The sequence below is a fragment of the Doryrhamphus excisus genome, chromosome 16 (assembly GCF_030265055.1).
Source record: "Doryrhamphus excisus isolate RoL2022-K1 chromosome 16, RoL_Dexc_1.0, whole genome shotgun sequence".
NCBI lineage: Eukaryota > Metazoa > Chordata > Actinopteri > Syngnathiformes > Syngnathidae > Doryrhamphus > Doryrhamphus excisus.
The window spans coordinates 11,512,020-11,584,108 of NC_080481.1; the positions used below are offsets into that span (position 1 = coordinate 11,512,020).

At 40.3% G+C, this 72,089-nt stretch overlaps 2 protein-coding genes across 2 annotated transcripts; both read left to right on the top strand.

The window, feature by feature from the left end:
- The first annotated feature begins 9,280 nt into the window (after positions 1-9,280).
- Positions 9,281-44,274, top strand: plch2a (phospholipase C, eta 2a). Its single transcript, XM_058050513.1, has 22 exons — positions 9,281-10,099; positions 15,314-15,460; positions 17,656-17,899; positions 18,050-18,179; positions 20,211-20,381; positions 23,245-23,338; positions 24,210-24,413; positions 25,267-25,387; positions 27,462-27,633; positions 28,924-29,031; positions 29,737-29,889; positions 29,999-30,097; positions 31,760-31,860; positions 31,992-32,080; positions 33,034-33,216; positions 33,385-33,492; positions 33,713-33,837; positions 33,958-34,042; positions 35,269-35,415; positions 36,335-36,414; positions 37,967-38,339; positions 41,813-44,274. Exons 1-22 carry the CDS (start codon positions 9,826-9,828, stop codon positions 43,369-43,371), a joined length of 4,767 nt encoding a protein of 1,588 aa, XP_057906496.1. The 5' UTR covers positions 9,281-9,825; the 3' UTR covers positions 43,372-44,274.
- Positions 44,275-45,984: 1,710 nt separating this feature from the next.
- si:ch211-251b21.1 (uncharacterized protein LOC571720 homolog) lies at positions 45,985-55,954 on the top strand. Its single transcript, XM_058050512.1, has 10 exons — positions 45,985-46,087; positions 46,232-46,307; positions 49,293-49,324; positions 49,400-49,585; positions 49,662-49,885; positions 51,979-52,076; positions 53,271-53,488; positions 53,574-53,793; positions 53,864-54,114; positions 55,148-55,954. Exons 2-10 carry the CDS (start codon positions 46,244-46,246, stop codon positions 55,244-55,246), a joined length of 1,392 nt encoding a protein of 463 aa, XP_057906495.1. The 5' UTR covers positions 45,985-46,087; positions 46,232-46,243; the 3' UTR covers positions 55,247-55,954.
- The last annotated feature ends 16,135 nt before the right edge of the window (positions 55,955-72,089 follow it).

The window sequence follows — 72,089 nt, forward strand, 5'->3', positions numbered from 1 at the left end:
GATTGGCTGGCGACCAGTCCAGGGTGTACCCCACCTCTCGCCCGAAGACAGCTGGGATAGGCTCCGGCACACCCCGCAACCCTCGTGAGGAACAGCGGTAGAAAATAAATGAATGAATGTATGAATATTTTTGCACAGTGGAGAGTGGTTAGCACACAGGCCTCACAGCTAGGAGACCCGAGTTCAATTCCACCCTCGGCCATCTCTGTGTGGAGTTTGCATGTTCTCCCCGTGCATGTGTGGGTTTTCTCCGGTTTCCTTCCACATTCCAAAAACATGCTAGGTTAATTAGCAACTCCAAATTGTCCATAGGTATGAATGTGAGTGTGAATGGTTGTTTGTCTATATGTGCCCTGTGTTTGGCTGGCGACCAGTCCAGGGTGTACCCCGCCTCTCACCCGAAGACTGCTAGGATAAGCGGTAGAAAATGAATGAATGAATTAATATTTTTGTATATATTTGCATTTCGTACTTTGGTTAAAATCAATTTCTTTTGCTGATAGGGAGTCAGGAACTCCAACAACTTGTGCTTGATGGTGGTGGCCTCTTTAGGATTTGTAAACAAACCTTTTCGAGGCATTGCTTGGGGGTGAGCAGAGCTTGGGGGAGGACAGGGAGTTTATATATAAGGAAGTCCGTCACTCTGTGATGTCACAAAGGAACGGTTTAACCACGCCTTTTCAAATCTAGCGTTTTGAGCCATCCCAAACTTCTTCTAAGGCTCAATTCCAAATGCGCAAACCTCATTATCTGAAACTTTGGCATCGTTTAACACGAAAATACAACATTCTAACAACATTTATAAGTCAGAAAAGTGCAAAAAGCATAATAGATCCCCTTTAAGTGTTTAAGTTTATTATTATTATTATTATTATTATTATTTATTATTTTTGCAGACCTATTGGAAATGTGAATTGCTCTTGAAGGTGAATAAAGCATCTATCAATCTACCTACGTTTCAACAGCCCTCTCGTCCTTGCAATGAGTTTGTCAGTTTGTCAAAAGTCTTTTCAAACCTGTATGGCTCTCAGTCTCAATGTTGTGTTCCTTTATGTCTTTCTTGGAAAACACAGCAATTTGCTTTAAGCCGGTTAAGATATAAAAGGACATGTAATAGAATTACCTAAATGGCATCTTGTATACTAGATGTCTTGAACACTGGTCATTGGAGAGAAAGAGACCACCAGTCCGCTCACTGGCCACAACAATAGGTACACCTCCACAATGTTCAGTTTGACATTATTATTATTATTATTATTATTACAGTATGTTTTTGATGATTGTGACGAGAGTTGTCATTTACATATGATTTTTTTGTAATATATACACAATACACTACCAACGTATCATACAGAACATTAATCAACTAATCTGTGAGCTCTAACCAAGTGCTTTCCAGTCATTCACAAAAAACTGTAAAATTTTTGTATAAAATAATATATATGATAGACTGCACAAATTGGGCGAGTTTAGATGGTAGCCATCCTTTTAGGTCGCAACATGTACTCGAATAAAGCACTGCATCAATGCTTTTTGCGCATTTCAAACTGGCACAGTGAACCTGCACCATCTGCGTCATCTGTGGCATTGTGCTGTGTGGTAAAAATGCACATTTTGGAGTGGCCTTTTGTTGTGGCCAGCCTAAGGCACACCTGTACAGTAATCATGCTGTCTAATCAGCATCTGGATATGCCATATTTGTGGGTTGGATGGATGGATTATCTCAGTAAAGGAATTGGAAATTTTAGATTGTTCAGTTCAGTTTAGTTCTACAAGTTACAAGTTAGTTCTACTGCAGTAAATGTGAGAAAGCAAGTTCAGGCGTTAACTCATTCAGTATGAGTGAGCTCCATAAGCTTCTGCACACATTAGTGTTTCATTAGTAACTATGTGACAGGAATGCCTCAGTAGAATATGAGACATGTTTTGTGTCCTCGACTGCAACACTGTTGCAAAGGAGTAAGGCAAACAGCTTAGTCTTATTAAAACGTTTCCATCTGGGTGGGTTGTCCTGACACCTTGGTGGTATCAAATACAATAAGTGGCCACACGTCTCTGACTGTGCTGTCCTACACTAAAAGAAAACACCAAGATCACACTCACAAGGATTACATGATGGCAAGCAGCGCTCATTCAGGTAAGGGTGTGAGTCCAGCCTTTGGGGACGATTGTATTATTGATCTAAATGCCCTTACAAGTGTAAGCTACACCTTCCCTGTTATACAGAGCATTATTTGGCTTTATTTGATGTATGTTATGCATACTGTGCAGTGCAAAAATATAAAAAAAACGCTAATGGTTCCTTTACTCCTTTTATTAAAAGACACATTTTCACTTCCTTCTCCTCCATGATCAGACATCTATGGAAGTTAATGTCAAAACATTCCTTTTGTCATTAGTAATGTGACTGAAGGGCCTTCAGGCAGAAGGAACGACCGTTAGCTTGTAATGAGTTGTAAATTGATTGATGCGTGGGTAAATGAAATTTGCCATTGCATGCAATTTGTTGTATGTGTGAAAAAAAAACTCAAATCAAAGCAGAAGGACAGCACTCACACATGACTTCATGTCCCTGTTCATGACACATCTCGGTGGCCTTCGACTCCACAGCTTTGCCTTCTTTAACATCCTGCTGACTTCGCAGTGGTGACAAGGTTACTCACTTGGGTGTCAAATAAAACATGCAAAACATAATTATCATAATTATTCCTTGCAGTCAAAGGGAGGCATGATAAAAAAGTGAATAATACATATTAATATTTGTCCATTAAACTGTTATAAATATGTTTTTTGCATGTTTCCAAGTGTTTTTTACATTTTCTAATTGTTGAATTTGCAGATTTCCTGATCAAATATGAAGATCAGGCTACCACAAGTTGCTCTTCTCCGCTTAGTGCACACTGGCTGCACTAATTTGAAACATGGTGCCAATAATATAATGTTGCAGAGACATATAGTGTATTATACACCATGACTTTCTGCAGCCTGTACAGTGTATTTAATGTAAGCGTAGCAGGCAGTACATGCGTGCATGAACTGGAAGGTGCTTGTCACTGCCGTTCTTCCATAGAGAGGAAAAGCCAGCATTTCAAATGCATTAAATATATTTTCATCCTCTGCTAAATGAGTGAATGAATTTGACTACCAAGGTAGGATTTTATAACCATGAGAACTTTTCATGGCGAAAGATAGAGCGCGGCTGTTTGAGTGCACACATAAACGACCTGAACATTCACTTGGATGTCTGTGAGCACCATCAGATGTGCACACATAGTATTGCACCTGTCCAAAAGCTGTGTTCATTTTATTTACAATTTAGGTTGGATTTAATTTTTTTTTTTTGCGCTGCTTCGGTTTGCTGGTTGCTGAGAACGCTGAAGCAGTGCATGATTGTGCACATTGTCTTAAGGGATGCTGGAGGCAGGGTTCGAGTCCCTCAAATTTGAAGCGCAATGTGGCAATTACTGTATATAGTATTGTTGTATTGTGAATTATCTTATTTTGATGGCAAAATATTATAATGTGTTGTAAGTTATTCAGAGAACTATGGCTTGTGGGTGTGTAGACGTACGATGATGCCCTTGAGGATAGAAGAAAGTATAGGAAAATAATAATATGATTGAAAAGATATATGGAGGTTTATTTCTGTCTATTTTCTGTCTTGCTGTATTTCTCCCACTAAAACTCAATATGTGCCCAAATTGACATCCCCAGTGGGACATTGACATCTTTTTGTTGTTCTACTTTTTGTTCTTTTTTTATTTGTGATCAATATCTAAATGCAAACCTTCACATTATAGACATGCCTAGAAACTGTTAACACCCCACTAATTGAATTCACGAATAATTCATGGTATTTCAACTCAAATTTTAAAATGGAAAGTGTGCACCTGATTGCTGCTATTGTGTTCATCGTGTCCATGCTGATTAATGGCGCTCCATTCTGACTGAGAAGTGCTTTTAAAGTTGTCGTCATGGAGGAATTTTCTACAGCAATTTTGAAAATCTCCCGTTGAATCAGACGTCAGACCCCGCCTCCCCCTCATGTCACCTTCAGTCAAACTTCACAAGCTATTAAACCTAATAAAGGAATCTTGCACAAAATGTAACCTGGCTGACCTTGCACACATTATTAAACAGCAATAAATGCTTTTGATTACCAACGAGGAAATATCCTGTCTCCTACAACATGAGACAGTATGAGGAAATTCTGCAGAAGTTAATCTTTGAATTCACAATCAACACACACAGACACACACATAACACAAGCTGGGATCACCCCCCCCCTGCAGAGCCAAGCAGCAGGCCTCGGCCTTCTCTGCACCACGATGCCATCTGGCAGCTTCACATGGTTTGGTAACGGCACACAGGGTTACTCTCATTCAGGGAGACTACATCCACTGGAACAATAGAAATAAGTTCTACACTAAACCCAATGAAAACACGGCATAGTTGTAACTGGTAAGGGAGAACTAGGACTATATTTTCTCACCTTTTTACGCGCATTATACAGCTACAGCAATTGTAAATGGCAGTTAGCGGACAATTATCTGCTGTAATTCCCAGTAAAGCCAGTTATTCTTTAAAGTATGGTATTACCCATTCCAAATCATGTGTTTAGAGGAGTATTTTATTGCCGTAGACTGAGCTGGTCTGCCCCTGATATGTCCTGCATTCATGCAGAGGTTGATGTAATGTCCTGCCCCATTTATTTATAGCTGCCAAGAGGGAGTTCATCACTCTCTCTCTTTCCCAAAACGCACATACTCTCGCTCTCATCTTTTCCCCGTTCCTTTGTGCTCCATTACACTAAGAATATTCATCTGTTTAAAGATGCACTCTCTACAGCTTGGTGCATTTTTCACTTTGCAGGATTTCATAAGACTGAGAATAAGTTCCTTCTTCCATCGTTATACATGGTTCTGGTACACTATTCGAGATGCAACTCTTTTCTGAGATTCGGTTCCTTCACAGGGGAAATATTCAACATTCAGTCAGTGGAATAGCGAGGACATTCCACACATTATGTTATCTCTACAAGAAAAGAATACATACACGACACATCCTTGACTCCATCCACTTGCTCATCAACTGTAATCAGCCTTGGAGGTTGACCATGTAGCCACTTTAATGGCCAAGTGTTCGTGCCCTCACTGAGTGACCTACTCTGGAGAAAATAACTGCTAGCAAATAAGACAACACAATGGAGGCAGCGAAATTAATCTAGTGGGCTTTGGCCTACTTTAGTGTTACTTTTACCTTATTGATTCACTCTTCTTTTCTTTCGTGTACACTCATGTAATGTATAAAAACTGAGAAAAAAAACACATAATTATATACGCTTTTTAAACTTTGTTGTATGTGACATTCATTTCTTTTGTACTATTTATGTAGTTCAGGGTCACAGATGTGCTGGAGCGTATCCCAGCTGACTCCGGGTACAAAGGCTGGTTGCTAGTTAATTATAGGTCAACACTGTACATAATACAATATGAAAAATGAAAAACATTATTTTAATAATATGTTTTTAATTGTGAGTGCAATTTTCCCGTCCAGATTGAACCTTCAGCAAAAAAGGTCTTAGGTTTAGATCTTTCTTTGCATGTTTCGTAAGGGATAATAGATTTTTCCTTGCAATTAAAATAATCATGTGTAATAGGTGAAGTGAATATGTTTTCCTTTTCATATTTTGCAAGGGATAATTGATTTTTCCTTGCAATTAAAATAATAATGTGTAGTAGGTTACGTGAATATGAGTGGGATTGGTTGACTGTGGCAGTGCGGTGCAGCTTTGGTTAGCAGCCTTTTTTGAGATCCAGATTTGAATCGCCTTAATGGTTCCTCTATGTTGCGGTATAGAATATAAGAGTGTGTCCCTCAGTTAACCATTATACTCTATTAACACCACTGGACATGATGCTGTGGCGTTCGAAACTACTGCAAAATACAATAATCATATTGACATCGTGTTTTGAATTTTGAAGAATTATTAATACAGATGTTGTAGTTGTTGTAAGAGTGTGACTACAACGATTTTAGAGATAAACATTTCAAATACTTAACAACCTGGCTGAATTATGTACTGTTGAAGTATAGTTTTATCTTAGTGTTTTCTTTTCCTGTGCGTACCTGAATGCGACATAGGTGTGAATGAATGGTAAGTTTCCGAGTGCTGACGTAATTGAGAATTTGGCACCATCCCAACTCAACGTAATTCCACCTTGTGATCATTCAAAATGGCGCCACTTCATAACTTGCAAGAGTCGACGCATTACTGGTTTTACAATGACAAGCCTTCGAAAATTCACATTTACGTGACTTGGTCTAAAGTCCGAAGACTGCATGTGAAGCCTACTGTTTGAAAACAGCGTTTCTAAATATCGCCTTGGAAGCAACAAAAACCTGAGCCTCTTGGCCTCTGTTTATTTGTCATTTTGGTTTCCTATAATGAATGCAGATCAGTGTTAGCAACAGGATATCAGGAAATTACATTCAACTATACTGTTTAATAATAATTGTGTGAATATTATAGTTGCACAAGTGACTAAAGAAAACATGACAGCTAGAGCTGAAGTGACATGTCATAGCCTACGAGTGTCCTGAACCGGATCAGTCCACGCTATTTCAGGTCAAGTCCTCTCTTTAATTATAGATAACACAATGGGAAGGTAAAGCCTTGTTCGGCACTAGCTGGTGACAGGATCGTTAATTGGACGTGCTTGTGGCCTCAGTAGTGGGCTGATCACATTAGTGTTACAGAGGTGATCTAATGGTGGTTATGTCCTCCTTCCACACAAAATACTCACACAAATACTTGCAGTACACACGCAGTTGCGTACTTGAATTGAATGATGTTATCATACTCTTCTTATGACACTCATATTGAAAGATATGAAGCTGCAAATTATTTGTATCAACATTTCAACTTTGTGCCATTCAATAGACTGTACAGTGCATGGTTTTAATGTATGTCTCATAAGCTACCATGTCTGGCAGCTTGTGGGCAAAGATTCAGCTATGTGAGGTAATAGGCTGACACAGGGTTCATTTTTTATTGGCCCGCTGCACATTCACTCCCTAATAGAAATGTCAAAGGGCCCCCCCCTGCCCTGTACTGCATTGTTATGTGATTTCAAGTGACCAAAACAAAGTCCACAGTTATTGACTGCAACTTCTAAATAACCCACCATGGGGCCAGAGAAAGTTGCGAGTGCCAGCAATTTGATAAAGAAGGGGAGAAACACTATTGAAATTGATCTCTCTAAAAGAAGTTCCATCCATTTTTAATTGCTTATTATTTCACATTGTTTTCTGCATGTAAGACAGTAATTATTCTCAGGGAATTTATTTTTTATCCATGGGAAAAATGGCCTCGGTTTTCATCAAACCTTTTGGAAGTTCCGTTGTATTTAGTTTTTGTATGTATTGGTGCAGCTCAGTAAATTCATCTCAGTTCAGAAAGTGAAACTGTTGTATTGATTCATGATATATTCATTCATTCATTTTCTTCTGCTTATCCTCACGAGGGTCGCGGGGGGTGATGGGGCGTAGCCCAGCAGTCTTCGGTCGAGAGGCAGGGTACACCCTGGACTGGTCGCCAGCCAATCACAAGGCACATATAGACAAACAACCTGATTCATGATATAGTGTAATATAATTCAATCACGTTTTTCTTAACTCATTTTTATGATTATATGTTATCACTTCCATCCTTATTTTGTACCGCTTATCCTCACGACGGTCGCGGACATGCTGGAGCCTATCCAAGCTGTCTTCGGGCGAGAGGCAGGGTACACCCCGAACTGGTCGCCAGCCAATCACAGGGCACATATAGACAAACAACCATTCACACTCACATTCATGACTATGTACAATTTGGAGTCACCAATTAACCTAACATGTTTTTGGAATGTGGGAGGAAACCGGAGTACCCGAAAAAAAAACCCATGCATGCACAGGCTTTTTTCCATTCATAAGTCGCTCTGGAGTATAAGTCGCAGGAACAGCCAACCTATGAAAAAAAGTGTGACTTATAGTCTGTAAAATACGGTATATATTTATAGCTAATAAAAATAAAACAAAATTCCGTGTCTCAAAACTTTGATGAAGTTCAATTTTGTGAACTTTAAAAATTCCCTGAAACTTTAATTGGTCCCGCAGTCCGAAGTGAACTCCTGAAATCCAATCCTTTTCCATGATATTCTAATATACTGAGACACACCTGTATGAGTGTTAAAATTAACTTTAACTGGTTTGAGCTAGCCTGGCCGTATCCGAGCCTCTCTCGCATTCATTCAGATAGATGATGAAGTGTGGAGTAGTCATCTGCCTGGTGAACTGTGCTTGGACTTCGGTTGCCGACTTAAATTCCGTCCTTCCCTTCTCTCTGGAGGGTCTTCTCTGGTGAGATCATGGACATTAGAAAGTCTAAGTCATCTCATTTTGCCCTCTTTTTGCAGTGTCCTAGTGGAAATTATGCTGAAGGTTCTCCACCAGGGGTCAACACAACCATTTTTGTCATCTGCAATCACGTAGTGTAGTGTGAGATTAATTAAGAATCATTTAAAAACGACAAAGGGTGTGTCTGTTTTATAGGGTTTGCCGCTATGTAGGCATGGATTAATAATTTAGAGGAGTGGCTGCTGTGGATGTGATTTAAGATGGGACAGCAAAAATAATTTTCATGGTTGATTATGTAAATAAGTCAGCTAATGAATGCAGAGGACATTGTGTCTATTCTGCTGGATTTTTGGTCTGAAGTAGTTAAACGTGTGAGTGAACAACTTTCATCTTTTGACTTTATAATTCTAATTCTTCTATTTTAAGTTCATATCTCAGACCGTGCTTATTCTGCCATGTTGTGTGGTCGTCTTCCTCCAGAGGTCTAATATCTTTTGACACTTTTCAACGTGCTCAGACTACCACATTGCAACCTGACCTGTTTCAGTCAACATTTGATGCTTGTGGCACAATGTGTGTGTTGTGATGGTTGGAGATGCCAAGACGCATAAACACGAAAGTAGTGAACTTTATGAACAATGTCATTGACAACACTGCACTCACACCTTACAAACACACAAAGTCCAGAACAAATATTTTTACAAATAAATATGAGGCCACAGCAGAGGTTTAAAGGAATATGCACAGGTAGAAATGTGTAGTTGGTACTAGAGCTGAGCATGAAGGTGTTTTCATCAGGGGTTATTTATTTCAGACCTGCCTCTTTACCTCCCTTTTTTGTGGGTCATTACGTCTCACTCCGCACATTTAGCAAATCTGCTCGACCAGGATTACAGCTCCAAAGGGATTTAGGATTTCCACTCGCAGCACACATGTTGCAGTTACAGTTTGTGAGTCGTGCTTCCACGTCTCCTCTACCTGCTTAACACTTTTGCCACTTTCAGAAGACCTCAGCTTTTTCTGCACTCGGCGCTGATGGATGATGAAAAAAGAAATGAATGTGCAGAGTGGAGATAAATTGCAGATTTGAAAACAAACTGCTGCTTCTGTTTTTTTTTTTATGCGGGTCTTTGCAATGGAGCAATATTGAGGAGATAGCGGTGCAATAAGCAGGTTTGCTGCAACAACATTACAGGATTATTGACCAACTGTTGATTCCACACAAACTGTGAAAGGAAGGGGAAGTCTTTCTTTTTTTTTCTCTCTTTGGAATTTACATTAAAGATGGGAATCAGCCAGCAAGTGATACGTTTGATGACAAACAAGGCATTGATCGTGCAATCCCAATAAAACCCTCCTTGAACACGACTGACGACTGAGTCGATCAAATTCAGTCAACTGAGGACTGAATATCAGTTATTTGCAATGAGTGCTCACAAGAAGAGACACTTTTTGTCCATCGGCCCAGTTTCATCGGCCCTGCTGTGTTCAGCTGCTCTGGCCACTGCTGACGTACCTGGACCTCCGGCTAAAGGAGCTTTTATCTCTGAAGGCTTGAAAGACAAAGAGAAGGAGAAAAAGAAGGTGGTAGCAAAATGTAACAGCCAGACACAAACATCTCCATCCCGTGTGGTGGAGGAGATCTTCTGGATAGGCAACAGCATTGTGGCCTTCTCAAAGTGGAGACTTGGCTATATAGGTAAGATGTGGATTCTGCAATGGATGGTGATGATTATTAAGTGTCCTCTGTCAATGTGATGGTGTTAGTGTATGGATTGAATAGTTACATTGTCATTAGCTATACTTACTAGAGAGTTTGTAATGATTTCGGATTGATGTACAGTAAACCTCGGATATATCGGATTCAATTGTTCCCACTGGTTTTGTCCGATATAAGCGAAATCCGTTATATGCGTATACCGGAAAATGTCTGTTTTACGCATATATCGGATTTATATCCGGTATATGCGTAAATCGGATTTTATCCGTTATAAAAAGGCACTTCCTTGACTATGTTTCCAATGTACCTGGACTGGGCAATGAAAAGAGACGTAAGGTAATGAGAATTTAACTTTATTGGACTCTGAGCATAACAAATTGTTAATTAAGCTAGGCCCTGTTACGCCCGTCAGGCCTACGTTATTTCCAATAGTGAGGTTAAGATCTCATTCACTGCTGTGCTAGTATTATTGACGTCACTCACTTTTATATTTGTCCTAAATCTGGAGCCAGGAGAAAGACAATAGCCAGTGACATCAACAAGATTAGCATAACGATGCAGCCATCCGATATATGCGAGGGAAATTTAATGGAAATGCATTGGAACGGGACTGGAGATTTTGTCCGAAATAGGCGAAATCCGTTATAAAAAATCCGATATATGCAATGAATTTTTATTGGAAATGCATTACAGAAAAATCGGTTCTTTTTTATCTGTCCGTTGTGAGCGAATTTCCGATATATCCGAGTCCGATATATCCGAGGTTTACTGTATAAGCGTTGTTGATGCTGCTGCTGATGCTAATGTTCCAATGTTGTCACACCAGTAAGACTGTGATGATCATAAGTCTGTTTGGCGTCACTACTCAAACAAGGGCAGTGACTATAAGAGTTTTATGTAGATCTCTTTCATGGTATAAACATTTGCATGACACTCACTGGCCATGATGGAGGCTGGTCATTATCTTGTCACTGTGTCTCACTGCGTACTTCAATATTCTTTCTGTTTTAACATCAGCAAATTACTATCTGGGCGACAAAGTCACCTGCGTGTATGTGTGTGCGTATTGGGTCAGCGCCATATGGCTTGTTTACAATCCCTGGTGCTTAACCTGGTGCCCTAGAGTAGAGTAACTTAACCTGGCATATTTGGTCCATATTGAGGGCAGTCATCCATGGCGTCGTTAAATCACAGTGGGAACCCAGACTGGAGCCTGACCGATTTATCGGCAGGTCGATTAATCAGACTTATAATAATGTATCACTGATTAATCAAAATTGGTGAATATGTAACCGATATATTAACATCTTTTAATTTTGTCGCTCCATTCTTGTGTGCTGTTGTACACAGAAATATGTTCTTTCTAATCTTAAATTAATGCTTTTGTTGTTGTTTTGACTGTGTGTAATTCGACTAGTTGAAAAATGTACCTTATTTTCCATTGTATTTATGCTAGCAAAGTACATCTGGAAAACAGGAAATTAAATCGCAATTGAAAACGGATATGGGTCACAAACATTGAACTGTGAAATGTACTGTGATGTATGAAACCAGTACAGTTGTCAATTTTCTATATCCATTAGGGAAATCCTCATTGTTTTTGTATACTGTTCTGTAGTTGATTGGAATAAAGTTTATAAAAAATAATAAATGCATAATATATTCACTATTTACCCCCTGTGACATCTGGTGTAGGTCCCGCCCATTCCGAGTACTGATTTGGATACAGATCATTTTGATGGGTATACAGATACAGATAGTGGTGTACTCGCTCATCCGTAGTCAACACAGCCTCAAATGTTCTCAAACACCCAGTTGGTAACCACTGCAGTATAAGAAACATGGTCAGAACCATTCAGATTGATCAAAATCACTCAAAGATTGGCTGTGATTTTTGTACCGTTTATGGTATGGTGACGGACTTTCACAGACCTGCATCAGCAATGGGATCTTTTAACAGCATCTTTTTTTATGAGTTAGTTGTGGCGAGCTTTTGATCAGATTGAAATTGCTAATGCACTGGTAGAAACGAGTAGAAACAAAAATCACCTTAACGTGCTCATCACTGCCGGCTGTTTGCTAATCAGCTTATAGTCGCTTAGTCTTCAGAATCCTGTTGGTTTCCTTTAAATGTTGGTAAAGCCAACGCGCAGTGGGAGACTGACGGTTTGGTCCAGCCGCCTGTTCAATATGGGTGTAGCCCCCGTGATTGGCGTTGGTGGTGGGCACGTCATGTTTACAGGATGAGTTTAGAATGCACATCAGTGTCAGCTGGGAGTTTTAGGGAATGTGGCTTTCTCGCTCTCAACTAGGCCACACCTACATATTCCCATCCCAACCAAATAGACAGAGGCTCATTTCATGGATTACTGCCCACTCTCTCTTGCTGAAAGAGTGAACATCTTTAGCTGTGTTACAGCCCCTGAACATGGGGAGTAGCAGTCAGCCAGCAGCTACAACACAGAGGGAAATCAATGTTAATCTCCCCACCAATGTTGTATTTCTCTCATATGACAGATCCCACACTATAATCATTGTGGTGTAGTTGGTTATCGAATATGCCGCTTCATCCTTCAACATTACTTTGGAAGTAATCCCACATAGCACACAAAGCTGCTTTCTGTTTTTTAGTCAGTTTTTTGTTGCTTTTGCACTTGGAAGTTGCTTTGTTTTTATTTTTACCTGTTTAGGCATCAAACCTGTTATTAGAATGAATTGCAGGTAACCAGGAATTAAACCTGCAATATTCCATTGCTAGACAACTATATATAAAGTAGTGTGTGTGGCACTGATGTGGGGTGAGATTTATGGCTGGTGAGTCAGGTGGAGGTATGCCCCTTTCTGGGGCTGCTTTACGTTTTTTCTCTGCAGTTTATGTATGTCATTATGTCACACACTTACAATGAAGAACTTTGGGTTTCTACCCTATATTTCATTTTTTAAAAAAAGCACAAATTCAACAATTTTCACTCAAGAAAATGTTAAAAGTTATTATTATTATTATTACAATTTTTCATCATCCAGCGTGAAGCTCTGCCTCCCCTGAACGGGTGTTGCTGGTGTGTGTGTTTCTTGGTTCATGTCACAGTGTTGGCACGCTGTATGTGAGTGAACAAGGCTGCATGCGGACTCGCTTGGCACCCTGTAATGAATTAGCCTTGGGCACTGGGGTAGCTTCAGTGTTAATTCTCTCAAAAAGGCTCTGTGGTTGTGCCAGCCAATGTAACAGGGGAGTCTGAGGTCACATCAGCACTTCTCTACCAGACAATTTACTATACCCAGGACAGGTAACTGAAGCTTCATTTAAGGGTGTTCCGACATTTTAGATAATATTTAAAACTTTTTTTTTTTTGCTTATATGGTATTTAGGGTTCTATGAAATCTATTTAATTTTTTTTACCCAAATTCTGTTTTTTCTCTTATTCTGAAGGACAGTCACCGGAGCACGTTCTTGTGTTCTGTGTGTGTGGAGAATGTATTTTTACGGCTAAGATGAGTTGCGTTCAAAAATAAACGTGATTCCTGTATGTTTTCACTCATAACCTTCATGTTGTCATCTGTATTGTAAAACGTTCCTTACGTTATAGCCGTGAAACACAACATGGTGAAAATACAGTATACTCAGAGCCTCACACATACCACACAAGTGTGCTAAACTAAGCTAGCCCCCCGCTAGCTTCTAGTTATGCTCTGTGTTTAGTTTGGAAGGGGGCTGTTTAGAATTTTTTTTTACCACAATTGAGCCATCCGCCGGGGAAATACTCGTCCACACACACGTTTCTTCTCCTCACGACAACAACATTCATTCACATTAGCCTGAGTCACACACACACAATCACACAAGCATGCTAAACTAAGCTAACCCTCACTAGCTTACATGAGGTGATTTGGCCAACTTTCGCTGGTGTTTATCACCATTTCAAACTCTTCAAAATTCATTCAAGATTCCAAGTTAAACACTTAATTCAGTTTTCATGAACAAATTCCAGAATTTGTTTTTTGGGCCGGCCACAATTCTTTTTTTTTATAAGAAAGATGGATTTTATTTGTAGAAATCCATCCTTAATCACATTTGTATGAAATACCTACTGATATTGTCTAAGTAAGACATGCCACAACCTGTGATTGTGTGGCATAATAAATCATTGATATCGACAGGCTGTGGCCTGAGTGAAAGTCCCCCCCTGGGGTATTGTTAATGCTGCACCCGTCCCCCCCGTCGCTTCTCCTTTGTTTAAAACACCCAACTCCAAAATACAGTTACCAGGTTATTGTTTAAAGGGCACCTATTGTGCTTGTTCCATTTTTCTGACCTATAATTGTGTTAAACGATGCCAAAGTTGCAGATAATTAGGTTTGCGCGTTTGGAAGTGAGCCCTGAAAAAGTTTGGGATGGCTCAAAATGCTCAATTTTAGAAGGCGTGGTAAAATTGCCCCTTTTGTGATGTCAAAGAGGAGCGAACTTCCTTATATGGGCTTGGCTGTAAACCAGATAAGCTCTCTGCCCTCCCCCAAGCTCCCCTAAATTGAAATGGTGTAAACGTACTTTTTTGGATCCATATATCCAGCCAGGAAGCGAAGTACACGCTGGACTGGTTGCCAGCTGCAGGGTACATATAGACAAACAGTCATTCACGCTCACATTTATACTTTCTATATATTCTATACATCATGCATCTAAACACAGGAAGTGTACAAATGTATTGTAAAATACATATGTGAAAAATATTGGGGAAGGATCGAATAAACTTTGCTTCTCCCTGCTCCTTTTTAGACATGTGGAACTGTGAATTGTACTATGTGATGTGTTCCAATGTTACTTGTATGAATGTTCAAAATAAATTCAACCACTGACCACTGTGGCTGAATGCCACATCATTAGCTTCCTGTGGAGTTTGACAATTTAATCAAAATAATGTCACACATGCTCTATTTTCTGTGTGGCTGTTGACTTTTATTGTGATGGATTGACAAACTAGCTAGTTGGCTTTATTGTTTTTTCCCCCTGTGGGATTAAGCTGGGTGAGGTGTTGTTGATATCATAGAAAATTATCGTCTCACTTCATTTCTTGTTCAGATGGCCCAATGAATATGCTGCAGACTTAAAATGTCACATGCAGTATGCACCTTATTTAAAGTTGACAACTTTCCAACCTTTTCAACATTCTATTTTGTGTGTCTTTGTTTCTCCAGTGGAGAAATGTATGACCTCCATGCAGATGGGTACCCAGATGGTGAAACTCCGTGGCAGCTCCAAGGGACTGGTGCGGTTCTTCTATCTGGATGAACACAAGTCCTGTATCCGCTGGAGGCCGTCGCGCAAGAATGAAAAGGCCAAGAGTGAGTGTTGTCTGCCCTCTAGTCACAAAGGAACATCATTTCAATTCTGTTTTGGTATTGCAGTCTAATGTATTCTTGCTGCAGATATATACGTAAGAGCAAAACTGTAATTAGACTTTTGTATTTCAAAGTATATTTCCATTTGTTTCATATGCCAGTTCTAGAATGTTTGACATTTCATTTAGTCTAGAAGAATACAGATACTGCAAAGGTAATTTCATGACCTCTTTTTTTTATACAAAGAAAATAAACATGTGCCAGCTATTTTTGATACAGGTTCACAGTCTTTGATCATAATGAGAAGTGACAGTTGAGCGTATTGCAAGCCTGCTTCTTCTAACATCTTGCTTTATTGTGTGGGTTGGAGATTGGAAAGACATGTGATAGTGAAGGTAGCATTAAAGTTGTTTACTAATCCATCCATTCATCCATCTTCTATGCCACTTATCAGGTCGCAGGGGTATGCTGGCGCCTATCCCAGCTGACTTTGGGCAAGAGGCAGGGAACCCTGTACTGGTTGCCAGTAACAGACAGTAATTAAGAGTAATGTTTAGTAAATTAAGTACAGTATTAGGTAGGGATCTCTTAATGTGGATCTACTGGAAATATGGTAACTATATTGCAACAATACAAAATGCACAAAATGAAACCTGCTATATTCTGTATGGGAGGGTTTCAGACTGCAAGGCATATTCCACAATGCAAGTTTTTATTCACAACCTCAAGCAACTACGACCTTCGGGTCAGCTCAGCAACACTTGGGAAGCCTTGGCGCACTGCAGCCTGCAGCTGGGAAATTCACGCCTAACATAACATTAACACGGTTACACCTCAGAACCAACCCCCATTACTTCTGTGCTAAATATGGTTTAAAAACAAGAGATAATGTTTCACATTTTTTATAACACAAACCAAAAAGCTGTGTCCAATTCTGCAAATTAGACAATAGTTAGTCAACCCACCACCACAATTAAAGAGTGGAATACTGTACTTTCTGTTCCCTGGGTACTGCAAAGGCTGCATTCGGTTGCTTATTTTTATAATTCACAACTTTCATTCACATTCACAATCTTAGTCAGTGCTGATTATATTCTTTGATGTTCCGCTTCATTTGACAACACAGTGCATCCATTGTGCCTTTTCAGGCTTTCACATGCCATATAAAATAACATGGCAGGCAGGGTGTGAGTCTAGAGACACCTGTCATCTACACTGTCACTAAGCAAAGCTCCAAGTGTCAACAAAAGTTAGGTCTCATTCACATTATTCTCTGGTGACCAATAGAGTCTTCACCTTAGACCCTGTTGCGACTGATCAAAATCACCCTACTTCACAGTTACCTTGTGTATATTATTGCATTATTTATGAGCTGCACTGAAGACAAACACTCCAGCGATATAGTGAAAACCACATGGGAGAATACAAGATAGAGCAGCAGTATATCAAGTGTCAAGAGCATATCATGCTCTGGTATAGTTAGTTGACATTTTACTCTGGTGCGGTGCAAGGTTCATTCATTCATATTCATAGTAAGCGTAGTATCAAGTAAGCATACCAAGTATGTTATATGTATGACAGTTCGAGCTTTTGGACCATTTGGACTTTACTGGATGCCCTTCCAAAATGTTTGCTAAATTTCAGGTGTTTTTGTTCTGTTTATTGTTTTCACAAAATAATGTAAAATACTCTATATATTCGGGTTGCAACTAACGATTATTTATTTAGATCATTTATCTAAAGCTTGTTTCGATTAATCGAGTCATTGGTTCGGCCATAGACGTACAAAATATATGAATCAAACAGTTGTCGCTTTGGTCCACAACATATTCGTAAACAGGCAAAAATGTTGATCATGGTTTTCCAAAGGCGAAGTCTGTGACTACCTTGTTTTGCCTAAAACACAAAAGTAATAGGTCTGCTTTCATTGATAACTAAGGAAATGACAAAACATTCACATTTCAGAGGCAGAAATCAGAGGCTACTTAGATTTGCAAATGTAAAAAGAAGTAGTTGTCAATTAATTGGATAATTCATTAATTTATCGCTTAATGGTTGCAGCTCTAGTATAAATATACTGAATATATAAGACTGGACATTTGATAAAATGTAATATCTTAATATACCGGAATATCGCACAGAAACCTTGCTCCTATCTCCTGGATACATAAATTCATACTCTCTTCTTCCTACACCAGTCTCTATAGATTCCATCCGGGAAGTGTGCGAGGGTAAGCAGTCTGAGATCTTCCAGCGTTATGCTGAGGGCAGCTTTGACCCCAACTGTTGCTTCAGTTTATACTACGGAGAGCACATGGAGTCCCTGGATCTTGTGTCTGGTACCGGTGAGGAAGCACGAACCTGGATCACCGGCCTCAAATACCTGATGGCTGGCATCAGTGACGAGGACAGCCTGGCCAAGAGGCAGCGTACCCGAGACCAATATCCTTTGTTACTTATTGGTGCATGTGGCTTTTAATTTAGTAAACTGATAATCATCATCTGACTCATCTTATTCTAAAGAATTGATCAATATATTTACCTGCTCTTTTTATCTTTATTCCAACTTTCTTTAACACCACTGGATATCACATGGCTCAAACAGACTTTCGCAGAGGCTGACAAGAACGGAGATGGGAGCTTAAGCATTAGTGAGGTCCTCCAGCTCCTACATAAACTCAACGTCAACCTACCCCGACAGAAGGTCAAACAGATGTTCAAGGTACAGTAGCAACATCACAGGCCTCATTATCTTAAATTTCATAAGTTTGAACTAGCATTGTTATTCATTATTTGTTTAAATGTTTATAAATATTTTTTCCAATGCACCAAACATCTTACTTCTCACCAGGTAAAATTCACAATTGCCATTTGAGCTAATCTGACCTACATAACTGCAGTAGTATATTTAATACCCTTTTAAAGCAATGCTATATTAAATTATAGTGGTTGGTACCTCGTTGGAACAGTAACGACAAGTGCAATGGTAAAGTTATCATGATACCTTTTCCATAGCGTAGTGTATCCAACTTAAATGCCCACTGCCGGCGTTTTCTCCTGCTGTACACTGTGATTCTGCTGTATAGGAAGCCCGTACATCCATCTTTCAATGGAAGTGAGTGGGATGCACGAGCCTCTTACGATACCCACACATGTATGAGCCCGATGAATGAAACATACCACAATCTTCCATGAAGCGTACCTAATGCGAGTAACTCTGACTATACCCTAATTCCGCTACATGCTGGCCATAACCAGCACATTTCCACAAGGTTGCGGAGTCCATGTGTGTGAACATTGAACATTATCTTAACTACAGTATAATGTCAAATTAGAAAATAGAAGTAAGATGTCACAAGATATTCTAACATGACGTAATATGGATTGGGAACCGCACATTAAGTGGCTAGCAATGCTTACCTGCACACGGCGTTCCCGTTCCCGAGATTTTCACTCCTTTTGCCCTCCTTTGAGTACAAGCTAAACACACATGCGAGATAATAAATTGATGATTTGTATGACATTTAAGGCACATTTTGGCTCCAAATTTTGGTGAAACTCAAAGCATTAAGCCATAAATTGAGACTCCGCTGTGTATAAATTTGAGCACAGCAGTTTGGCTGTCAGCTGCATAAAACTGAGTAGGTATAGCATGCCACTTGAGACTTAAGTAGGGTCTATCTGCACGCCACTATTTGTGAATAAGCACTGTTGACAGTTTGATTGATGGAAAACATCTGTAGTGTCAAACACATGACTCAGTCACTAACTCTTCTCATCACAGGGATTAGCACAGTGCAGAGTTAAGCTCTATGTTATAGCTTTCGGCTCATACAGCAGTACTAGTCTGCTTACTGGAATAAGTTCAGCACCCCGGTGACGGGCACCCATATGGTGCTGTTGTGACACAGATGGCTTCTAGTGTAATGCAAGGTGAACACACAAGAGACCAATCTGTTCCGGTGTGTTTTTAAGATTGATGAAGATTTGTGTGTTGACAATCTGTCTGCTCATTTGTCGGATTAGCCTACTTACAGTCAAGCACCTGTGATGTTGACTAAACTTCAGAGTACACGATGCATATTTTGCACATTAAGATCAAAACATCATTGACATCCCCATCCTAACACCCGTCACACATAAACGATACACCAAACAGCCTCATGATGGGACTAATGGGACCACAGCAACCTTCGAACAGTCAAATACATAAAAAATATTTATGTTGTATTAAACATCGTATGATTCTGGTGGTTTTGGTACATTCACTAATGTTGGCTAAAACTTTCGCCTGAGGTATTGCCGTATTCTAAATGGAAGCAAAAGCTTCCCCACAGATGCTTCCCTCTCAATGATTTATCACGACAACGACTTGTAGATGTAGCTGAGAAGGAAAAGCTCTGTTGGAAGAGGAAGCTACAGCAATTCTTACTAATGAAATAATCTATATTAGCTGTTGAGCTAAAATGCTGAGCACAAGTCTGCTAACAAGTTAAGTGCCTGGTTCATTCATAATTAATTGGAAAAGCTAGATTGCTGTCCAATAAACTTAGTTCTCCAGCTGTGTTTTTTGCTATATTGTTAGCCATGGAAGACGTGCTACTTCTTCTGAAAAAGAGTTCCTCCACCTCAGAGATATACAATTTATGCAAGGTATTGCAGCAGTGAATGTGCAATGCATTCACACAGTGAGCGCATGCACACAAATGCAAGGCAAACATGTGAAAGGCAAATGGTTTGTTTTGTTTTGCAGGAAGCGGACACAGATGACAAGCAAGGAACCCTGGGCTTTGAAGAGTTCTGCTCCTTCTACAAGATGATGTCCACTCGCAGAGACCTGTACCTCCTGATGCTCACATACAGCAACCACAAAGACCACCTTGACGCTGATGACCTGACCCGCTTCCTGGAGACGGAGCAGAAGGTGCCCTCACATTAGTTGTATTTGAAGCTGAACTAGTGATGTCACATATTCATGTTCAACTTATCTTCTTTTGTGTCTGTTATTATATGGGAGCCAGGCAATGACATTTCGTTGGCAATTTCACTACTGTGTTTTTGTGCAATGACAATAAAGGGAGTCTATCTATCTATCTATCTATCTAACTAACTTTGACGGGACTTACAGCCAGTGCTGTTGTCCTTCATTTATTTTCAAATGGAGACACTTTTCTGTGTCATTACTGCAGCATTTGGCTGAATATGGACACATGCCATATGATCTCCATGTATGTCAGAATCCACATAACTACCTTTGTCAGCAGTCAGGAATAAGCACCAAGTGACCCAATTTTGAAATTGCTTGCATGATAACACCACCTTCACTGCATTTGACAGGTTTGGAAAATGAGCCCTTGTCTTTCCTTTCCGTCTCTCTGCCATCTCTCTCCCTTTGGAGGGATTATTATGCTGGACTAGTGTAGAATTCATAAGAATTACATTGCTGAAGGGGTGCTTATTGTGGTGGGGGAAGTAGACACCTTTGGGTCCAACACGGACATTTTCAATACCCTCGCAACGCTTGAGATGAATTTGTAAGCGCTTGTTCTATTCACTAACAATACTATAACACTGAAAAAGAAAAATGAGATAATGAGCGTGACTTGAAGTCTCTCTTTAAACAGCCAGTGTGTGCTTGTTCTGCCAATTAGTGTCAGTTTTAGGGGAGAAGGGCTGTTTAGATGGCGGATGTCGGCGCTCCAATTGGGGATATAGTCTGAAGATTATTCTCAGCATCTGATCATGAAATAGAAGTTATTTCAAAATAATTGAATCGGTTTTGTGAAGTGATTTGTTTGATGTAGTTCTGCAACGCAGCACGGTTGTCTCAATCTAGTATGTCATTACAGTTTTTGTCTGCCCTCGAAAAAGGAAATGAGCATCTTTGCATCAGTATGTGACTGATGTCACATCTGAGCTTGTGTTACTGACACAAAGGCACCCTGCAAATCATCAAATGTTGGGATGTCATGTGATACCCAAACAGAAATATACTGTATTTTCTGTACTATTAGTCGCTCCGGAGTCGCACAAGGCCAAAAATGCATCATTAGGTAGAAGAAAAACATACATAAGTCGCACTGGAGTACAAGTCGCATTTTTTGCGGGTAATTTATTTTACAAACTACTTGACCAAAACAGACATTACGTCATCTTGGAAGGCAAATTCTAACAATAATAAAAGAATAGAGAACAAGCTGAATAGGTGTAAGATATGCTAACACAATCGCTATTCCGCTACACCAAAAATAAACATGAACAGAAAAAGTGTCCAGTGTTTATGTAACATAAACAGTTTTTTCATATATAAGTCGCTCTGGAGTATAAGTCGCAGGAACAGCCAACCTGTGAAAAAAAGTGTGACTTATAGTCCGGAAAATACGGTACTATATATTAGGAAAACACAGAGAAACATAGGCAGGCTATAATTATTATACCAAACAAGTCATACCTGTACAACTGAATGATATGGTTCATATAAATTTTGTTAATAGTTACTAACCAACAATGACAATAAGCAGTGTAATATATGAATTCATTCATTCATTTTCTACCGCTTATCCTCACGACGGTCATGGGAGGTGCTGGAGCCTATCCCAGCTGTCTTTAGGCGAGAGGCGGGGTACACCCTGGACTGGTCGCCAGCCAATCACAATTAGCCTAGCATGTTTTTGTAATGTGGGAGGAAACCGGAGTACCCGGAGAAAACCCACGCATGCACGGGGAGAACATGCAAACTCCACACAGATGGCCGAGGGTGAAATTGAACTCGGGTCTCCTCGCTGTGAAGCCTGCATGCTAACCACTAGGAAGCCGCAGCCGCAGCCGCAGCCGCAGCCGCAGCCGCAGCCGCAGCCGCAGCCGCAGCCGCAGCCGCAGCCGCAGCCGCAGTGTAATATATGTGAATAATATAAACTGAAAGAAACAATTTTGATATATTGCACCAACTATTTGTATTACAGTATATCGCCAACATAGAGATGAACTACAGTACAATATCTTGCAAAGGGTTGGTATATCCATTTGTTATATTTTCTCAAGGGACAATACTTTCGCTGTAATATATGCTGTAAGTAGCAGTTAATAGCTTGAAAAGCAGTATATATAAGTAACCCTGCACACATGCAGACATTATTAACTGGCAACAACAGTGAACGTCTAAAGTGTATTTTGTGTGAGCACCATTGTTGCCTATCACCTTCCTAATTCATATTCTCATTACGGAGCTGATGGATAACAACCTTGCATTCCTACATCGGCTTGATGATGCCCCCACCCGTACAGAATTAGTTTCAGGTTGCAGACTTGGACGCTACATCACGTTCAACTTCAGCTTCCTCGGCAAGGCCATTGTTGTCTTATCATGTTGGAAAATCTAAATGTGGCCCGGTTTTCCCAAGAGAGGGGCTCATGATCTGTGCTTCAGAATGTCATGGCACTGTAAAAGTTTAATTTCGATTGTATTGTCCCCAGAGAGGATACAATCAAATAGTTGCTCAAATGGGAGCGGTATGCTCACTTTGTGCTCCTATCATGTGTACCTCCAAGGCACAGCCTGTCAAAAGTGAACACAGTGACTGACCGAGCATTGCTCTGCCCCCCTTTTGAAACATCAATACAGATGGTCATTTCACTCTTTGGAATAGCACCCGCAGAGAGAACTGGACCTTGTAGTGTCATTTTGGCTTGCTGATAACATAACAAAGCAAACAGCTTCAGTGTAATATTATATTACTATACTATACATTCAAGAGGCATTGCTTGATATGGATTCCTGTACTTTATAGATGACCAAAGTGAGCAAGGACCACTGCCTGGAGATTATCAAGAAGTTTGAGCCATGTTCGGAGAATCAGAAGCAAGGAGTTTTAGGAATTGATGGTAAGTGTGCTTGTATTTGTTACCTTTAAGCTCATGTGTTAGTTAAGTTTGTTGATTTCTTACTTTATTTAATGGAATTCAGCAATAAGATCAGGCTGTAACATACATATGTATGCTCTTCTTACATCTCTGGTGAAAACTGCATTACACTCTGAACATTTTTTTTAAACAAGCCGCAATAATACTAATCGTCTTAAATACAAGGAACAGTTCTCTACGTCTACTGCTGCTGCGATTGTCATGAAGATAATTACAGAATGATATTCCCACAAAAAAGATAATATAAAAAATGCCATTTTGTTTTCTTTTTGCTTACTGTAATAGTAATAATTGAATCACTCCCAATTTAATGGTCGCTTTTCAACTTGTGATACAATAATATGCAATTGTACTAGGTTCCCCCCATCACATCTTCCTCTTAATTAAAGCAGTGTTTTACATAGCCAGAAGAGGAACATTTGCTAGAAACAACAAGGGTTGTTGTTTTTTTCTTCCTCTCCTAAGGCTGGAGAGTCCCAGCACAGGTTAATAACAGTTTATTACGATTTTCATGCTTATCAGGAAAACTCATCTGATGTGGCTAATAAGGTGTATCTGAGGCAGGAGAATGTGCAAATGATTCTGATTGGGGGGAGGCATCTATCTGCAGCTCTCCAACACCGTAGATGCGAAAAATACCCAGAAATTGAATCTGTTATTCGAACAAATGTTTTTCAAGCTCATACAGACAGACACAGATGAAAACAAATCCACCAAACTGAGGCTCCTAGACTTATTGTATGTGTGATTACTGGACTGTACTTCAGAAAAGGTGCCTGAAAACAAAACCTAGATCAGCCTAGTTCTTAACAACACTTTAATCTTCTTTCAGGGTTTACTAATTACATGCGCAGCCCTGCAGGGGATATCTTCAACCCAGATCACTACAACGTGAACCAGGACATGAGCCAGCCGCTGTGTAACTACTTCATCGCTTCCTCACACAACACGTACTTGATGGGAGACCAGCTTATGTCCCAATCCAGGGTGGACATGTATGCCTGGGTGCTGCAGGCTGGCTGCCGCTGCGTTGAGGGTACTGTAATCCCCCTCACTTGTCATACTGAAGAACAAAATAAGACAGTAAACGTCATCACTAAAGCAATTACTGTAATACATTTCTGTTGCTTGTCGCAGTAAAAGTTAAAATATGAGTCGTATGTTCAGCTGATATACAATTTTAATATGCAGTTGCTCAACTGTATGCCGTGTGGTTATTATATTATAGTGATAATGTGGTTTTTCTTTTTAATTCCTTCCAGAAGGTCTGCTGAAAAACGAAATATACAAAAACTGAGGCAATTTTTTCCCATAGGAAATCCATCTATTTTCCATAGCGCTTATCCTCATTAGGGTCACAGGCAAGGGTATGCTGAAGCCGAGGACATAATGTAAATCCCAATTATCTTTTCCAGATGCGCAAAAATACAAAAAAATACTTGTATAACTTTTGATAACCATATATTTGTGCTTGCATGTACTTACAGCAAATACTTACAAAGTGCATTCTTGGAGAATTTGATCACAATGTTATAAAAATGAGGATGTTTTCATGAGGAAGAGAAATGGTGGGTGCCTGGCATTACATTCTTGGAAAAGGTCACCACCCACTCCTTGATTTTGTTTGTCCGAGGATTTAGGCCAACACCGATCATAGTCTATGCAGCTGTCAGGTATTTTACACAGGCAACATTTGATAAAGGACAAAAATCTTCGAGAAAGAATAACTGCAGTCGGGAGTGGAGTTATCGGAGCTATAGAGGCTTGCTATGGCCAGACATTGTACTTTTGTGAGAGATATTTCAATGGAATCAAGGACATTTGGTACTGCAGGGTTTTCATCACCGAACTTATTGCCTTACGCTTTGGTTGATGTCTCTTGTTTACAGTGGACTGCTGGGATGGTCAAGATGGTGAACCTATTGTTCATCACGGCTACACTCTGACCTCCAAGATACTCTTCAAAGATGTTATTGAAACCATCAACAAATATGCCTTTGTGAAGAATGAGTATGTTATAATATATATGTACACACTTCCACTGTTGTATTTGATATATTTTTGGAAAACCTTCTACATATTCATGCATTTGTTACTTTTTCTGGTAATACATGGATTACAGAACAGATGCCAAAACAGTAACATTGCAATTATTCGGGTTTATTAATACTCACACACTATTTATTGTCCTCATGCATTGTATGTCCTTATATCCCAGTGAGTGAGTGTGTGCATGCATAATATATGAAAATTACAATTATTCAGATTTTGTGCTGGTGCATTGAAAGTAGAGCATCCAAATGCAAAAAGATTCTTTAGGAGTAAGCGAAACAAAATGCAGCCAAAAGTTGATTTAAACTCTCATAGGTTTATCAAAGATTTAAGACCATTGCCTTAAATGTCAGAATCAGAGATGTAATCTGCCTTTCAGGACATATTGGCAGATCCTGGACCCAAATTAAGGCCCTTATTGATGCTGACTGCAGCCCTGTAACGATATAACGACTAGACATGGAGTCTCAGGTTCAGTTGGGAGCTGGTTAGGACTTTATCTTAAGATTTTGATCAGAGTGTAGATTCTGGTCAAATACAGCGGTTGTGATATTAAGTGTTTTGGACGCCTTTGAGAATAGCTTCATTTTTGAAAGATCAAGTGATGAAAACTCCTGTGAAAGTAACGTGTTATTAATTGTCATTAGTGGCCAGGGGGATCTTGGACCTGCAGGAGAAAATGTCTGTTTTTTTGAGGGTCAAACCAAAGTCCTTAATAACCTTGGAACAAACAAGAAGTTCCAAATAAATATGCAATAACAAAAGATGACTGTTGTATTTAACAGCAGTGAAGTTATCTTTAAAAGCCATTGTTTTTCAAATGCATCAAAAAATATTAAGTATTATAGATTCTCAAAAGATGGAGCGGAAGAGCATCATTCCAGATGGATATCTGTGTTTTGGTGTTATGGTGGCGGTGATGCGTGCTTATTAACACATTAACATCATTCGTTTCCCATGGGTGTTTAGTTTGTTAGGTTGTTGTGACTGTGAAGCCAATGGCTCATGAATGACATAACTTTCACACTTAGCCATCATGCCACAGAAGCACCCAAGTTTTGCTACAACTTCTTACCATCTAGTATGCACACATCATCTATAAACATACTGTATAGTAATGTATAGTTGTAATTATTTATACTCGCACATAGATAAGAAAACATGGAAGCACAGACATCCCTCCTCTTTCAAGCAGGCTGCATCAGGAGGTGATAATCCAATCCACATGCACACAGTCTGGAGGATGCACAGAAAATATCTATTTTTAGATCAGAGCTCTTGAAGGAAATTGAGCAGGAATACTCCATTTGGGGTACTTTTCATCCTTTTGTGTTTTTTTGGAAACATTGCGAACACAATATTCTACCTAAAATCGGTCAAAAGGAGTCAGATGAAAGGATCCATTCAGTATCAAAGGACAATCACATTTTCCGGTGACTAGATGAAAGATGGTTCTGCTGAGGGCTGACATGGGCGAATTGGAATGAAAAGCTGCCGTCTGACTTGTGAAGAGTCGCAGACAGTGAGCGGTCTATTTTTGGATGTACCAGTAACTCCTTTTTTTTTATAAGAACCAATACCTCAGGCATTAAAAAGCAATCATTGTTTGTCCAGATAATAACAGAAAGAGACCAACTGAATTTTTAGAGAAATTAGTAGAGGTGTGACGAGATCTCGCGAGAGTAAAACGTGACAATATTTGTTTTGAGAAGAGCCGTTTCACAAGAACAGGGGAGCCGGAAGCCAATCGGACTGAACTATGGTATCACTACTATAATTGATAATACACGTAATATGAAAGTACAGGCAGGGTTGGAAGCACAAATTAAGAGCCCTACGCAAAGTATACTATAAACCTTGCAGTCCAACCTACGTCGGTGTTCCCATCATATCTCCACATCTAATCCCTAATTATGATGATAGATTTTTTACATTGCGCTCTGAGGCACAATGTATTTGTATTGTGTGTTTCTTCTCTACTATTTCAGTCTCATAACTCCACTCTCCTGTGTCATTTTCTGGGTACGACTAGCTATCCGGTTATCCTGTCCATAGAAAACCACTGCAGTGTCCCTCAACAAAAGAAGATGGCCGAGTACCTCATTGATATTCTAGGGGACAAACTGGATGTTTCGAACATCAAAGCTGAAGACTCCGGACAGCTACCTTCACCTGAGAACCTGAAGGGAAAGATTCTTGTTAAGGTAAAGTCTACATTGAGCTGTAACCTACTTCAATATAAGTACCGTGTTAGAGCTTGCTGTTTCAAGCTCAAACAACAGACTTCAGAGGTAGGAGATGTCTGAGCAGATTGAAGTGGTGGAAATTGGATGTTGCATGAAAAGATAACTATAACATATATATAAAAACAATCTATTTGTATTAATTTACTGTCTAGTGCTTTATTTGGTCTGCATTAATATAAAAAAATCCCTGCAGACACAGTTAAGTAGTTATAATCACTTGATAGCTTTTGGCCAGGAGCCCTTGTGGAGTTAAAAAATAAAATAAAACATCAGCTGTACCCACTTATTTGTACCATTTTAGTTCATTCATTCATTTTCTACCGCTTATCCTCACGAAGATCGTCTATCCCAGCTGTCTTCGGGTGTGAGATTGGTACACCCTGGACTTGTCGCCAACCAATCACAGGGCACATATAGACAAACAACCATTCACACTCAGATTCATACTTATGGACAATTTGGAGTCGCCAATTAACCTAGCATGTTTTTGGAATGTGGGAGGAAACCGGAGTACCCGGAGAAAACCCACATATGCATAGGGAGAACATGCAAACTCCACACAGAGATGGCCCAGGGTGGAATTGAACTTGGGTCTCCTAGCTGTGAGGCCTGCGTGCTAACCACCGTGCAGCCCATTATAGTTAATTTAACTAAAAATGATTTTACTTAGGGCTATTTAAACTCAGCCTTTGAAATTGTGCATGAGCAACATTTTCCTATATCTTCACTGCTCAACAACAAATCTAGTTAGTATTTAAATACTCCCCAATCAATACTTATTCTGCACCCGGTCGTGTGGTAAATGTTTTAAATGACTGTGCTGGAAATACTGTACAAATATGGTACCCAAAAATTGAATGAATGCAAATTGTTGCCTTTATTTTTGTCTCTTCATTCAATTTAGTCATCAAATCGACTGTATATCAAATCATTCACTGGAGTATTGTAGGCGGGGTACACCCTGGACTGGTCGCCAGCCAATCACAGGGCACATATACGTAGACAAACAACCATTCACACTCACATTCATACCTATGGACAATTTGGAAACCGTTGTACCCGGAGAAAACCCTTGCATGCACGGGGAGAACATGCAAACTCCACACAGAGATGGCCGAGGGTGGAATTGAACCCTGGTCTCCTAGCTGAGAGGTCTGCGTGCTAACCACTCGCCCGCCGTGCAGCCCTACAGATCTTATTCTTATTCTTAATTCTAACATGTTCAAGTATATATTTTTTTCCCATCAGGGTAAAAAATTGCCACCAAACATTGACGAGAATGCCGAGGAGGGAGATGTGTCAGACGAAGACAGTGCAGACGAGATGGAGGATGACTGCAAGTTGATGAATGGAGATGTATGTATGCTTATTACTGTGTATTACTTAATCTAACAATTAAAAAAAACGTTTTCTTGTTTAATTATTATTCTTTTTTTAATGTGCTTCTGTAAAATGGTAGGTGTAGAACCACTCGAGCCATTCCATGTTTTCTATTTCCGTCTGTGCTATTTTTACCATCAGCTTGCATCAATCTGTATTTTATAGGTGGTTAAATAACTCTGAAGACAAACATATAGAATGGGACTGAAATTTTAATCATGCACATTCTAGATTGGAATTAGTAAAATATGAGACAACCGTGACTTTACTCACTCATGTGATGAGTCTTGAATTGCAGTGTTTGCCCAATGATAGTGTTGTTTCTTATTAACTGTGGAGCTAATGTATTTTGGGAATAGCGGGCACCAACAAATTATTAAAAATTAGATCTATACAAAAGCAACCAGAGAACAGTGATGAAGGACCTCCTCTCTGAAGTGGTAGTGAGTCAGTTCGGTGTTAAACGCTGCCACCTGGTGGCTATAATAAGCATGAGCATATTTAATTAGGGCATCCACGGTGAAGTTTAACATATGGGCAAAGATTGCACATTGAGATCTGTGTATTAATCTGTATATTTCTGTACAAATAATTCCAATATATAAATAAATATATGTTTGGTCTATACTTATATTTTTATAATTTTTTAAATTCTGTGTTTTTTCATTTGTTTACCTGCAGATGTCAGCCAACAGGAAGCAGATTGAGAACATGGCCAAGAAAAAGCTAGACAACTTGATGAAGGAGTCCAAGATTCGAGACAGAGAAGACCCAGATAGTTTCACCATCGCTGCCCTTCCACCTGCTGGAGATTCCGATAAGACTGCTTCTAAGGTAATTTGACTTTTTATGGAGTTACACATTCTGTGAACAATAACATTAAGGTTATATTTACTTTTTCTGGACATTAATGAACACTGTGTCTCGCCTCTTTTTTTTCCAGGCTAAAGGGCAAGATGGCGTAGTCACATCAGATGAGGCTAACACCAGCAGCAATAAACGTACAAGCCACTCGTTCATGGGGAGTTTCTCAAAACACAAGGTTTGTTTATTTTTGTCTACTTGTCTTTTTTTTAATTCTTCCCTCAGACAAAACAAAAAAAGAAGCAGGATTATTGTCTGTATTTTTTTTGCTCATTGTTTTGTAGCAGCCGGTGGCTACTGGCTATCTGCTTTCTTGTGTGCGGGGGTTTTGTTCAGAAACTCCAGCTTCCTCCCACATTCCAAAAATATTCATGTTGGGCTAATTGGAGACTCTAAAAGGTGTGAAAGTGACTTTGAATTGTTGTGTGTCTATACTGTTTCTGCCCTGTGATTGGCTGCCAACCTCTCTCCTGGAGTCAACTGGCATAGGCTCCAGTTTAATTATGACCTGGAGCCTGCTCTTAAAAGCATGAAGATTCCCTGTAGCCCTGAGGTTCCCTGGCAAGCTGTTTCATACACGGGGGCCATAATACCAAAAAAAGACCCCCCCCCCCCCATGAGTGTATGTGCCCTGAATTTAAGAACGATAAGCAGACTAGTGCTGGAGGATCTCAGTGTCTCCACAAGAGTTTCTCAGGTAAATGCAGATCTGAAAGAAGAAGCCCCAAGTCCATTTCTAAACCAGAATAAGAACCTTAAAATCCATCATGAAACACACGAGGCGCCATTATGGTGATTCTAAAAACAGTACAATGTGGGTTTGCCTTCTGGCGAGGACACATGCACTTCAATTTTGGAGTAATTGTAAAATGAATTTCTCTTTTTCGGAACACCAGAAAGCAGTGCATTACAGGATTCTATGCCAGCAGTGATAAAAGCATGCATTAGTGCCTCAGTGTTCCCTTGAGAGACAATAGGGAGAAGTCTGGCTATATTTTTAACATGATAAAAATCACCAAATTGAAAATGACGTTCAGCCTTTTCACTTAAAATAATGAAGTTAAGGATAATGCCTGTAGTTTAGGTATGTGTTTTCCATGGGCGTTACTAGGTTCTGAGGACAGGGGGGGCTTAGCCCCCTGGAGATGCACAGGATATGAATGAATGTAGTAGACATTAAAAAAAAAAAAAAAATCAATAAAACAAATAACGAACAAGAACCGGGGTATAACTTAAAAAGATTTAGTAGAGATATTCAGTTGTTTTAGGCCACCATTAAATGCACACAAGTACACACAATCTACGCTGCAAAACCGCTGCTCAAGCTCTGCAACCATTCTGTCTAGTGGACAGTGATCAATTATGTAATAATAATGATTATATTATGAATTAGCCTATTATTATTATTACTATCATCATTATTATTCTAGTAGGCCAGTATTAGCCTGCTTATTGGCTTGCTTATTAGCCTGCTTTTGCCCTAAAAAATCTATAAAAAATAATGAAAAATCTATAAAAAATATTAAATTATTTAAGGGGGCTTAATACATTTTAGGGGGGCTGAAGTCCCCCCTAAATAGGCCTAATGACGCCACTGGTGTTTTCCCTCTCAGAGCCTCAGATTGAATAGATGGAAGTCAATACATATAAAGTAGAAAACTGCCACTTAGTGTAATAATGCCAACAAAATGACTGGCCATCTCAGCTAATAATTGCATACAAGCAATATTAAGATTCAAAATTAATAAAGTGGCAAGTGAGTGTCTATGTAACTTGAACATACACATGTTTTTGATAAAGAACATTCACCCATTTGCTCCTTTGCTGTTATCCGAAACAGAAAAAAACAATGAAGCTGAAGAAGACCTCAAGCTTGGAAGACACCGATACGGACCAAGAGAGCACCAGCAGTGCGTCTCGAGCACCTCTACATCACAACAAGTAAGAGACACAACATAAACATGACAAATATCTTTGTTGCGATACAGCAATAGTACACTTGGCATATTTGAGCTTACTTGTTCGGTCACTTGTGTGCTTAAATGTATCTGATTTTGAATGATACTTCCCAGAAAGAAGAAAACAATGAAGTTATCCAGAGCTCTGTCTGACCTGGTCAAATACACATGCTCGGTGGGCCTCTATGACATTGAAGCACAAGGTGTGTACAAGTCTTCACAGCTCTGAGCCATTTTGTTCACTTCTGAATTATGATGTCATTAACCCAAGTTGAACCAATCAAATGTCATGTCATTTCGCATAAGGAGCGTATTTGCTAGTGAACAGTTTTACTACATCTCATTCACAGTGTCTTTGAATGTACTATATCTTCTGAATACTTTGTATTTTAGTTGATTTAGCCATTTTTATGGTAATGGTAATGGTTTTATTTCATTTGAACATGCATCAGATTACAATTGAATGCATCACATAATCAGTTCACAGTTCCACATGTCCAAAAGGAGTAGGAAGAAGCAAAGCTCAGTAACTGTTACATTTGTTCACTTCCTGCTTTCCTAATATAGTTTAATTTTTTTTACATTTTTTTTTTTTTTAATTTTTTCTTAAGTTTATTTTTGTCACATACCGAAGTACACTTGGAAATGCTTGGAAATGCTTCATTTAGACAAACTGTACATGCATTTGCTTCAATATTTATTTATTTACTAATAATAGCCTGTATTATGGAAAACCGGGATAATGAAGGGACAACTGTATGCAAAATAATGCTTATACAAAACATTCAGTTTTCTAAATGTGCATGATTGATTGCTTTATTGTTCAAAACATGTCTCTCAAAAAATCTAAATATACACGTCAATAACTGTGCATTGAAATATTGTTGGGTTTTGGTTGATTTTCAACACACAAAGTGGCGCCTTAGGCTATAGGTCTTGTCAGCTATCATTTCTGTTCAGCTGCTGTCTCTTTTTGTTATGTCATTTATACGTCGTACTGTTTTGGGTGGTTGCAAACAGGTGCCTCAGGCAGCAGGTCTGTCAACTCACTTCTGTTGAAGCTGCTTTCTCTTTTTTTGTTATGCTTTAGTGTTTTTGTCATTTTATAAATTGTTTTGAAATTCATTTGAACATTCTTGTTTGTCATCAATGGCAGCCAACTGCACCTGGCAAGTGTCTTCCCTGAGTGAAACCAAAGCCCACCAGGTGATGCAGCAAAAAGCCAGCGTGTTCATCCATTTTAACCAGCGACAGCTCTCACGCATCTACCCGTCTTCTTATCGCGTGGACTCCTCAAACTTCAACCCTCAGCCATTCTGGAATGCTGGTTGCCAACTTGGTAGGCCCCACAGTCAGAGTGCTTTTCTACTGATGCTCTGTATTCCATTTTGTAGCTGCTGGCTATTTTCTCTTCCGGAATTGATGAACATGTTTTCTTCCTACATTGGTTGTCACTGTGTCCTTGTCAGTTGCGATGACCGTAGTAATGGAATGGCTTTAATTGCAGTTGCACTCAACTATCAGTCAGAGGGTCGAGTCCTTCAGCTCAACAGAGCCAAGTTCTACAGCAATGGCAACTGTGGCTACATCATCAAACCCAACTGCATGTGTGAAGGTGAGCACACTGAAAATAATATACACTACTCACAAAAAGTTTGGGATCTTTGGCTTGCAGGTGAAATTTCAGGATGAACATAAAATGCACTATAACGTTTACATTTCTTAATATTCTAGCAGCTATGAAAATAAACATTATTGTAGATTGAGAATGGAAGCATTAGTTTGAATGCCAGATTGTTTTAAACAAGTGAATAACATTTTAACATCAATTTCAGGTGCCTTTAATCCAAATTTGGAGGATCCAATCCCAGGTCAGATGAAGAAGCAACTGGTGTTGAAGATCATCAGTGGACAGCAGCTGCCTAAACCCAAAGATTCGATGCTGGGCGACAGAGGAGAGGTAGAATACATTCATGCTTATGAACTTAACTTGCAACAACAGGATCAATAGCATAGTGGGTTTTATTGAAATTTGTCACTTCACTGAAATTGCATCCCACTGCTTATTTCCCTGTGTCAGATCATTGATCCCTTTGTGGAAGTGGAGATCATTGGCCTCCCAGTGGACTGCTCCAAGGAGCAAACCCGAGTAGTGGATGATAACGGTGAGTGTTTGGGGAGTAGATGTATTTGCCTTATCTTTCAACAGATATTTAATTCTCACATGTCAACTCCCATTGTATGTATCCTGTAAACAGGATTATGGATATCGATTAGTTGGGGAAGTTGAATTTAGCCGACTCGTTAGCATCATGACGAGTCATTAGCATGTTGAAATCAACCCAGTGGAAATCACAGCAGGTCATTATATATACCAGCATAACAACATAACAGTCTGACTCACGATGTCTTTCAAAGAACACTTTACTATCCACACAAAATTCATCACTCAGCAACCTATCACTCAAAAGGTGTATGTACAAATATTCAAACAATGTAAAAAAAAACAAAAAAACAATGTTTTCAAGTTTTCCCATAAGCCATTGCATCACGCCCTTTGTGTGTACAATTCTCGCCCTCCTCCGTCTTGGCAGCATACAAATATCTTGAATACATTTGACTTTCTACTCGGTGGTGCTTCGTTCACAAAAAATATTGTTTTTTTTTCCCTCTATGAAAGAAGGGTAGTGACAAGCACCTTCCAGCTCATGCATGCCCCAACCTCTTCAGGATGCATCAGTGCCTCCTGTATGACTTTTCCATGTATTTTATTGTCCAATTAGCAAGGATAATGGTGTTACGCCTACATTAAAGACATTATACACACTGTAGAAAGTCATGCTGAATAATAAATGTTTCTGTGACTTTATATTATTGGCGAGATGCTGACAAACACAAAATGGCGGGCACAATGATCCAACTCGCAACAGCCTCACTTGATCAGGAAATGTCTAGGTCTCTTTTTTTTTTTTAAGTGCAACTTTCCTTTTACGAAAATGTTAAATGACAAGAAAACAATGACTATTTATATTATTTTTACTATATTGTGACCATAGTGAAATGTACCTCATTGGGTTAGTCGCATGGTTTTTCATGTATAATTGATAAGCTGAATGCAAGGAGACCTGCACATGCAGCACCTCTGTCTGCACGCAAACACACACAATCTAAATAATTGATTACCACTGAGCTGAGTGTTCGCTCAAACTCTCCGGACTATACTTTCTCTGTCTTCTGTCTCTGTCACTTTATTTCTTACCTTTCCTCTCATTCTCTCATTCGCTCTTGTTGTCTTTCCTCTTGATTCCTCCTTCTGTCCATCTTTTCCCTAAACCTCATCCCTTTTACTTTCTTGTTCTTCAACCAAATATTTATTGGGATGATTCTGCAGGTTTCAACCCGATGTGGGAGGAGACTCTGGTGTTTACAGTTCACATGCCAGAGCTGGCCCTTGTGCGTTTCCTCGTGTGGGACCATGACCCCATTGGTCAAGATTTCATTGGCCAGAGGACTATTGCCTTCAACAGTATGATGCCAGGTAAGACTTGCTCAATACCTGATTGTGGATGGAACTAGTCTTCTGAAGTTAGGCTACATAATGTCTGATCTCGATGTGTTGATCTCGTTGCCACATTGTGAGTGAGATGGCCCTTAATTGATCTTGTCATTTATACAGTACAAGCGAAATTGTGCAATCATCCGTCCATACATATCCAACATACAATACAATAAGACAAGGGTTGGACAGGACAGGATAACTGGGCAATGAAGGACGGGGGTAAAGGGCAATGACAAGAGAGGCGAATGGGAAAAATGCAATTCCAAACTGTGTCTTTGATAACAATCATATCTCCAATGACAGATAAAGTAACAATAATGTCTCCCTTTCATCATTTATATGCATTTCGGGTTGTTTTCCGCATGAAAAATGTTATTGCAAAACTATAAAAACTCTTGGTTTTTTTTTCGGCTTTTTGGAACAGACTAATGATTTTGTATGGGAAAATTTGTTTTGGGTAGAGTGGGACCTTGTGGAATGGATTAATGACGTCATGACAAGATTAACTTAAGCTTTTTTTAAAAAGTACAGTAAAAATATCAAAAACAATGTTGCAATCCACTAATATAATGTACTGCATTACACTCTCCTGCACTTTGTGTGTATTTTACTGGCCTTGCCTCCACCCATGGAGGCAAAAAGACAAAGGGGCTCACTTCATTCTTGCCGTTGTTCTGGAACAAACACGTCAAGGTGCTGAAACCAATACCATGAGTGAACTGCCTGTTTGGAGGCGAGACAAGGAAAACATATATGCATGCACATGACAATGTACTGAGGCTAGCAAAATGTGCAAAGTCATTTTCATTTATTGTGTGATGAATTCGTTTTTTTATCACCTCAGTCCTAGTCCCCATGAGAAATCTTGTCACATTTAAATTTGCGTGTTTGTGTGCAGGTTATCGCCACGTGTACTTAGAAGGTATGGAGGAGGCTTCCATCTTTGTTCATGTAGCTGTGCATGACATAACTGGTAAGGTAGGTACTGCTGTGGAAGACGTATGGATTACACTTTTAATGCATTCAGCGCTTTTCCTTTTAAATACTGTATGTTGCTCATGTTGTCCTTGTTTTGAACCCTGTCTTTCTCAGCGGCTTTGTGTCTCCTGTTGTGATCTCTGTTTCTTTTGTGACTCCCCATCACACGCGTTTGAGCTCTTTTTCCATCTGTCTGATTTTCTCTTTCTCTTTTTCTCCCCATCTCTGCCTCTGTCTGTGTGTGATTTCCAGTCGGCCCCTTTATTCCCAAATGATTCATTTAAAAAACGGACATTTTTAGGAACGTTGAAGCTGCCACTGACAACTCAGGTGTAGTGACACCCAGTCAGCATCTTGCATGAGCCTATTTGACACCCTCCCTCCCTCCCTGCACATACCCCACTCGTCAGCTAAATGCACTGTAAACGAGCAACTCATGCAGTGCATGAGTTATTGAAGGCTTGTCCTATCTGTACCTTCAGTAATCCACCAAGTAGATCCAATGTCTTTAATTTTAACATCTGAAGTACTCTGCCACTACTATATTCAAAAATTACTAACAAATTAAAGAAACATATGTAATCTCAACATAGTATTACATTTTTTAAATGTTGATACGGATTAGTAATTTATTTTTTATTGATTAAACTAAGAAACATATTTCCACCGTTTCCCTGCTTTAGCGCCGTGTACACATTCCATCCTCCTGTGCTACGTTCCCTGATTATGTGAGAGAAAAAAATGATTTGGTAAATTGTACAGTGTTTTTATGAAAGAAGCTATAATCTCAAATGTTGTAGTAATCATATGGAGGGTTGTCTTGAACCTTAGTCGTTTGCATAGGTTGTCTACCCCATTTGGTTTTGGCACTGTTGTTTTTTTGTCTGCACAGCAAGACTTAGACTACTTGGATCTACTTCTCTCACAATGTTTATTAGCAGAAACTGTAAAGTGTTTCATTCCATACTCATAGTCCCATTTGGTTTGGCTTTTTCTTTGGAATGGTTCAAGTGCTTTTAATGTTGGACATTGTCTCATACGATGACCTTCACAATCATCACATTGTCTCTACCTGGCATTGTCATTGTCGCTTTGTCGTGCGTCTAATAAAGCCACAGAAAAAATACACATCTTTACATTGCACTCTTATACATACAGTTTAAGGCAAATTGAAGCAGAGGTAGAGTACAATTTCTACTATTGTGCTTGTGTCATTTTTTTGCTGCTCAATACAAATGTGCTGCAGCTCCGAGTTAGTAACTCATTTTATCATTTCAATGTGATGACGCATGAAATTGTACTGAAAAATGATCACACTATTCATGTGTATAACGTGATAGTCCATGTACACATGTGGATATTTTAAGTTTTCAGTTACTACTTAAGCATGGTGGCTCCACTAAACCTGTGTGTTATTGCAATAATGCAGACTGTACCAGTGTTGTGTGCATTATGGCAACAATTATTTTTGGTGTAACCTCTTTGACTCATTTTTATTTTGACCTGGTAATTCACCATGTGTTTGACAGTTTGTTTGTTGTGTTTCCATCAGGCCAGAGCGGTCAGCGGTATAAAAGGGTTCTTTCACAGAAACCCAAAGCAAGCTTCCCTGGACAGCCATGCTGTTGCACAGCACAGTCGTAAGCAACCATTCGGTGCCCACCTCCTGCGGCGCACCGCCAGTGCACCAACCAAAGGTCAGCCCAAAGTCAAGAAGGGCCTTCCTGAGATCGCCATCAACACCAAAGACTGTAGCTCAGAGGGCACAAGTGAGGACAGAGAGTCTGAGGACAAGGCCTCTGCTTCCTCTTCTCACCAGCCCACACCACCACAACTCCGCAATGGAGATTCACTGGCATCCCACCAAGCCAAAGGCCCATGGGAACACCCTGACACCAATGGGACTTTTCACGCTGAGGGTAAAGGTAAGAGCCTTCGTTTTGCTCCTCAGCGTCCTATGAGTGAGCCTCTTAAACGGGCCAGCCGGCTACGCTTTCATGATCCGGAAATGAAACCAGGGGTTTTCGCCCGAGTGGCACTTAACAGCTCAGGCAGGGTGGGAATGTCTTCCAACTGTATAACATGTGTAATTGGCTCCAAGGAAAGTCCAGAAGCCGAAAGAAAGGGTTGTGCTGAGGAAGGGCAGGGATCAAAGTCAAAAATGACAGAAGAACAAGAAAGAAGGAATTACTCAGCCAAGAAAAGAGGTCACTCAGAACCTGCAGCTCATCGGCAGCCAAAAGCTTCTCAGCCAGAATCTCAGTCACTTCCTCACTCTAAGGAGGCCCAATTTCAGTACTCATCCCAGGCTTTCCTTCGACCTAAGCCCTTCCCCAGATCCAAAGCCAGGCAAAGCCTGGCTGCCCAGCACATCCAAACACTACCCAATGCCTCACAAAGGAATGCCCTGTCTTGCAACATTCCCCGTAGACGCTTTCCCAACACTGTCACACCTGTGCAGAGCCTCACACCTGATTGCAGGACCAATCTCCGTTGGCACCAGGCAACAGTACCCAAATACGGTACCGTGTGCGGCCCGGCATTTATGCCATTCACAAATGGTGATATGAATCAGTGTTTCTCACTGAGCGATGACAGCAGTAGCTGTGACAGCTTTGACAGCTTGAGCAGCTTTGACTCACCCCCAGTGCTGCCTCTGAGTTCTGTCCTCGACAGCCGTAAGAGAGCGGTAGGCACTCTTCAACGGGAGATGAATGCCCTGTTCGCCCAAAAAATGGAGGAGTTACGTCAAAAGTCGCCTCTATTCTTTGCTGGTAAGATGCCCACAAGGCATACAAAGCACCTGGCTGTTTTATAGTTCTTGTAGATCACTTGTAGTTGTTTTTTTAAAAACTTGATCCCAAACCGTTTAGACGACCACTTATGTTAAATAAGATTCCTCCTGCTATATCCATTCATAGACATCACAAACCCCAGAATCTTTTGTGTCCCTAATGTAGTGCTTTTTAATATAATGATGAGCAGTTGGGAGTCCAAATTGATGGTACCCTTACATCAAAGAAGGAAAACCCCACTAGAATCACAGAAATCACTGGGAACTGACAAAAGTAATAACACAGAACAAGAAAATACTTAAAACAGAGTAGTTAGTGAGTAATTTAATTCAAGATTACTACACTATAACACTTACATCACAGTCTAGGAATGGAACTAAGCCAACTGTAGTCCAGTCTACCATGAATGTTTGTGAATGAAACCTTTATATATATATGTATATATATATATATGTATATATATATATATACTGTAGTGAGATTTCATTGTATCCTGCACAGATTATCTATGTGTTTCACAGTGGGTAAGCTGTTTAGAGTTTATGTGACTTGCCAAAAAATCTCCCAAAAGCATTTATTTTCTATGCCGCTTATCCTCAATGTGGTCATGGGTATGCTGGAGCCTATTCCAGCTGGCAAGAGGCCAGGGTACACCCTGAGAATCAAACCCAGGTCTTCCCGATCTCCCAACTGTGTGGCCAACATGCAAATTGCAGTAAATATTTTTGAAATTCTTACTTTTGTCAATTCAAGTTATTTCAGTGACTATTATGATGTTTGTTTGTTTCACAGAAGGGTACCAACAATTTTAACCACATCTATAGCCATCCCCAAAACAGTATTAAGTAAATTCCTCTTCTTTCTACACATATTTGATTTAAACTGTGCTTGTCTTTTCCCAAAATACGCAATCAATCTCCCTACTTGACCAGCAGATGACAAAACTGGTAAGTTTTGAAATAGAATTTGCTTATGGACGCAACAATTCATATTTGGGTCGTGAAACCCATTATTGTATTTTATCATTCCAGCGGTTTTGAGGTACTTTCAAACAGAAAACTTGTGTTAAAGAACACAGACTCAGTATATTCACGTAACAGTCTCATGTTAGGTTCTGGTGTGTATTAGTTGTGTAGAAGACACAATACTGTATGTTCCTCAACACATTGAATGAAATGATGCCATCCATCCATTTTCTTTTCTGCGAAAGGCAGGGTAGACCCTGGACTGGTCGCCAGCCAATCGCAGGATGTAATGATGTCACACTGGCCGAGGTTCACTTTCTGTAATGTGCCTCAGTTAAACCGTTCTCCCTGTAAACTATGCTATTATAACAGAATTCTAGCTTCAAAATGTTTATTAATTCAAGAAAAATCAACCAATCAATGTATTTCCATGAGGTCCGTCCATAATCGTTAACAGATGTTTTTGTCTTGAAGCTGTCTCCTAGCGCTCCCATCTCCTTCTCTTTCCAGTTTTTGCTGAACTCCTTTTTCCTGTTTTTCCCTTTGCACGCTCTCTCTGTTCCTAGTGCAGAATTGCGGGGATGACCAGATTCAGGTAAACCGTCCATGTGTGCAACCTTAAATATATATTCCGTGCACCTTAATTTCACCCATCACTCTCTCCACCTCACCTGCCTGATTTTCACCTGTCCGACATTCACTGCTGTGTCTCTCTGGGTGCTTTTACATATTAAATGTAGAAAAACGTCAGGAAACATTCACTAATATTTTTCATTGTAATTGGATTTGTTTGTAGGGACAATGTTAGTATTTGCATATGTGCCATTTCTCCAGAGAAGGTTGCTTATGTCTGAAACTCAACAGGGTAGAGTAGTGGTGCTCTATATAGTATATCTTAAACCCTTCATGTTATAGTCAGAAGTATAAGCAAGGTTTTTCGTATGACCTCCAAATATTGTACCTTTTAATAAATACAGTACTAAAGCTTAGAATATGTATTTTCCATACTATAAGTCGCTCAGAGTCTCACAGTACAATCAAAAAATGTGTCATGAAGAGGACTGTATAGTTCCACATAGTCGCATTGACGGTATTTAGGTGTCACCAAGAAGCCAACCACCACCAAACATGAACTTAAAAGCTGTATATGTTCAATTATACACGGTGTGCATAGTTTGATATACCATATTTTCTGGAGGTTGGCGGTTTCTGCGATTTATACTCCAGAGTGGCTTATAAATGAAAAAACTGTTTATGTTACATAAACACTGGACACCTTTTCAGTTCATGTTTATTTCTTGTTTAGCTGAATAACCATTGTGTTAGCATATCTTACACCTATTCAGCCTGTTCTCTATTCTTTTATTGTTAGAACTTGCCTTCCAAGATGACGTAATGTCAGTTTTGGTAGTTTGTAAAATAAATTACCTACAAAAAATATGACTTACATATACTCCAGTGCGACTTATGTATGTTTTTTTTCTACCTAATTTTTGGCCTTGTGCTACTTATAGTCCAGAAAATATGGTATACGTAAGTCGCAGGCACAGCCAAACTATGGAAAAAAATGATAATCCACATAATCACTAATGTGATTGAGTCAAATGTAAACAGCTCATAGCGTCTTTCTTTCCACAGACTGTTCCGTAGCACAGAGTCCACCTGCACTGCTTCCATTTCCTGCACTAAATCACTCTGGGGATTCTAAGAACACACACATCATCTGCTCTGTCACCATTCCAGAGGACTGCCTTTCTACACATCGTCCCTCATCATTCCCGCGGTCTCCAAACAGCCCAGTACACACTGAATCCCAGTTCGCAGTTAATTCAAATCAATTGCTGGACATTCCAAGTAGAGTGAGTGTAAACAACAAAGAACTCAATACACTTACTAAAACAATGCCCCTCTCAGCGAAGTCAGCCGCTGAACAAAGCATCCTAGGTTCCCAAACCCAAAGTACTAACTTGACCTTTGAGCACACCCAAAACCAGAGGGAACACCTTGAAACTCGAACAGACAAGAAAAATAACAAAAACCATGCACTGGAGATTTCTGAAGCTCGTCCAGTCCTTGCACAACAAACAACCAAGGCCCAGAGAGCGATCGGCACTTTGTCATCACACATACCAGTAAGAAGAACGAAGAGCGCGGGCCATGTTCAAGCAGCTGCAGACTCAAGGGCTCAATCCGTTCCTGAAGTATGCACAGATGCTACCACGACCGACCGCCTTTGGAGCAAGCTTGAGCCGGTCAGCCATAGAGACAGTATGTCCTCCTCCTCTAGCATTTCTTCAAGTGACACGGTCATTGACGTTTCCCAAAGCAACCTGGCCAAAAAGAGTCTTATTGGAACAAGCGTCACCTGTGACCCCCCCTGTGCCAGCTGCCACCATTCAGCATTCGTTTCCTTCGACAGACTTCAAGTTAACAGAAGCAAATCAAACCCCAATCTTCAACAGCGTGACTGTTCCACAGATCACCTGGAATCGCCTGTAGACCGAACCAACAGACTTACTCAAAGAAGGCACACTTGGAGCAGACTCTTCATGGAAGGGCTTAAGCAGTCATCAGCCAGCAGGCCGCCATCAGCATCTCCATCCAGAACGCCAGTGTCCATATCCAAAAGCCTTGGGGACCTTACATCAGATGATATTTCCTGTAACTTTGACAGCAAGTACCGCAGCATCAGCCGTAGCTTCATTGTTAGACCAACCAGGGATCAGCTACTAAAGGGCAGCTTGGCAAAAACTCACCCTAGCAATGACCTGACAGAGCAGCTACGGAAGCTGACCGATGTGGAGCCCCTGAATGCGAGTGACTTTGCACCTGAAAATAGACTGAGAGAATCTGAAGAGGAATCTGTAGAAGAGCATCTCATTAGGAGAACATCCTCCAGGAGCCAAAGTAGGGTGCGTTATATTGCAAACCGGGCCAAGAAGGCCCAAGAAAGGCAAAGGCTGCAGAGCTTGATGCAAGGCAATACGAGCTTCGGCCGTACCAATAACATGGGCGGAAGCAGTGGTTGCCCCATTGAGGAGCGGGGGAATCCTGAAGGAGCGTGTTGCATAGCTGGAAGTCCCTGTGCTAGCCCAAACATGCTATGTCCAGCCACATATTTAGGATCCCCCTTAAGACCGTCCCCTCCCTCCAAAAGCCCTGCAAACAGTGACGTCCATTTTATGCTTAGACTTTAAGTGGAGTGGCAGGTTTGAGTAAGTAAAGTCCCTTTTTTTGTTGTTTTTTTCCCAAGAAAAACTATTTTATTCTTCAGAAATTATAGCATAGTTCAGCAGAATATTTCACAGAGGACCGGAGTCATAAAAATGATCCTGAAAAACATTTCTTCTCAAGGCAACTTAGCCAGCCCTGTAAATTTGTTAGATACAATGTATTGAAAGAAAATTGCCATTTTTAATGTTGACTATGATCTAATGTTATGTTGAAGTATTTTAGGATTTACGGCATTCAGTAGCAGTTTGAACCCTGTAATTGTATAATCATAGTTTAAATAAATTAAAAACAAAATATCAAGATATTATTTTTAGCCCATCCATTAAGCAATATACGAGTGATGGCATTGTTATGTGCAAAATAATGTGCAGTTTTATGCTAAAAGATGAGCTTTCCTGAGAAAATGAACTCTCCCCACAATGCAAGGTAAACGTTTTAATTCATATACTGCTTTGTGTAGTGCTTACATGTAAAATGCAACCGAGCTGCCAATCGTCTGCGAATGATACTGATCTGCAGCATGTCACAGCACTGACAGAACTACTAGTAGTTCTTCTTTTCGGAATATTTTAGTTGACTGCATGTGTTATATGCACTGTATTTACCCCTTGACTGGGTTTTATTTTACTAACTCTTTTATATCAACATGTTCAATGTAACAACCTGTTTTGTAGGATGGTTTGATGGTGCTCCTAAGAGCGTCACAGTGTAGTTTTTATGTTCTCAGTAGTCCATGGTACTAAAAACAAAACAAAGCACGTTTGTCAGCCTGCTGCATTGTTTGTACTGCCATGCCAGATGTTTGTGCAAAAAAAAAGAGAGACGATATTTAAACAAAAATGTGTAATTATGACTTTAATAAATTCCAAACAATAATGCACGGTTTGACTCTTTGTTTTCATGTTTTCAATGTATAAAAATATATAAATACATTTGTTATTGAAAGAGTTAATGGAGGAACTGAATTGAATTGAGTTGTCACCAAGGAAACCAATCTGAAATTAGTCTCTTGAGCTATTATGTTATTAAATTTTGACTTTTTTTTTTTAAATCAGACAAGCAAAAGCTGGAAGAATTCTACCATTTATGAAACTTGAGATCTTTCAGATGATAATGCTATCGCTTCATTCACTTCTTTCTGAATCTGCACTCTTAAGTATCATAGCAACTGTAGCGCCTTTAGCCGCATTATTGTTTATGCTGCAGGGAACAATACAAATGTGTATTTGTGTGGTCATTAATATTGTAACATTCAGCTATTATTTAAGTAATTGAGTAATCTGTCTTTTTTTTTTTTGAGTAAGCAGATAAAATACAGCAAGAGCTGAAGTCTCGTAAACATTACGTGTGTCATTTCTGTGTCATATTTTGTCAAACTTTAGTGGTTCTACACTAAATTGAGTCTTATACAAACTGACATGTGGAAGCATTTGACCTTAATTTTGGCAGAGTGTGCTTTCTTTTCTAATTATGAACTCTTCTTTGGTCTGTGTTTAGACTCGGTCACCTTTGGCCAAAACCCAGCAGACCCCCGACAGGCATGGCCGATGTTTTCTTAACTAAGACATCAGGCTGCACAAGGCTGCACAACAACTTCAACCATGGCCAACTGTTGTTTCCTGAGCTTTAAAGGAGTGACTGTTAAAAAGAAATCATAGGACGGTCGGCGATCGTTTACAAGTGCAGATGAACAGACATGGAGTGGTATCATTTCATGTAAACACTTATATTAATCTTAGCTTCAAACTGAGAATGTATAATCACAATTGGCATTAACCGAGATGTTACACAGCAGTAAGTTAAACCTATGCTTAAATTTCAAACCTTACATTTTCCCATCCCAAAAAAGCATGGAGCCACTTCATGCTTTCTCACGACACTGATTCTTCAAAGCCTTGTCCATTGTCTGTACTTTCCAAAGCTGACAGCCTCCCCTGGCGAGCTGTCACATTCTGCCGGGCCTCTTCTTCAGCTCTGAGAGACTTTGTGAAGCACGACATGCTTGTTTTAGCGCCACAGACTCCATTCCACCCAGCAAAGCAATACAAAAGACAGCTTCATTAGGATTCTAAGAAAATCCCACAGACTCTTTTAAGGCGGTATTTATCTGGACAGCTTGGCACAACTTTTTTCTCTCAATTGAGGCCGAACAGAATGTTTTGTCTCCAAAACTGAATGCGACCCCTTCCTCCTTGATGAAGTCACTGCTTCTTTTTACACGTACATTCATTTGTTGGACTCTGCCAAAACCCACAGCAAAAACAAGACAGCTTGTATCAATCATTAAAAAACACTAATGTTGACTTTGACTATGCATTCTTTGACTATGCATTATTATACAATTAAGACTGTTAGACACTGTTTACATGCAGTTTAGTATTTATAATGGAACAAAAGCAGGATGCCAACATTTTTCAAGAAACTAGAATGGTTGACAAAGAAATTCTATTCCCTTTCCAAATCCTAAAACCTGCACACTTAACACCGACATCTGCAGTGGCATCGTGTTCAGCCTCTGTATGGACAATCATGTTTTAGGTTTAGGCCCTCCCTCTATCCTCCCACATTTAAACTCACCCACGACTGTCTGCTTTACACAACACTTTGCACTTGCAAGATTTGTTGACAATACTTTTAGGTTCTTGTGAGATAGATTTTTAAATCTGCACATCACCAAAGGTGAGTACATTAATATTATATTGTTACGCTGTGACACCACAAATGTATCACCCAGCATAGAACTAAATGTTATTTTTTTTTAGTCATCATGATGTATGCATATGTTTATGAAATCTTAATTTGACACAATGCTATCATTTTCAGGCTGTTGGCAGAATGAAAGTCTGCATAGCTTTTGTCTTGAGTGTGGCGGCCCTGAATAGATGGGCGTTTGCTGCAGGTAAGATGCATGCTTCTCAGTCAAGGTCAATGCAAAAGAGCAAGACTGTTACTTGTTAGTGCCGATTAATTAATAACTGAGGTTTTCAGGTGGCAATACTGGCACACTAATATAATTCAAACTGAAGAGTGGATAGACCGATTTTATTTTTTTAGTTTTTTTTTCTTGACTGTAGACTGTCCACATAGTGTGCAACAGCACTGCATCAAAAGCTTTTCGTCGTATTTTAGCAGTGAGTGCGGTGAAGTTCATGGCTGGTGAAGCAGTTAGTCTTTGGAAGTCTGTTCATTTATTTTCATTTTTTATTAACAGAAAATAATTTGTACTCTAAGCTTTCATTTCAAGCTTTCATTGAGAAGGCTCTGCAGCATCCACTATAGAACAACCAGGTTTAGAGACAGCTACTTCCCCCTGGCCACATAAGCCCTTCTACCTGCCCACACGCACAACCAAAACTTTAAATTATTGTTATTTATTCTAAATTATTTGTACAAATTACTTTTTACGCTGTACATTGTTGTTCATATTTGATGTAATCTATTTATTCTCCACGTTATTATTTATTATTACACGGGAGCCAGGCAACGACATTGTGTTGGCAATTTCACTGCTGTGTTATTGTGCAATGACAATAAAGAAAGTCTATGTCTATGTCGATATGAAGTAAACCCAACCTATCTTTTCTTCTGATGCTTTGTTGGAAAAGAAAAGTCAGATCAGTATTTACAGTATTTTATAAATTAATTAATTCATGCAGCTTTACAGTATTTATGTTACAAAAATGTTTTAAAAAATGTAAAAAAAAAAACAAAAAAAAACACACGTTCCCTCTTGACAAGCATCTTCTATCTCATGTACGCCTCTTACCCCTAAAGGACGAGGCAAGTACTACAGTGCCTTCGTGTATAACATTTCTGTGTATTTTATTGTCCTGTTAGCAAGGATAATGTCACACCTTACACTAAAGACATGACGTGGGCTGTGGAAAGTCATAGTGTATAATACATCTTTCTGCAACATGACATTATTGACGATATACTGGCAGGCACCATGATCCAACTCAGACAGTCGGTCAAAAAAAAGGTCATTACAACCACATATTGTTAAAAATAATAGCTCCAAACTCTATGGTTATTTTTAAAAAGGCAGGGTTGTTTACATTGTTCTGCTATTGGATACATTTCAGTTCGGCTTCATGTCCTTGTGAAAAGTCTATATCCACAGCGATCAGCATATACTGTATGTCCAACTCTCCACATCACAAACATCAGACTGTGGATGACCTTTTGGAAATAGGTCACGCTCCCCAACAGTTTTTGTAAATCCGATTTACCCCCAGCAGACCCCGCTAGGCAGCAGGAGTCCTATCAAAGCACAATCCAATCGAGCTGCATCCTATTTCTCACCAGTGGAGGGGCTCATGTCGTGCTGGGGTCTAGAAAGCACTGCGATAAATCAATTAGCCCACACTCTGCAGGCAGGCAGGCGGTGAACTGACAGGCATCTCCGCTGATCATAGCCCCTACAATCCTCTCTGGGGGGATGCTGACAAGGGGTGTCATGAGCCTCGTATGACCCAGCCGGACTGGCTTTTGTTGTTGCATGAAATTATGAGGAACTTGCACCCCCAGCACCTCCTGATCCCCACTACCCTTCTCTGGCCGACCTTGGCAGGGCATGTTAGGTCTTTGAAACATGCTGGGAGAGCCATTGGTCACACTTTGGATAGACAGAAAACAAGTTTGGTGCCATGAGTATTAGGGCAGGAATTCCCCTGTCCTTGCACTTCATGACACAGTGAAAAGAGGGGGGTGAAATGGCTCCCACACCACTACTGTACATCTGTGTAATACTTGCTTTTATAGTCAGTATAGTTACTCCAGACCCCATTCACTGTGCAATATCTGATCAACCTCCATCTGCAATATTAAGGGCTCTAAATGCAATATACAGTAAACCTCGGATATATCGGATTCAATTGTTCCCAATGGTTTTGTCCGATATAAGCGAAATCCGTTATATGCGTATACCAGAAAATGTCCGTTTTACGCATATATCGGATTTATATCCGGTATATGCGTATATGCGTAAATGCGTTTATCCGTTATAAAAAGGCACTTCCTTGACTATGTTTCCAATGTACCTGGACGCGCAGGCAACGCTGCAAACGCTGCAAATGACGTCGTATAGCGGCCTGTCACGATTCGGCGAATCGGAGCGCCACGATGCGGCCATCCGATATATGCGAGGGAAATTTAATGGAAATGCATTGGAACGGGACTGGAGATTTTGTCCGAAATAGGCGAAATCCATTATAAAAAATCCGATATATGCAATGAATTTTTATTGGAAATGCATTACAGAAAAATCGGTTCTTTTTTATCTGTCTGTTGTGAGCGAATTTCCGATATATCCGAGTCAGATATATCCGAGGTTTACTGTACTAAGTTCTATGTGAAGTATTTCCATAATGCCTCATATTAACTCTCTAACAAGATCTCAGTGTATAGACTGGTCATATATCTCATCTCGTTTCATATTATCTACATACTGTATTGTATATAACTCTGGGAAAAACTGTTGATTTTGTTAATACTTGGGTTGTTTATATTGTTTATTTTTCTATATAGTGTATTTTGTACTGCTTAACTGACCCTGTACTCTTGCTGCTGTGCAATACAAATTTCCCCACTGAGGGACGAATAAAGGCATATCTTAATATCTTAATCTTAAATGCATCCTTACGTAGGATCCCTTTGCTTTGATTCCCACATAGCCTGGATGTTGTAAGTTGCACTTACAACACAACACTTCCATTGTGCTCCAGTGCTGCTCAGCTTATTTACTGCTGTTGTGGAACAAAAGCAAAGAGGACACCAAGCACCAATAGCATTCTTCAGGATTTCTATAGCTTGTAGGCATCCAACCAAAGTATCTTTGAACACACCCAGTGACTTAATGTAATGCTGTTTTCCCCCATTACAGGCCCAAAAGAGTTATCCATCACTACTATAATGGTATTCTGTTTTTTACTACAGTATTATAACACTTCTCTAAGAGTATTTTGTTGTCAAGTTATCTGTGTTTCACAGCAAGACCCGTACACAATGACCAAAGGCTCTGAAGGGGAGCTGGAAGGCTACTGTATTGACTTAATCTCTGAGCTCAGCGAGAAACTTGGCTTCAGTTACAAACTGCAGCTGGTGAAGGACGGCCGCTATGGATCCATGGACTCCAGCGGGAACTGGAATGGAATGATCGGTGAAGTCATCAGAGGGGTATGTTCCCTGGGAACGGAAGTATTGGTCCTACTTTGTGGCTAAGAACACTTCAGAATATGAATTTCTACATTAGGATGCCGACCTGGCTGTGGCCCCACTGACACTCACCGCCATCCGAGAGCAGTATGTGGACATGACGACCCCCTTCATGCAAACGGGGATAGGTTTCATTCTCCACAAAGATGTGGCAGGTGATGAGAACGTTTTCAGCCTCCTGGCACCATTCTCCACTGAGATGTGGGTGGGCATCGCTATTGCGTTCCTGCTAACTGGTCTCTGCATGTTCCTGATGGGCAGGTATGTTCAAAATAAAAGTACAATATTTGTACATATATAACATTATTGCGGGGCGACACAGCGGTCTAGTGGTTAGCGCGCAGACCTCACAGCTAGGAGACCAGGGTTCAATTCCACCCTCGGGCATCTGTGTGGAGTTTGCATGTTCTCCCTGTGCATGCGTGGGTTTTCTCCGGGTACTCCGGTTTCCTCCCACATTCCAAAAACATGCTAGGTTAATTGGCGATAGGTATGAATGTGAGTGTGAATGGTTATTTGTCTATATGTGCCATGTGATTGGCTGGCGACCAGTCCAGGGTGTACCCCGCCTCTCGCCCGAAGACAGCTGGGATAGGCTCCAGCACCCCCCGCGACCCTCGTGTGGAAAAACCGGTAGAAAATGAATGAATGAATGAATGACATTATTGCTTGATGTCTTTGGCAACAGATACCTTGGCTTCTTTTAACTTATTTGACAGTATTTTCCTTTACTTGCAAGCTTTTTTGGCGATGTTACCATTGCATTTTTTCTCTTCCTGTGTGAAGCCCGGTCACCACGCTATTGTTAATACACCAGGACTGTTCCAAATCATCAATCTTCCACATCGTTTCCGATATAATGCGATCCTTCAGTTTGCGTCCTCAAGGCATCCACTTTCTCTTCCAGCCCATCAATGTCCATACGGCTCCCTAAGGAGTAAAAATTTCAGCTGCTCGTATCCGTGGTCTCGTTGTTTCAGTCACAACGTAAAGCTCATGACCATGGGTGAGGGTGGAAACATACACCGGCCGCTAATTGACAGCCTCAGGCTCAGCTCTGGTCCGGGTACAGCCACCTCATTAATGGGAGGCTGCCCTGATCCACTTGCCGATCCCAGGCTCTGGGCCTTCATGAGTGACGGCACTCATGAACACCGAGATACTTGAAATCTGTATTCACCCATATTCAACTCTTGTTCTTCTGTTCTCACATACTTTATTTTTTTTTTTTTAGATGTGATGATGCCATATATTTCTTAGCAACATTGCAGATAATGTTTATGTGACTGGGGCCAAAAGTCCTAATCCTGAAGGCTCTGGGCAGATTACATTTATATGGCAACACATACTTGTAGAAGTACAAAGCTGGAAGGCACATAATACAAAATACACTACTGAAAGCACTGAAAAATGTTGGATATAATTTTAGGGTTTTCTCATATCAACAGTAAAAGTATGTAATATGAGTAATATTAGTATGTAAATAAAAGTATGTATGATTAATGTGGGGCTGCACAGTGGACTCGTGGTTTGCACGGAGGCATCACAGCTAGGAGACCCGAGTCCAATTCGGTTTGAGGGTCGAGGGGGTATGTTGGAACCTTCCCAGCTGATTTGGGGCGTGAGGCGGGGTACAGCCTGGACTTGTCTGAACTGTGGACTGAATGATGGGATATAACACTTAATACTTCATACTTAAACTTAATGCATGTCCAAATACAATTAAACCATTACTATTACCCATTACGGCTTCACGGTGAAACAGTGGTTAGTGCGTAGGCCTCACAACTAGGAGACCCGTGTTCAATTCCACCATCGGCCATCTCTGTGTGGAGTTTGCATGTTCTCCCTGTGCATGCGTGGGTTTTCTCCGGGTACTCCGGTTTCCTCCCACATTCCAAAAACATGCTAGGTTAATTGGCGACTCCAAATTGTCCATAGGTATGAATGGGAGTGTGAATGGTTGTTTGTCTATATGTGCCCTGTGATTGGCTGGCGACCAGTCCAGGGTGTACCCCGCCTCTCGCCCCAGGGCAGCTGGGATAGGCTCCAGTAGAAAATAAATGAATAAATGATTTATGTGGATATCCAATCAATATCGGTATTGGATGAAATTCAAGACTGCAATATGGATATCGTATCAGAACACCCCTTTATAAATGGTTGTTCACTTGTATCGCGCTTTTCCAACAGGAGAGTTGTTGGACTTAATTCCACTGTATAACAAATATTCCTTGTCATACCCCATCACTGTCAATAACATGTCAGATGTTTTTTTATGTATCGCAACACTTGTACTGTCCTGTACTAAACCCGACTAAAATGTTTACATTTTTGTTTGTCTGCCTTCACAGGATCAGTCCGGGTGAATGGGCCAAGCCCGACACAGAAGAGCACAGATTTACTTTACTGCACAGCTACTGGTACATTACGGGAGCTCTCACCCTGCAAGGTAACCCAGCAACCAGCTAGACCGAAACACATAAACCGCCACACCCTGCTACAAGAAGTCTATTCCTTTTTCTGTCTGATCGTTCTGAACATTCCTGTTCTGTGCAGCTTTAATGCAAATTGGTAGCACGTACTGAAAGCAGTGCATTGCAAGCTACAAAATGAAGATAATACAGAATTGGATAATGCAACTGTTGGACCTGGGACTATTAACTACATAGGGGTGACTACTAATTATGCGTGCATTGGTTTCAATAGGCAGGATTCCAGCAATTTCAACTGAATGTTTCATGAAGAAGTGTCGGTAAAAAGTGCAACTTTCCTCCATCCTCAAGTAGAATTCCTGCTCTGAGTGGTTTCTCAATTTTCAGTCATCAAACTGCTTTCCTCTGCAGCCTGTCTAATAGTGTCAGTGCTGTGGTGCCTGTTATACTTCCAGATATGAGAAGCATATTCCATAAGTAATCGTATGGATCCCTTGTAGATGGTGATTAGTGCTCGGAGAAGGAGGTTTTTAGTACATCCCAGGATGTATAATCAGGATGTAGTTTTCTTAGCAAGTCCTTTGATGCAAGGAATACTTGTTAGTATGCTGGTAGCGAGGACCCCAAGTAATGCTTTGCTTGGGGATCATGTTAAATTTTTTTTTTTTTTTTTTTTTTTGCTGAAGACTACTTGTAAATATGTGCCCGAGTTTAGGGTTTTTGATGGTAATTTGAAGCGTTGGATCATCTGCAAAACAGGTGGAGGTCATTCATTGTTATACATCAGGAATAATAACGGACCGAGTATGGTCCCTTGGGGCACACCGGAAGATACAGGTAATGCTGACGAAGTAAATCCTGCCAGAACAACACGCTGTAGTCTAAAGAAAGATGAAACCCAGCCATGTAGGTCTCCTTGAATACCAAATGAAGTCCGACATTATTATTATTTATATATTCATTTAGGCGTGTCTGGATATGTTTGACTTGTACTAGCATACTGTACTGTATGTCCTGAATGCAAATCCAAAACCAGGAACTTATTTAAAATTAAAAAAAAGAAAAAATCCCCAGAAAAATGAAGAATCAACAATTACAATAAAGATGAATGTTACCTTGTACTCTAATAGAGGTATTACTGCATTATAATCATAATTGGGCTATGCTGGGTGGTAGTGACCTACTTGGTGAATACATGCTGTTTGTCTCAGGTGCTGGTCCTCACCCTAAAGCTGTTTCTGGAAAAGTGGTGAGCGCCATCTGGTGGGTATTTGTTGTAGTACTGCTCGCCTGCTACTTTGCCAACTTCCACTCCATGATGCACTTCAACAAGAAACACATCTCCATCATGAACTTTGAGGACCTCGCCAAACAGGATGTTATTGAATATGGAACAGTGGACGGTGGCTCCACCACGCTTTTCTTTAAGGTGTGTTCAAAAGCAGTATGGTATCTTCATCATGTTCTACATCGAAATAAAAATGTGATGATGCCCTCCTTCTTTATTGTCCTAGAATTCCAACAATGCTGTCTACAGACGCATCTACCAGCACATGGAGCGTAAGAAGAGCTATGTAGTAAACATGGAGGAAGGCGTTCGCCGCGCCCAGGAGGGAAACTTTGCCTTCATCGGTGAGGCCGTGTCCTTGGATCTCGCTGTGGCTCGCTACTGTACACTGACCCGCTCACAGGAAGTAGTCGCCATGAGAGCCTATAGCATTGCTGCACGTCAGGGTGAGTCTGGCTGGCTTCCTTTTGTGAGCAGTCCTTACAAGGCAAGACTGGAAAGTTCTTTCTTCTCCAGGTTCCCCTATGGTTAGAAACCTCAGCATGGCCATTCTTCAGCTCAGCGAATCTGGCGAGCTGACTTATCTGCGGGACAAGTGGTGGGCCAGCAGTTGCGTGGGAGCCGATGGCGCCCCCGACTCAGAAACCCTCCATCCTCATGACCTGCGGGGTCTCTTCCTCCTCCTTGGCCTTGGCCTGGGTGTTGGCCTCCTTCTTGCTCTGCTGGAACTCCTCGCCAAGGCTCGCAGTCAAGCAATTGAAGAAAAGGTATGAATGGAAGCAAGCTCAGATGTAAATAACCTGTTACAGTGTCAAACTGTCTTCCATCATAAAACCTTTAGTAAGTATATGTTAGCAATAAGTCACAAATGAGATAACTAAAATAAGTACCCCACCTTGGATGCCAGAGATGGTTACATAGCAGTTGCCTTCATGTGTTATATTCTTATGCTGTAATTACTACTACTACTAGACAAAGTCACTGTTAAAAGTGTAAAAAGAAGTCAACTGCTCCATATTAGATATTTTAATAATTAAAAACATTAGTAATTATATTTGTTGCCTTGCACTGACAGGACAGAGATGTGCTCTGTGTCTAGTTCTATGGTCATCATTACACTTTTCCTATACAGAAATCCCTCGTTAATTATGGTTAATTGGTTGCAGACCCCACCGTGATAAGTACATTTCCTTACTTTTAATGATGATGATGATGATGTAGCCCTTTATTCTTGTCACTTATACAGGAGTACAAGCGAAATTGTGCAATCATCCGTCCATACATATACAACATACTATGCAGTGAGACAAGTGGTGACAGGACGGGATAATTGGGCGATGAAGGGGGAGAAGAAGGTGGACAACACTAGGAGAGGGGAGGGGGAAAAAAATTTATAATTAATAATTGTCGTAGTTTTAAAAATTAGAGCATAGAAAACCTGTTTACAACCATTAATGTGTTTTTGTAACATTAGAGACTCCTTTGTACTCGTGTTACCCAATATAGTCAACATGAAATAAGACACTAAAGAGACTATAGCATTCTACTGTGAATGATACTACAGCAATATTGAATTGAGGTTTGTCAGATCAACCCACATCGATGTTCGGACTTGTCTCCACCCGTGAGCAGGAGCAGTTCTATTGACGCTCATTGCATTTTGGCTTAGGGGCAACTTCCAATAATCACCAATCATCGTTTCCGTTTCATAACAGACCCTGTCTTGACAATTTAACAAGTCCTTTCTCTGCTTTGTGTTGCAAAATGTTCCACTTTTCTGATTCTTCCTCTCTGCTACAGAAATCCTGCTGCTCGGTGTTGACATCAGAGCTGAATCAGCGCTTTGGCAGTGGAGGAGAGGTCACAGAGCAAGACGCCACAGACAAAAGCAAAGCCTAATTCTTCCACTTTCGTATATACTATATATAAAAAACAACAACATTGTGTCGGTACATTCAAACACTCACTTGTAGTGTTCCCATAGTAACAGTTTGGAGTTGAGTGGCCATGAAACACATCAACAGGTTATCAAAATAGAGTTTAATACTGCAAATGTTAATCAGTACTTACAAGGGTTGTCCATTAGAATTAGTCGTTATGTACTAACAGTTTATATTGCTTGTGTCATCCAAATAAATGTACCAAGGTTCCACATTGTTTTACTTCAATGTGCATGTAGCTGGGGAGGTTTTAATTCCATATTAAATCAATCATGACATGAAAGACAAACAAGACATTTTTGGTAGAAAAGTATGAAATTAACTTTCAAAGTGGACCCCAAAAATCCTAGTGGCACTGGAAAGCTTTGCAGTGAGTATCTTAATTATACAATCTTTTGTTGTCACTTAATGGGCTTTCAGACACATTTGGAAGAAAGCAAAATGTCATTGAAGATTCTGGACTACAGTAGGTCTAATTTTGGCAGCTGGAATCTCTGACTGCATTCATTTGGAAAGAAAGGTATCCTCTTTGTTCTTGTTTGTTAGTTTTTTTCTGCTTCTTTGAAGCATCATATCTTCCTATTCCATCCAAAAATCACTGCAGCACCATCACAAAGTCTTAATTTGTGTAAATAGCCTGTAAACCCCATTAAAAATAAATAAATGACCTGCTGTTTGTGCCTTTATAACTACTTTCAATAGTTGAGTGAGACAGAGCCCCATTGGACTTTGCAACCTACTCAACCCACGCTGTTATTGATGTACAGTATGTATGTATGTACCTATTCTGAGCTCACAATTGAGCTTCATGCAGATTATCTGTGCATGGAGGTCAGGTAGATGCATGGCCTGAATCCCTCGTTGGCTTTTCAAACAAGGAAAGACGCAATACCCTTCAATTCTCACATCTTCACCAGTGCAAGCATCTGCAAAAATTACACCATCATCTGCAAAGTCAAGAGTGGTAACTGTCTCTTCGCTGATGGTTCCACCCACTTCAGTCAAATACCATACAACAACCCAACACCAATGCATACATACGTAGGTACTTCTCTGGTGGATCCCGCTAACTAAATGTTCATTTTTCATGTTCTTTCCTCACTCTGGTGTCTCTCCTTGCAAGGTGACATGTGTGATCTGATTCTACTACGTATAAAAAATAGTGTATTTGACAGTTTGCCACTTGGTAAACATGTATTGTAGTGACTGCGTTAGAGCATGGGTATCAAACTCATGTTTATTGAGGGCCACATCACAGTTATGACTGTTATGGCAAACTCAAACTTGGGCCTCAAGCACCATCTATAGGGCCGCAAAAAAAAACTTTGTGTTTTGCTCCAGTGGGCCGCAAGGGCCGTGGGACTGTGTAGTAGGTTATCAACTGAAGACACCATAGGTAGGCCAGCCGTTATGCTACTGTATGTTATCCACGAGACGCTCAGTTACAGTGCAGCTTCCGACCACATGATGGCGGTAATGTGTCAGTCAGTTGTTTAAACAAGCTCACAGAAGATCAGAAGAAGACATTCAACTACAACTAGCAATGGAGAAGTTTTTAAAATGAAAAAAATGAAGACAAAAGTGGTGCCATTCACCCCCCCCCCCAAAAAAAACCTCGATTTTTACGTAAGTACAATCCTGACTTCAAGTACGGCTTTTTAAGCGCTTTAAAAGTAAAATGTAAATCTTTTTTTTTTTATTAAAAAGCCTGACTTAAGCCTTCACATGTTTTTCTTGCTTGATTTGTTCCATGAATTATTAGCAAAAGTTAAGATAGATTTAATACAAGTTGAAACCAAACCAAATGAAACCAAATTAATGAAAACATATACAGTGTTAATATTTAATGGGCACCGGGCCACAAAAACCGGGCCTCCACGTCAAAAGGTTAAGAACCCTTGGATTAGGGTACACTTGAAAAATCAGCAGATTTTAACATTATGCAATTCATGCTTACTCACTACAAAACAGTAATCCGCCTTGTTTGTGCTCGTTCTGTGCATGCATTTTATACACGTCCTCTCATTCGGTACTTTTCCTGTTGTTGTTTGGCAGTTTCACCACTTGGGTACGCTGTTGGAATTGTTTTGGCAATAGGTGCAACCGTTCATAGTGTATTGAAGTCTTGCAGGAAAGCATGGCACACTGTGTAAAGTTTAATCAACACTCCCTAACTTTTAAATCATATACTTTTATATATAAACATATATTACCACTGTGGTACACAGTCAGAAGCTAAAGAACAAATATGAATCAACAATGTATTTTGGTTGGTGAACAATTTGTAATGATTAACACTATTTGACTTATTACTAGGCTTCATGCGAGAGGCGTCGCCAGACAATCACAGGTATTAAAACATTGATATCACAATCTTACTCCACCATATTTTGCTGTAACTTCATTTTGAATGTGTTCACATTTCTGGCACTTTGCAACATTTTTTTGCAATTGTATTATTTATTTATTTTTTTAAAGGCACAGACTCATCCAACAGAGAAATATGCAGTGCTCTTGAACACCTCACCACACTAGGCGCTGTGTTTATTAGAAGAAGAAAAGAGACAAGGAGGTACAAGTTATTCATTGTTCTGTGTGTGTTCTATGTACACAAACCACACACATAATAAGGATGATTAAAGGATTGCTTGCCCATAATCTGTTTATAGTGTCCCAAATCTAAAAGAAAAAACACTATCCGGTCTTCACAGATGCTGAGTCGCTAATGCATGGATGCTTTGGACTGTTTTGGCCGTACAACAAAAGCGACTGTGTACGAAAAACCCATACATCGTAATCCTTTTTGACAAAAACCCAATACAAGAAAATTGAAAGTGGAAAGTCTGTTAGATTACTGCAGTACAATACAAAAGAGATACAGCACTGTACTTTGCACAGTGAGATTTGAGTCTTTTTGTATATCCTTATATGTATATATATCTATAAAAGCATTCCTTAGCATTCCTCCATTCATCTCCAACACTCTTGTGACAATAACCAGTATGTTCATGAGTGTAAATGTCCTCTGGCTGTGTGAAACGACCTGCGAGTGAACCTGCTAATCAGCTACAGGACTCATTGATTTAGTGTCAGCAGGAGCAGCTGACAGGATGAGTCTGAGGAGACAGGAATAGAACAGGATAGGTTTCAACCATGAGAGAGAGAGAGAGTCTGTATGTGAGAGGTAGAGTAGAAAAAGACAAGTATTGATTTGGTGGCAGGCAGCTCCTGACAGCTGTGCTAAGATAGCACACACTCCCTCTGCCACAGTCTGCAGCTCAGCCGACAGGGAAGTGCCTAAGAAGATTAAGCTGTAAATCCCACAGATTTCCTGCCGCCCCCTCGGTGCCTCAAACTCCCGCCATCCCCACCCCCCCCACCAGCCAGCATGTGATCCCGTTTCTCACAATTATAACCTGGATCACCACCCAATGGAGCACAGACCTCTGCCAAGGCCACAAAATTTCTAAACATGTCTGTCTATTAAGATGGGTTGGGCAGCACTGTAGTACTATTCCACTCCAGTCCTGTAGGTGGCAGCAATGCATAATACAAAGATGGTGCCCGATGTTGCCAGATCATTGATAATTATGTTTATGCAGTCATTTCAGTAACTTCTGTACAATCAATAATACCTCAAATCCCATTGTATGCACTAATTTGAACTTTTCAATACATTGGTATTAACTTTTTATTCATCATAGCGCCATCTATTGCATATGGTGTGTCACTGGTTCACTTGGCCCCAATGCACGCTGACCATAATGCCAGGAAGTGAAAATATATATCAAGATTCAAGTGCCTGATATGCAGTCAGTAATGCACCATCCACTATCCCGATGAGGGTGTAGGGCTGGTCCAGACTATCCCGATGAGGGTGTAGGGCTGGTCCAGACTATCCCGATGAGGGTGTAGGGCTGGTCCAGTGTTCCGGGACTGGGATGAAAACCACATTGGACCTCATATCGTCGAGGTTCTAACGGCCGTACCCTCCTCCTCAGGAATAGACCTTGCCATGGAGGCTGAGAACTGATCTCCCTATAGTTGGAACACACCTCTCGAAAAGGGGGACCACCACCCCGGTCTACCAATCCAGACTACTGTACCCGACTTCCAACAGAGATATATCAGCCAGTCCCTCAACATCCAGAGCCTTGAGGGATTCAGGGCAAAACTTGTCCACCCCCGGAGCTTTGCCACTGGGGAGCATTTTGACTACACCCGATATGGAACTGTCCGCGTACATATCCGGACTGCTTCCTGTATGGAACGATTGAGACGGGCCTCAAAGTATTCCTTCCACCTTCCCACTATATCCTCAGACAAGGTCAGCAGGCCCCCATCCCCACTGTAAATGGTATGGACTGTAAATAATTTTCTAAAACCGAATCCTACAAAAACCGAGGCGTATAAAAAAATCGTAGGTATGACTGTATTGATGCAATAAATAGAATGGTATGCTTGGTTGTGATTCCTCATTTCACTGCCTCTACTGCATTGCCACGCCTGTCAATGAGCTGAGAATTAGAAATTCTAACAGGCATGTCACCACTTTGAACTATGGGCTTGAGGAGCTTTGAGTCTGCAGCTCCCTTGGTTGCTGCAGCCCAAGTCTGCACATTGATCTTTCTGACTTTGACACTCCTTTTTACTCTGTCATTCCTACTCTTGCCGGTGGCATGCGGTTTTACTCCGTCTTATTTTCTTCTGGCCTCCACACTCTGTTTGAGGGGTTGCAGTTGGACGAGATGGATATGTGTCAATCACACACACCCAGCATAGATGGGTCATGTGCTTTTAGTTTTCAAGTATCGAACTCTCCAGGCACTCTACTGTACACTCCATACAGTACGTGTGAGTAATAATGCTGAGTCGAAACAGGCTAAAAGTGGAATTGTCACTGACCTTGTAGTGGCTGTGTCTGGAGGTTTTGGGGCAGCACAAAACGTAGAGGCGGAACAAAATCATGGCCAGCATTGATACGTTGCGCACATCCATCAATTCATGAGATGTTCTCCGTCTTGATACAGCGCCAACCTCACAAGAAAGATACACCACCAAAGTAAACGAACAACAGTTCCCATGATGGTTAGAGTGCTGAAAGAGTGCATTTCCACAATAGAAGCTAATATTATGTTTTGCACTGTTTACATCTGACAATTCTTAAATAGGTTTGATCAAGTGTAGAATTAAAACAGCTTCTGCTCAGACTGCTTAATACCGCGGTAGTGGAGACCTCCCGTATGAGATCTCGCCAGAGCTAATGAATGATGCTGGGAACACTGAGTTTAAATAGAATTGCAAGGTTTATAGTGTGTCCTTTTTAAATCTCTCATGTGACAATGTGGACACCTGGGGGCTGATAATCATGGCTGAATTGTAGGCTACTGCTGTCATCCCTGAGTGTTCATCTTGTCTCTTTCCTGCTCTTACAATAATTGTGCGGAGCAGAGACTGCATGCATAACATGGCAAATCACCCAAATCAGCTATCTTTAGCCTTAGATGGATGGATGCCTTCTCAACCATCCAGGCTCCTGAGGAGTGAAGGCACTATTTTTTTATTTCATTAGGAAATGGAGTAGCGGGTAGGCATGGTGTCCCAAACGAGACACAGGTTTTCCTCCTTGTTATTTTTTTTTTTTTTTTGCAAAACAGGGCACTTTATTGTCTTGATATACGAGTTCACATTTGAACTGGCGAAGACACCACACCGCAAACCCTCCTAGGCCATGTTATAGTGACATCCATAAATCTGTATTTATAGTCACACCCAGCTTGCACATTCAAGGAATATTTACTCTCCCAGTTCAGACAATGCACCAAAGTGACAGATGGTTGCTTTATCTCGATGGGAATCATCATTGGCTCTCTAACACCACAGCCTGAAACGCAGATACTAGTTTGTGGTCCCTGGTACAGTAAAAAAAGGTGTTTTATGTGAAGTATGTCCAAAGTGCACAGAGATTTGACACAGTCAACAGTGATTTGCCCTTGTGACTGAGATAATACAGCATGCACACAACCTTTTAAAGTACTCCAACTGGGGGTCTAATGTTGGTAGGTTCACCATTTGAGGGCACCAACATAGACTTTTGATCTGTGAACGTTTTCCTTCCATTCGTTCTGTCGCACCAATTGCTTGTTCTCCTGCTTTTATACATCATGGGTGCAGTGACTTCAAGACTTGACTTGGGTCTTTCTATGTAGAGTTTGCATGTTTTCCGTATGCTTGTGTTGGTTTTGTCATTGAAGATTGTCAACTGTGTGAATAGCTTTCAAAATTGGGACTGGTGATCCATCTTTCGCTCTAAAGTCGCTATGAAAGGCTGAGTTCCCTTAAGAAATGAAACATAAGTCAATATGTTCAACTGATCTGCTCAATTGGAACTTGAGATTGTGTCTTTGCATTTTAGGCTTCAGTACATCAGTAAACCTTGAACTTGAACCTTGTCGCATGGCGACTGGAAGATGTTGAGAGATGCCAGTTCCCCAGTAATGTGCGATCAAGGGAGGCTGGTTGAGGCAGACACAGTCATCATGAAATAAAATCAAGATTACATAAAAATAGTAATATTTGTCCACTCATTTTGGTTGAAAATGTAGAATTTTTTTTTTTTCATTGTCCTGGGGTAGATAATATTATTCATCAAAATGCCCTTACATTCTTAATAGATTTGCTTTACCAGGGAAAAGCTACATCTTCTCTGTTATTATTATTGGCTTTATTTCATGTTTGTTGTTATGCAAATTTGGAGCAGCCAGACAAGAGCAGGAGGGGATGGAAAAGAAGAAAAACAAAAAAAGGGCGACAATAAAAAGAGACAACAACAACAACAACAATTGCAATTTCAATAACAGAACAACAAAAACAAACAGGACTACAACAAGACAGCAAACGATGATGATTATGGTTATAAAAGACCTTAATGGAAAGGACAAAGTATTATCCACAGCCACCGTGATACTACTGAAATGAAACAGAAACATATTAGTGTAAATGTGAATCTAAAGGAGTGAGAATGAACCCCAATCCACATCACAGCAGTCCTCTTTTCAAAACTTTGTGATTCAACTTTGTGTGGGCATGATCTCAACGTTTCTTGTAAAATTTTTTGGGGAAAAAAATAACAATTGAAAATCAAAGATGTCAAGTCCAAGAGTGACGGTGTACTTATTTTCACTCTTTTGGCCTCTCTTCTGTTAATACACATGTCCTGGGAGGCCTCTTGCTCTTTTTGTTCATCATACCAACCAACAGACAGCCAGAGAATAAGAACGATGAGGCGGCACCATTTGTTGTTGCCCCTTTTGTAAGGGAGGCAACAGTGAGAGTGGGATCGTGCTGACACCAAAGGCACCCCATGGCGATGACCTTGGGACTCCCCCAGACCCCCTGCCTCACTAACTGAAGTCTGCAGATGTGCCTGCCTGCATGATAATGGCCTTCTCAGGAGGAAACCCCAACAGTGTCCGTTTATAAATCACACAGAGGACGCAGAGCTGACTGAGTCTTCAGCATTAAGATCAGCCGCCGACTTGAAAAAAACGGCAGAAAATCGAACCGTCAGAAAAGTGGTATTTTTTTCCTTCTTTAGGTCCAGCCGGGATGAATGTTTGGTGGGGTTTGTCCACCTCCCGGACTGGAAAGGTGTCATTAAAATAGCTAAAAAAAAAAAAAAAGTAGAAAAAACGACAGCCGCGGACTTGAAAGGATATTCTAATTATATTTAAAAAAATCATTCATTCATTTTCTACAGCATTTTCCTCAGGGGGGTCGCGGGGGATGCTGGAGCCTATCCCAGCGGTCTTCGGGTGAGAGGCGGGGTACACCCTGGACTGGTCGCCAGCCAATCACAGGGCACATATAGACAAACAACCATTCACACTCACATTCATACCTATGGACAATTTGGAGTCGCCAATTAACCTAGCATGTTTTTAGCCGAGGGCCGAGAGATGGCCGAGGGTGGAATTGAACCCTGGTCTCGTAGCTGTGAGATCTGCGCGCTAACCACTCGTCCGCCGTACCGCCCTATTTAAAAAATTACTTTTTCCCACTTGAAGGAGACCCGAGTTCAATTCCACCCTCAGCCATCTCTGTGTGGAGTTTGCATGTTCTCCCGGTGCACGTGTGGGTCCGGGTACTCCGGTTTCCTCCCACATTCCAAAAACATGCTAGGTTAATTGTCCATAGGTATGAATGTGAGTGTGAATGGTTGTTTGTCTATATGTGCCCTGTGATTGGCTGGTGACCAGTCCAGTAGAGGAATGCAATTGCGAGTGACCTTGATGGTCACACAAAGGTGTGCAAACACTTTTACAGAGTTACAAAAAGACAGAATTCGAATTTCCCAGCTGGTGGGTGTGTTTAGCTTTTAGCAATTTAGCATAAACAGATCTCACTGCAGGCTGACTTGTTTTCCATTTAATTCTCACACAAAAATCAGATATTTCTGTTTACAATCTGTTGAAATCCTTTTTGCAGACTTGACAAGAAAGACAGACAATTCTAGAGTGCATTCTGATCCATGGGATGTGTTCAGAGCAGAATGGGGGCAGTAACAGGATTATATTTTAGGCGGCGACACAGCTGTCATGTCTGAAAAGCCAAGAGAAAACAGCAATACAGACAAACTGGCATGAGAAATGTTTTGTAAAGTGATATTGTCATTGCCTTTTTGTCACCAATAATCATGACGAATGCGTAGGAGCTCCAAGGTTGGCCGACAATCAAATCGGTGTCCACGCACTCCTGACATATACATTTTCTTAGTACTACTCAAAAATTCTGAAGCATTGAATCTGTGCTAGTGTGGGCAAACAGAACTGTACCAATCCAGTGATCTGTAAATCCGCAATGAACGCAATCAGGGTAAAGCGTGAATCCAATTGAAATACTTCTGTCATTTCCATATGCAAATCCTGAACTGGCGTCATGTATGACGATGTCTGGATGACAGCTCCGTGGATATCCTTGGCTATCTTCAGCAGGCAGGCAGAGACAGGTTGCTTCCATGCCAGCTGACACTATTCATCCCCACAAAGCAACGTGAAGATTTGCAATTGAGGTTTCTTCTCAGCACTTGCGGGTCGAAATTCCCAATCCACCGTCTTGATTATTTCCCCATCGTGGAGCGTTCACACCTTTTCTGATTTACAATCAATAGGCGTCATTCTTAAGTCCCTCTCGCATATCTTTTAAGAAGAAAGTGGCATTTAACAATGTGTTTAATCAATTTCCTCAAAGACACTCCCTTAAAATTCATACACATTGCATTTCTAATTCTACAGGTTTACAGAATTAAAAATCGAATTATATGTATGTTATAGTGACGTTGATGCACCAGTGTGTTTCTCCACACTCTTTATTGCTCTCTGGTTCTACCATATCTTACTTATTGTGTGGAAATATGGGGTAATAACTATAAAAGCAATCTTCACTCGCTATATGTACTGCAAAAAAGGTCAGTAAGGATAATTCATAATGCCGCCTACAGAGAACATACTAACTCCTTATTTCTAAAATCACAAATACTTAAACTTGCTAATATAGTTCATCTTCAAACAGCTAAAATAATGCATAAGGCTAAAAACAACCAATTACCTAAAAATGTCATCCAATACTTCTCTACAAGAGAGGAGAAATATGATCTCAGGGAAGAACTAAATTTGAAACACTTATATGCTAGGACTACGTCAAAAAGCCATAGCATTTCAGTATGTGGAATCAAACTATGGAATGGATTGAGTAAGGACCTCAAACAATGCACAACGATGAGCCAATTCAAGAAATAATACAAGCAGTTGATGTTTGCTAAATACAAGGATGAAGAGTCTTGAACCAGTCATGATGTGCTATATATATATATATATATATATATATCACTATATTGACACTTACTATGGTACCCATTATGTCATTGTATGGTCATATCATCTCGTACTTCGGTACGAGGTGCATTATTAAAAAAAAAAAAAAACAAACAAACCTTAAACTGTATTATGGAAAGCAGGAAGTGAACAAATGTAACAGTTACTGATTGTAAAAGTACCAGATGGAGGGGTAGGATTTAATTAGCTTTGCTTCTTCCTACCCGTTTTGGACATGTGGAACTGTGAACTGATTATGGGATGCACTCAATTGGAATCTGATTACCATTACATTTTTCTTAGTTCTGCTGTTAAGACCGTTTATTAAGAAAAGTAAATGTAGGGTAACAGAAACATCCTCAACTGTATTATTTGCACTTGTGTTAAAGGGGACCTATTATGCTTTTTCCACTTTTCTGACCTATAAATGTAGTTATAATGTTGTATTGTTGTGTTAAACGATGCCAACTTTTCAGATAATGAGGTTTGTGCATTTAGAAGTGAGCCATGAAAGAAGTCCAATATAACATTTGGATGTAGCCTGTCGACCACTGCAGAAAACTGTCACCACAATCATCAACATGGCTAATTTGGTGTAGTTTAATGTGTGTGTCTTCTGTCGTCAGGCCAGGGCAGAATCAGTCCTGGACAACGTCCAAGACATCACTTCCATCCTTAGTGTTCCACCTGTCTTATACAAAGCTCTTTCATTACTAATCAAGACCATTTTCTCTTTCTCCCTGCACCAAAACCACAATTCCAATCCCTTTTTTGTACAGTATAATAAGTACCAAGTCACACACTCATTAGCAGCCCTTGACGACTTGTATAGAATGATTGGTTCAAAGCTTTTTGTGTGGAAAAGACAGCTTTTTCTGGCTCTCCCTTGCCAGTTTGTGCTCTCAGTGCCCTGAAGGTTATAAGATTAACATACAACATCAGATGTGGGTATTCACAAGCATCCAGGAGGCTGTTCAGGTCCCAACTCATGCATATGTTGCACAAGAGCCATTAGCATGCATGACAGATACACCATCTGCTTGATAAAATGGGTCATGTCATGTCAAGTCATGTTATTTTACACTGTGCAGTGTTATGAAGGTATCAGTTTATTATACAGTGTGTAACTGACAGCGGCAATCACTGGGTGTGATGTCGCTCATGTAAGATACAAAGTTAACTCGGAGAAAACTCTGACTAAAATGTAGTCACGCATCTCTCTAAAGCATCGTTTAGACTTACATGTACTTTGTCCCCGCAGTGGTATGCAGTTTTTCATGTCAATGGCATCTCCATGAGTCGCAAACGAATGTGAAGTATGTGTAAATTTTATAGTGTTGAGTGCCAGTGTGCAAAAAAAATTTGGAAATGTTCAAAAATGTGGCAAACATAATTTCTGTGAACCAGTCGTGAGTATCAGAGTGTTTTTTTCCTGCAGACTCTTAGATATTCCTACTGAATTTCTGTTTATTACTGATCACTGTGCCCAGAGCATGAAAAGCTTCTAAAATATACTTTTATAGAGCTCAGTTGCAGTGTAGTAGAGAAAGAAGCAGCAGTGACAAGAAATTGAAGATCTGCAAGTTTTAGTCACATCCATGTTGACACCAAGAGATACGCTCCATACTGATCCATTTGGCAAGAGTATTTTCCTTTGGAGTGAAACATAATCACGTTTGAAAAGAATGCAAAATTTCCATTGATAATGTTGCGCATGTTTAAATCACTCTTTAAATCATCAAAGCAATCTTCACTCGCTAAATGTACTGCAAAAAAGGTCAGTAAGGATAATTCACAATGCCGCCTACAGAGAACATACTAACTCCTTTTTTCTAAAATCACAAATACTTAAAACTTGCTGATATAGTTAATTTCCAAACAGCTAAAATAATGCATAAGGCTAAAAATAACCAATTACCTACCTTACCTTGAAACACTTATATGCTAGGACTATGTTAAAAAGCCATAGCATTTCAGTATGTGGAATCAAACTATGGAATGGATTGAGTAAGGACCTCAAACAATGCACAACAATGAGCCAATTCAAGAAACAATACAAGCAGTTGATGTTTGCTAAATACAAGGATGAAGAGTCTTGAACCAGTCATGATGTGCTATATATATCACTATATTGACACTTACTATGGTACCCATTACGTCATTGTATGGTCATATTGCATTATTTAAAAAAATAAATAAAAAAATACTTAAACTGTATTATGGAAAGCAGGAAGTGAGCAAATGTAACAGTTACTGATTGTAAAAGTACCAGATGGAGGGGTAGGATTTAATAAGATTTGCTTCTTCCTACTCCTTTTGGACACGTAGAACTGTGAACTGATTATGGGATGCATTCAATTGTAATCTGATGCATGTTCAAATGAAATAAAAACATTACCATTACCATTACTCTCCATTTAAAGTGCAGTACAGATTTTCCATAATAAATCTGTAATGTTGTGCACATTTGAACAAAAAAGCATTCAAACTTGTGTGGATCTGTTGGGTCTCTTCAATACTCTAAAAACAGAATTAATTGAGCAGAACAGACAGGTGATATAGACTGTGTTTTTTTTTTTTTTTTTTTAAACGGAGGTGATTGTCCCTGTGTGGAAGAGTGCTGATTAATTAGCAGTGTCTGGGGGTGGACGGGTTGTCTCCCTGGCTGCAGCAGTCATTATTGCAGCAGATGTCACTGCTGCCAGAACCCAATTTGGGCAATTTACACTACTGTCAGTTCTGTGCATGTTCAAATGAGCCACCACATACAATATCGGACTTCGACTGTTCAGAACAATTACTAAACTCTGCAGTTAAAAGGAAAAAAAATATGATTTTATGTGTATTTCTGCATGCACATGGTGCACACAGTACAATGTTAGCATATGTCTTCCCTGGAAGGTTTAATTATAATACATAGAAGGGGTTTAGTTTACCCCCTGACTATGTCTGGTAAAAATGGTATACTATTACTACTCGTGTGCCCTGTGATTGGCTGGCGACCAGTCCAGGGTGTACCCCGCCTCTTGCCTGAAGACAGCTGGGATAGGCTCCAGCACCCCCGCGACCCTCATGAGGAAAAGCGGTAGAAAATGAATGAATATTACTACTCGTACTAGTGTGATATGGCATGTTTTATTTGTATCAAATATGCTTAACAAGTTAACATTACAAGGTTACATTTGCACAATTCAACACGTCTGAAAAGGAGTAGGAAGAAGCAGAATTCCATCAATTCAAATCAGTACTTCCACAAACCGCCAAGCAGATGTCACATCAGTGCCCTTGACAAAACCCTCCCCTGTCCTCCTGCTCCATGACCTCCTTCCCTGCTGTCCTCCAGAGGACTCACCTTTCAGCATTAGAAGTTGGAGATGTCTGGATGGATGGTCAGCCAAAGCCAAATCCATCCAGGCATTCTGATAATCTGTCTCCCAACTACTCCCACCTCATCCTCTCCTGTTACTGCCACGATTCATACTTCCCTGAGGATTATCAATAATGTAACATGGAGCTCCTCAAGCGATACATGCACAAAGACACACACATATACACACAGTAGATCCACCTATACAGCCATACTGTATACGTATATGCACAGTGCTGACTTCTAACTGCAATCAGTACAAATACTGAGAAAGGATGAGAAAGAGGACCTCTCAGAGGAGAATCATGGACTTGTAGAGAAAACAGCACAACAATTTCTCAAGTGAAGTCTGAAGTGACACGAATATTTACAAACATCAACACACACACACACACACAGTGTACGGACCACACCTGGCTTGCCATCATTCCATAATAAATCCTATAACATTCATAAGTCTTCCTTTTCTCATAAACATCAAATTGCCTTTAGTTAAGTGGCTTTCAGGTTGTCATCCAGCCTTTGATGGTGAGAAGGATTAAAAGCTCTGGAGGACCATCATATACCTCCGTCACATTAGCATGTGCGGTGTCTAAATGGAGCTGTGTTTGCAAGAAGAGGTTGACTGGCTCCTCGCAGTTTGTGTGGGAGTCTGGAAGCTGATCAGTCAGCCCAAAGCTTGCAGGCGGACGAACCGCCACCTCCAGCTACCTGGACGCTGGAATGAGATTACGATGCACATGGAGGCAAGCCCTTTAGTCACGCACACTGACTCATACACAAGAGGCGAGAACAACTCGCCCTCTATTTTTCTTTTATTAATTATGGAATTCTGCTAAATGGTTATCTTAGCTTAACCGTAAACCTGCATACAAGGCACATAGGCTATCAAAAAGTTATTAGGAGCACCTAACAGATCTTCGGGCGTGGTAATTGATCCCATACAAGTGCAGTGAAGTGTTTTTTTTTTCCTTTTTATGAGTGTTTCAGATCATAAAAAAATGTAAATATTAGTCAATAACAACACAACTGAACACAAAATGCAGTTTCCATCCACTTTCTATGCCGCTTATCCTCACTAGGGTCACAGGTATGCTGGAGCCTATCCCAGCTGTTTTCGGTCGAGAGGCGGGGTACAACCTGGACTGGTCGCCAGCCAATCACAGGGCACATATAGACAAACAACCATTCATACCTATGGACAATTTGGAGTCGCTAAATAACACACATGGAGAACATGCCAACGTCACACATAGTGGAGACTCAAACCCAGGTCTTCCTGATTTCCTGAATGGGTGGCCTACATGTGAACCACTCGCCCACCGTGCAGCCCAAAATGTAGTTTTTGAATTAAACATTTTTTTAAACCTATCATACATATTGTAAGACCAGGGTTCAATTCCACCCTCGGCTATCTTTGTGTGGAGTTTGCATGTTCTCTCCGTGCATGCGTGGGTTTTCTCCGGGTACTCCGGTTTCCTCCCACATTCCAAAAACATGCTAGGTTAATTGGCGACTCCAAATTGTTCATAGGTACGAATGTGAGTGTGAATGGTTGTTTGTCTATATGTGCCCTGTGATTGGCTGGCGACCAGTCCAGGGTATGCCCCAGCTGGGATAGGCTCCAACACCCCCTGCGACCCTCATGAGGATAAGCGGTAGAAAATGAATGAATACATATTGTTCACATGTACTGTATATTATGTCCTGCTAATGAGTTTTCCTAATTGATTTAGTAGACAAGGAACTACAAAAACTAAAATTACTGGGACAAAGACAGATGACCAACATCATTAATAACTTTTATATGCTACTGTAAACGTCTGCTGGCAGGTTAATGATGATTTAACATCTGTATGCACCCCTCCTCCGCTATTCCTCATCTTCGTCTGAACTTGTCGTTAGCCCGCCTCAGACAATTAGTGTGCTGAGGATCAGAGACTGTTTAATATTTCATCTAGAAATCTATTAAAGAAATAAGGAGCGCAGCGCTGCTATCTCAAGCACCTCCTGTTGTGAATGTTAATAATGATGCAGTACTGATAGCAGTTACTGTTTTCTTAAAGAGTGCCGGTTATCCCCAAGGATGCAGAAAAATGCAAAGATTTCTCCATCAGACTAGAATTTCCCGGCTGCAGCCATGCTATTGGCTATATGATTTTTAAAAAGGAACATTAAAAATCACCTTTGTTTAAAAAAAACTTTTTGAAGAGGACATTGTACATCACTCATCATTCTCAGGATGTCGTCTTGAAGGAGACTTTTGATTATATAAAGATCCAAATGTCATCATCCACTTTTGTATTTCATATAATGAGCCACACCCCCCCACTTCCTTATCTCAACCAACCGATGCACGACTACAGACCTCCATCCAGGGATACCACCAAGAATTCTGGGCCTCTTGAGAGAAAAAAAAAATTACATAGGTCCCCCCCTCGGATAACAGTTGTCACAACGTCTCTATTTTTTGGGGCCCCTGTCAGTCAGACGCCTTGGAATTGTCCTGAATGACACCCCTCCCTCACATCCCCCACTCCTGCCCCCACATGCAGCGCTCCGTCTCACTTCCATGAAACGACAGCACTCACAGAAACTTACCAGGGAAGAAAAACTTGCTTGAAGTATTTATTTTTTTGTGTGTTATTACAATTGGCCAACCGGAGCATATAAAAGATTACTGACAATAATGTTATTGACCAAAACCTACGTCTGATAGGATAAGGATAGGATAGAGCACCTGCTGTTTTCTTCTATTTTTTTACTATTAACTAAAAAAAAGTCATACAAACTGACATTGAACAGAACATAATGTAAGGACTGTAAGAAGTGTACGGATGTGTAGGCAACGTTATTAAAGAAGTGATGGTGACATCCATCTTCGCACAAAGCCAAAGGGATAGCTTTTTGAACTGAAATACACTGATGCCAAACTTGGACAGACGACTTTAAAACACGCAGAGAGAGTGAGGGACGGATAAGTGCTGAAGCTTGACCCCCCCAGCTGTAACAGTCAGTAAGCCATACCCATATTGCCTGAATTCCAAATGACATTGAACATCTATGTCAGCTTTTTTAGAAACCCACAGGTAGCATGTATATTCTAACAGAAAACACACTCATAGAAATATGGATGACCATGAGTGAAAAAGCACGATATCTGCTTATCCCAATTGCTGTTAAACGCTGAGCCCCTTCACTGATCAGCTCCACACCCATTGCAGCATCCAGCCTTTAGCGACCGTCACCCGCCCACTTTTCCCAAGCATCGCAGCCATGTGAGAAACATTTTTAGTTTTCTTGATTGTTTTGAGAATCAAAATGCTTTACTTCAGTGACCCCACCAACTTTTCTTAGACAAAGTTGTGGAGTATACACTAGGTACTCATGGGAATGTCACACAACGTGTTATGATATGATCACAGGGAAGAACTACATTTGAAACACTTATATGCTAGGACTACGTTAAAAAGCCATAGCATTTCAGTATGTGGAATCAAACTATGGAATGGATTGAGTAAGGACCTCAAACAATGCACAACGATGAGCCAATTCAAGAAACA

Excerpts from the sequence above, each read along its gene's own strand:
- si:ch211-251b21.1 (XM_058050512.1), top strand. The coding sequence starts at position 46,244 with ATGAAAGTCTGCATAGCTTTTGTCTTGAGTGTGGCGGCCCTGAATAGA. Across the intron at positions 53,489-53,573 it reads CCACCACGCTTTTCTTTAAG|AATTCCAACAATGCTGTCTA; the intron begins GTGTGTTCAAAA and ends TTATTGTCCTAG. Across the intron at positions 54,115-55,147 it reads GTCAAGCAATTGAAGAAAAG|AAATCCTGCTGCTCGGTGTT; the intron begins GTATGAATGGAA and ends TCTCTGCTACAG.
- plch2a (XM_058050513.1), top strand. The coding sequence starts at position 9,826 with ATGAGTGCTCACAAGAAGAGACACTTTTTGTCCATCGGCCCAGTTTCA. Across the intron at positions 18,180-20,210 it reads AGGTCAAACAGATGTTCAAG|GAAGCGGACACAGATGACAA; the intron begins GTACAGTAGCAA and ends TTTGTTTTGCAG. Across the intron at positions 30,098-31,759 it reads GGAGTTTCTCAAAACACAAG|AAAAAAACAATGAAGCTGAA; the intron begins GTTTGTTTATTT and ends TATCCGAAACAG.